At 37.7% G+C, this 72,089-nt stretch overlaps 1 protein-coding gene and 2 long non-coding RNA genes across 3 annotated transcripts; 2 read left to right on the top strand and 1 right to left on the bottom strand.

Annotated features, from left to right (window-relative positions):
• Positions 1-36,541: 36,541 nt before the first annotated feature.
• LOC145092538 (uncharacterized) lies at positions 36,542-42,501 on the bottom strand. Its single transcript, XR_013702569.1, has 3 exons — positions 42,380-42,501; positions 41,131-42,288; positions 36,542-36,687 (listed from the first exon to the last, which is right to left on the bottom strand). It is a non-coding gene; the product is annotated as an uncharacterized LOC145092538 (long non-coding RNA).
• LOC145092537 (uncharacterized) lies at positions 42,173-42,875 on the top strand. The gene is made up of 2 exons (XR_013702568.1): positions 42,173-42,310; positions 42,441-42,875. It is a non-coding gene; the product is annotated as an uncharacterized LOC145092537 (long non-coding RNA).
• A 1,537-nt stretch (positions 42,876-44,412) lies between these two features.
• Positions 44,413-44,829, top strand: LOC145095351 (uncharacterized). Its single transcript, XM_079033249.1, has one exon. It carries the CDS (start codon positions 44,413-44,415, stop codon positions 44,827-44,829), a length of 417 nt encoding a protein of 138 aa, XP_078889375.1.
• The last annotated feature ends 27,260 nt before the right edge of the window (positions 44,830-72,089 follow it).

Genomic DNA, 72,089 nt, shown 5'->3' with positions numbered 1-72,089 from the left:
AGAGTAAACTCATAAGAGAGTTTACGGCCCTAATGACCCACTCCCAATGAGTTTACGGCCGTAAACTCATGGGGGGTGCTCTAGGGTGCTAAATGGCTTTATAACATTTGAGGGTTTATGCTAGGCTTGGTTTTAAGGCATTGGAATGGGTTTTGAACATCCTAAGGACCATTTGAGGAGTTTACGGCCGTAAACTCTTATGTGCCATGTCTTAATGTGTTTTGGTGGTCCTAGGTCAATCACAAGTGATTCTAACTAAATCTACAAGCCATGGAATGAATTTAAGACACCGAATGACCCATTTATAGGAGTTTATGGCCCATGAACCCATCCTTGAGGGGTTTACAGCCGTGAACTCCTAAGGGAGTAGTTTTTAGCATGTTTAAGGCCCTTAACTTGATTGTGGTTGCTTCTAGACTTTATTCCAAGGCTTATGGTGTGTTTAAGTGGCATCTTAACACTTTAAAATGAGTTTACTCCCCATGAATTGGTGTTTACGTCCGAAGCATGTTCTTGGGCAGTAAACTATGTTTACTCCCCAAATGATAAGTTCAAGGTGTTCTAAGTCCATTTTAGTAAGCCCCTAAGTCATATCTAAGCTCGAAATGTGGTTTGGAAGGGTTTTATGGCTAAAAAACCCCATTTACATGTGTTCACGGCCTAAGGGTGTTCCAGGGCCGTAAACACATGTTTATGGTCCTATTTCACACATTAATCACGAATTTGAAGGTTAAGGATGTTATACTAGAAGCTAGGATAGTTACCTTGATGATTTGGAGCTAGAAATGAGTGATTTTGGATCAAGAAGTTGGATTTGAGGAGAGAGGTTAGAGAGAGTGAAAAAGCTTCAAATGAGGCTTAATCATCTTTATATGTGGTTCGGGTTTGGGACACGGTGGAATTCTACCCGATACCGATGTTAAACGGGGCTTTTGGTCGCACCCGATTAAGTTGTCGTAATCCGACGGGGTCAAATCTAAAAATCCTCAAATTTATAATTTGGGCCGTTTACTTGAGTTTCTAATGTGTTTGGATACAAATTAATTCATAATAAACATATTAATTTAAATAACTTATCCCAATAACGAAATCGGAACGATTCGCAAAAGACGGGTTTTATGGACGGAACGGGTTACGACGATGGAACAACTTCGGGTTGTCACATTATCCCCCCGTTAGAGGGAATTTCGTCCCGAAATTCAAAGATTAGGATACAGTTCATGAATTGAAAAGAGATGTAGATGAATCTACTCCTTCGGGTCTTCACGCTCCCAAGTGAAATCGGGTCTCCGCTTGACATTCCAGCAAACCCTCACTTTCGGGATGCGACTTTGTTTCGTACATTTGATCTCTCGATCAATGATCTCAATTTGTTCTTCCATGGGGGTTCACACTTTCGTTGATTTCGGTATCATCAAAGGGATTACTAGAGTTTCGTTGGGCAGGCCCTTCTAAAGATTCGAGACGTGGAGGACAGGATGGATACTACTAAGTCCTTGAAATAGTCAAAATTTGTAGTTCATGGTTCCGATTTTGGCGGGGATTTCGAAAAGTCCGATGTATCACGGGTAAAGTTTTTCGCGCTTCCCAAAGCATATCATGCCTTTCTGGGATAAGACCTTCAACAAGACATAAGCTCCAACAAGAGGGTACATCTTCATGTGGCAGGATAATTAAGGGTTTGATGATTCTGAAACAAATTTCTGGGTGGGTCTGCGATAATAGCCGGAAGGACCCAAGAATTGACGGGTTTCTGTGGGTATCTTCGGTGCCGACTAATTTTCTATCATCTTGATTTTTGGAAGGGTCTATGGGGGTTCTAGAGATTAGGTCGATGTGATACTCGACTAGACATTCGGAAGGAATTATCGGGAAATCTTCGAGAAGGACATCAGGGAAAGAGTTGCAGACTTCCCATTTCCTGATTATCACATGGACGAGGAATACATGGCACCCCCTTCGGGGAAACCTTTTTAAGATTTGATGCACGAAACGATGCGAAGGTTGGTGTAACGCCTGTGTTTCCGGGCTTGCCATTTTTAACAATGTAATAGTCTAGGTTAACCTCTGTAACCCGTTTTGAAATAATAAAGATTGTATTATTTGAGTATTATGTGTTTTGTGCTTAATTGCTTAATTATGTGGTTTGATTAATTAAGAATAAAAATAAGCGTCAAAATTTAAGTGTAAAATAAACTTAATATCTTTGAATAATGTTGTAGTAGTTGAAACGAGGTTTCCGAATATATATAGAACGCCCAAATCTGACTTCGTATGAGGAAGTTATGATTTATCGAAGTTTCGACTCAGCGGTGTGCAGCCCGAAATACTCGATTTGAGATCGAGCAGTTTTTATCCGAAGAAATCTAAACGAGGATCGAAGGTCTCGTTGTTGGTATCAAAGCGATAAAAAGTTAGGCGAGAACGGACGTCAAACGAAGAAGTTTTGAATTTATAACGAAGTTTTTCTGTCGCGGCCTATTAAAAATAAATAATAAAAATAAAGTCGAAATTAGCCGACGGAGTCTAAACGAAAGTTGTAGAGCGTAGTCTCACCTTCGCGTGGATATAACGAACGTCAAAAACGGAGTCCGTATGAAGAAGATATGAATTTCCGAAGTTTATTTAATATTTTGTATTTAAATTTAATTGGAAATTCGGAAGCATTATCCGAGGACGAGTCACCGGTCTGATCCGAGGTACGCCCCGCGTACTCCGAAGTGTCGACATTCGCAGCAAGTGGCTTCGGATGACGAACGCCATGACGATTTCAGACCAGTACGCCCCGCGTACTCCGAGGCTCCAGCCTCCTATAAATAGGATCCGAAGGCAGCCGAGTCTTTTGTTCATTTTCTCTCTTCTCTCTCCCATTTTGCATCGTTTTGCGTGCCAGAAATATCCCGAAGCCGCGGTATCATACTCAAGCCCCGAGGCAAGTCCCGAGATCCCGAAGATCCCGAGAAGTGCGGTTCCCGAGCCGAAGTTCTGCCCGCGAGAAATCGATTTTTGTGAAGATCTTTCAGATCTGCTGAGGATTACTACTTCTGCAAGTCGTAGTGCTGTCCGATCATCTTCTGATCAAGTGAGTGTATACTACCTTTCATAAACACGATAATAATACAAGTTTGGTTCGAGTGTATTAAGTATATTGTTGTTTATAAGTGTGAGTGTGTAGTTACTTTCTTCTAACGCATAATTATGAAGTATTTTATATGAAATACGTGTTATGTGTATAATATTGTTGTTTATGTGTGTGAATGTGTATTCACTCTCTTCTATCTCATAGATATGATTTATTCTCTATGAGATATGTGCTATGTGTGTGTGTGCCTCATATGTTATGTGGATTATGTGTTGATTAAAGCATGCTATACAGGTTTTCAAAACTATGTATAAAAATGTATATTTTATATACTAATATGTTGGGTAGAACATGGGTAGATAGTTGGTGTGTAATAAACAGATGAGAGGCCTCGTTGTTGTTTGATTTAGTCATCTAGCGGAGTTTAGATGACGACCACTGGCTATTCTAGACAGTCTTGTGGAAACATTAGTAGGTTCGCCACCTGTAGGTGTTAATGAACTTGGGTGTTCATTCGCTGTACTCAATCCCCCTCATGGTTGCCTTATTTGACTTATATTGCTGAGGTACCCCCAAAGCATGTGTTGTCGCCCCGATGAAATATTCTTAGACTAGGTCCCTTGTGTTAGTTGTTTTAGGGACATAAAGTGAGAATAACGGGAATGGGTAATTGGGTTATTGTTGGTTGATGAAAATTAAATATGATTATTTATTGTGGGTTGAAAACTCTATATGCTCACCAGGCTCCCAAGCCTAACCCACTCAGTTTTATTTGTATTACAGGAAGTGGCGCGAGGGCATGAGATGGATGAACCATCAGTTGTTTTGTTTACAAGTCTGTATATGTATATATTTGTTGAATGACTTGTAATGTTATCGTTTATGCTTATTGGTCTATATCGGAACATGACACCCCGAGTTTTGATTATAATAAAAATACATTTCTTTTATGAAATACTTTGGTAAACAGTGTTTTATCATGTTTTTTTTGGGAACAAATTCCGCAACTCTTTCAAATCAAAAGGATTTACTCTGAAAATATTTTAAAAGCATAAATGAAAAACGGTCTTTTCTGGCCAAAATTTTGGGGATGTGAAAGTTGGTATCAGAGCATTAGTTTAAGCGAACTAGGAATTTGTAGGATTTCTAGACTTAAACTTAGAATGCTAAGTAAAGTTTTGAGATGTGTGTATGTTGTGTTTTAGACACGAGCACTGGTTTATTTTAGGAAAGTTGCCTAAAATGCTTTTATGTGCTAAATGTTAATGTTGCCATATATGATGTTATTTGTTCGGATCTATGGTCTGTTGCTGACCGGATCTAGAAACCTTATGTGTGTAGGATTCTAAGCGTGCGTCTACGGTATTAGAACTAGCATGTAAACGTTTCGGTGTGATAAGGAAGATTTGAATATCTATCATGATTGAGGATCTAATTTCACCTTATTCGGTGTGTAGATCAAAATGGTGAGAACCAGAAGTGGAGTTGGAAATGCTGATGAAAACAGAAATCAACCACCAGTGATTGAACAAGTACCTGTCGTAGCAGCAGCAACTGAGCCAATAACCATGGCTGGTGTGCAAATGATGATTCAGACGAAGTTGGATCGTCAGATGGATGAAACTAGACGGTTGCTTCAACAGAATCGTGAAGAACTATCAATTCGTGTGGAGGAGCTTGAATTAAATGAAGGGCACTCGGAAGGTGGAAACTTCAGTGGGTCTATTGGTCAAGCCAACCCACCGATAGTTAGGCAAAACAACCATGACGGAAGGAATGATGGAATAGGATGCAAGTACAAGGACTTTCTAACTTGAAAACCATTGACCTTCAATGGAAAGGAGGATCCGATTGGGGTTATGGATTGGATCTCCGAAATGGAGTTAGCCTTCATGACGTGTGGCTGTAGAGATAAGTTGCAAACTATCTATGCCGTGCGTCAGTTCCGAGGTGGAGCCGTTCGTTGGTGGAACACTCTAGGGAAGACGTTAAGCCCTAATGATCCACTGCAATTGTCATGGGCAGAGTTCTTGGTGCAGTTCAAGCGCAGATTCTGCTCGGCTCAAAATTTGTTGGAGTTGGAGAACAAGTTCCTGACATTGACGAAAGGCAGCATGTCAGTTGATGAATACACCAATAGCTTCATCGATAAGATGGAGTTTGCCTTGCGTATCGTTCCAAACGAGTTGACAAAGGTGGACCGGTATGCGAAGGGACTCCCATGGGAGTACGAGGTGCCAGTACGTCAGGCACTTACTCTAGAGGCAGCTATCTGGGCTGCCAAGTTTGTTGAGAACATGATAAAGGGAAGAACCACCAACAAGGTTGAGGTTGGTGAGAAAAGAAAGTTTGAGGGAACATCTGGTTCCGGTAAGAAGGGCAAATTTTCGAAATCTGATTCGAAAAAGTTTGGAGGAAAAGGAGGCAAAGCGAAGTGGTGTGATAAGTGTAAGAAAAAGAACTTTGGGAAATGTAGCGAGGATGTAACCTGCTACAAGTGTGGAAAGGTTGGACATTTTGCCAATGAATGTCCGAACAACAAAAGGATGTGTTTTGGGTGTAATGAAGAGGGGCATATTTTGAAAGACTGTCCGAAGAAGAAGGAGGCAGCTAGGCCCAACATTCCACCAAAGCCGAAGGCGAGAGCCTTCCAGATGACACTCGAGGCTGCTAAAGATGAAGCTGATGTCGCTTCAGGTACCTTTCTCGTAAATGAATTACCTGCTCAAATTTTGTTTGATTCTGAAGCCAACTACTTCTTTATTTCGCATGAGTTTGGTATAAAGCTATCTTTGCCTATTGATAGACTAGATGATGCTTTATTAGTCGAAGTAGCTAGTGGCAAGTTTGTACCTTTTAGCCATCGTATGAAAAACATTTTAATCGACCTTAATGGGAATAAGTTTCACGAGGAATTATTGCCTATCGAGCTAAATGGTTTCGACATCGTGTTGGGAATGGATTGGCTTAGCGCCAATGATGCCGAAATTTTATGCAAGAAGAAGATAGTTAAAGTAAACCCGCCTGGGAAAGATTCATTTATGGTGTATGGGGACAAACGGTGAGTGAATTCTGGAATCATTTCTCTAATGAAAGCCAAAAAGTGTTTGACCAAGGGATGTACGTCATATTTAGCATTCGTGATCGATGCTAAGAAGGAAAAGAAGGTGATGTAGAGTATTCCAGTGGTGTGTGATTATCCGGAAGTGTTTCCCGAAGATCTTCCTGGATTACCACCTGATAGACAAGTGGAGTTCAGAATAGACTTGTTACCAGGAACCACGCCAATAGCAAAAGCATCTTATCGATTAGCACCAACGGAGATGAAGGAGCTGATGATGCAACTTCAGGAGTTGTTGGACAAAGGTTTCATTAGACCTAGTTCATCGCCCTGGGGAGCTCCAGTGTTATTTGTGAAGAAGAAAGATGGAAGTATGAGAATGTGCATCGATTACAGAGAGCTGAACAAGGCAACAATAAAGAATAGATATCCGTTGCCGAGGATTGATGACCTATTTGATCAATTGCAAGGTCGAGCTATTTCTCGAAGATCGATCTAAGGTCAGGATATCATCAGCTGAAAGTAAGAGAGCAAGATATTGAGAAGACTGCATTCAGAACTAGATATGGACACTACGAGTTCTTGGTTATGTCGTTTGGACTAACCAATGCTCCGACAGCGTTCATGGATTTGATGAATAGGGTTTATAACCCATTCCTTGATAAATCCGTGATAGTGTTCATAGACGACATTCTGATTTACTCGAAAAGCCAGGAGGAACATGGCAGACACTTGCGAGAAGTGTTAGAAGTTTTGAAGAAGGATAAATTGTATGCAAAGTTCTCCAAATGTGATTTTTGGATTCGTGAAGTCCAATTCTTGGGTCACGTGGTCAACCAAGAAGGGATAATGGTTGATCCAGCGAAGATCGAAGCTGTGATGAATTGGGAACAACCGAAAAGTCCCACGGAGATTCGAAGCTTTTTAGGATTAGCCGGATATTACCGAAGGTTTATCCAAGGCTTTTCTTCGATCTCTAGTCCATTAACAGCTTTGACCCACAAAGGAGCTACTTATGCTTGGAGTGATAAGCATAAAGAAGCATTCGAGAAGTTAAAGAAGAAGCTATGCGAGGCACCGATACTTTCTCTACCCGAAGGAATTGAAGACTTTGCTGTTTATAGCGATGCGCCTGGGGTTGGATTGGGTTGTGTTTTGACCCAAAGAGAAAAGGTGATAGCATATGCGTCTCGACAGCTAAAAGAGCAGGAAAAGAATTACCCGACTCATGATTTGGAGTTGGCAGCGGTAGTTTTCGCTCTGAAAATATGGAGGCATTACCTTTATGGCACGAAGTGCAAACTTTTTACTGATCATAAAAGTCTCCAATATCTCTTTAATCAGAAGGAATTGAATATGAGGCAACGACGCTGGCTAGAATTACTTAAGGACTACGACTGTGAGATACTTTACCACCCCGGTAAAGATAATGTTGTTGCTGATGCTCTCAGTTGGAAGGTCAATCTTGAAAGGAAAAGGCCAAGAGCGTTGAGAATTGAAGTTGTCTCGACCATTGTGGAAAGTATAAAGAAAGCTCAAGAGGAAGCTTCTGAGAAAAATGACCGAAAGGAGGAACGTTTGGGTAAAACGTTGGTGTTTGGTACAAACGGTCATGGACTGAAGGTATTCCAAGATCGTATTTGGATACCTAAGTCAGGAGGAATTAGGGATCTTCTGATGGAAGAAGCTCAGAAAACCATGTACTCAATTCATCCTGGTAGCACTAAAATGTATAGGGACCTGAAACCCTACTACTGGTGGCCGACGATGAAGCTTGATGTTGCAAAGTATGTGGCGGAGTGTGTGACTTGTGCGAGAGTCAAGACACAACATCAGAAACCTTACGGGAGTTTAGAACCATTGCCTGTGCCTATGGGTAAGTGGGAAGACATTGCTATGGACTTTGTCACTAAACTGTCCAGAACAAAGAATGGTCACGACATGATTTGGGTGGTCGTTGATCGATTCACTAAGAGTGAGCATTTCATAGCAGCCAAGGAGAAATGGTCTATGGAGAAGCTTGCAAGTTCTTACGTGAAGGAAATTGTAAGGCTTCACGGTGTTCCGTTAACGATTGTATCGGATCGTGATAGCCGTTTCACCTCAAGGTTTTGGAAAAGTCTACAAGAGGAATTGGGTACCAAGTTATGTTTAAGCACAGCTTACCATCCGCAGACTGATGGTCAGAGTGAAAGAACGATACAAACACTTGAAGATATGCTGAGAGCATGTACCTTGGAATTCCTAGGTAATTGGGATGAACATTTACCTTTGGTAGAATTTTCCTATAACAATAGTTTTCACTCGAGCATTAAGATGGCACCTTATCAAGCTTTGTATGGGCATAAGTGTCGTACGCCGTCTTGTTGGCTTGAGGCTGGGGAAAAGCAGTTTATGGGACCGGAGTTGGTTCATCAAACTGCTGAAAAGTTGAAATTAATTAGGGAAAGAATGTTAGCAGCTCAAGATCGTCAAAAGAGCTATGTTGACAAGAAGCGAAGACCAATGACTTTTGAGGTTGGGGATTCGGTTTTGCTTAAAGTCTCGCCGTGGAAGGGACTTATAAGATTTGGTAAAAGGGGAAAGTTGAGTCCAAGGTTTATTGGACCGTTTAAATTTCTTCAGAGGATTGGGAACCAAGCTTACAAGCTCGAATTACCCGAGGAACTGAATGGAATTCACAACACTTTTCATGTGTGTTATTTGAGGAAGTTCACGGGAGAAGTTCCCGACATAATTCCAATTTCTGAATTGAGAGTTGATGAGAACAAAAGGTTGATTGAAGAACCAGAGGCAATTGTTGACCGAAAGATTAAGAAGTTGAGACGCAAAATGGTTGGGTTAGTGCTTGTCCGATGGAAACACACGAATGGGCCGAATCTCACCTGGGAGACGGAGAGCGACATGTTGAGTCGCTACCCGCATTTGTTTGTTGATGTGTGATTCCGGGGACGGAATCATTCTAAGGTGGAGAGAATTGTAACGCCTGTGTTTCTGGGCTTGCCATTTTTAGCAATGTAATAGTCTAGGTTAACCTCTATAACCCGTTTTGAAATAATAAAGATTGTATTATTTGAGTATTATGTGTTTTGTGCTTAATTGCTTAATTATGTGGTTTGATTAATTAAGAATAAAAATAAGCGTCAAAATTTAAGTGTAAAATAAACTTAATATCTTTGAATAATGTTGTAGTAGTTGAAACGAGGTTTCCGAATATATATAGAACGCCCAAATCTGACTTCGTATGAGGAAGTTATGATTTATCGAAGTTTCGACTCAGCGGTGTGCAGCCCGAAATACTCGATTTGAGATCGAGCAGTTTTTATCCGAAGAAATCTAAACGAGGATCGAAGGTCTCGTTGTTGGTATCAAAGCGATAAAAAGTTAGGCGAGAACGGACGTCAAACGAAGAAGTTTTGAATTTATAACGAAGTTTTTCTGTCGCGGCTTATTAAAAATAAATAATAAAAATAAAGTCGAAATTAGCCGACGGAGTCTAAACGAAAGTTGTAGAGCGTAGTCTCACCTTCGCGTGGATATAAAAAACGTAGAAAACGGAGTTTGTATGAAGAAGATATGAATTTCCGAAGTTTATTTAATATTTTGTATTTAAATTTAATTGGAAATTCGGAAGCATTATCCGAGGACGAGTCACCGGTCTGATCCGAGGTACGCCCCGCGTACTCCGAAGTGTCGACATTCGCAGCAAGTGGCTTCGGATGACGAACGCCATGACGATTTCGGACCAGTACGCCCCGCGTACTCCGAGGCTCCAGCCTCCTATAAATAGGATCCGAAGGCAGCCAAGTCTTTTGTTCATTTTCTCTCTTCTCTCTCCCGTTTTGCATCGTTTTGCATGCCAGAAATATCCCGAAGCCCCGGTATCATACTCAAGCCCCGAGGCAAGTCCCTAGATCCCAAAGATCCCGAGAAGTGCGGTTCCCGAGCCGAAGCTCTGCCCGCGAGAAGTCGATTTTTGTGAAGATCTTTCAGATCTGCTGAGGATTACTACTTTTGCAAGTCGTAGTGCTGTCCGATCATCTTCTGATCAAGTGAGTGTATACTACCTTTCATAAACACGATAATAATACAAGTTTGGTTCGAGTGTATTAAGTATATTGTTGTTTATAAGTGTGAGTGTGTAGTTACTTTCTTCTAACGCATAATTATGAAGTATTTTATACGAAATACGTGTTATGTGTATAATATTGTTGTTTATGTGTGTGAATGTGTATTCACTCTCTTCTATCTCATAGATATGATTTATTCTCTATGAGATATGTGTTATGTGTGTGTGTGTGTGCCTCATCTGTTATGTGGATTATGTGTTGATTAAAGCATGCTATACAGGTTTTCAAAACTATGTATAAAAATGTATATTTTATCTACTAATATGTTGGGTAGAACATGGGTAGATAGTTGGTGTGTAATAAACAGATGAGAGGCCTCGTTGTTGTTTGATTTAGTCATCTAGCGGAGTTTAGATGACGACCACTGGCTATTCTAGACAGTCTTGTGGAAACATTAGCAGGTTCGCCACCTGTAGGTGTTAATGAACTTGGGTGTTCATTCGTTGTACTCCATCCCCCTCATGGTTGCCTTATTTGACTTATATTGCCGAGGTACCCCCGAAGCATGTGTTGTCGCCCCGATGAAATATTCTTAGACTAGGTCCCTTGTGTTAGTTGTTTTAGGGACATAAAGTGAGAATAACGGGAATGGGTAATTGGGTTATTGTTGGTTGGTGAAAATTAAATATGATTATTTATTGTGGGTTGAAAACCCTATATGCTCACCAGGCTCCCAAGCCTGACCCACTCAGTTTTATTTGTATTACAGGAAGTGGCGCGAGGGCATGAGATGGATGAACCATCAGTTGTTTTGTTTACAAGTCTGTATATGTATATATTTGTTGAATGACTTGTAATGTTATCGTTTATGCTTATTGGTCTATATCGGAACATGACACCCCGAGTTTTGATTATAATGAAAATACATTTCTTTTATGAAATACTTTGGTAAACAGTGTTTTATCATGTTTTTTTTTTGGAACAAATTCCGCAACTCTTTCAAATCAAAAGGATTTACTCTGAAAATATTTTAAAAGCATAAATGAAAAACGGTCTTTTCTGGCCGAGATTTTGGGGATGTTACAGTTGGATTTAGGTTTGTTGCCGAAGATCATGAGAGTCGGGTCAGAGGAAAGATTTAGACAGACGACCTTTTCGAAACCAAGAATAACAGCATGAATGAGACTCAGTCATTCCATGTCAATGATAGCATCAAAGCTTTTCATGAAAAGTTTGCCATTAGATCGAATGGAAAAGAATAATCGTCCAGATTAAGGATACAACCTATGGATATGTCGTTAACGTTCTCTTACTCACCGTTAGCTATCTCGACGGTAAAAGTTTCAGTTACTAGTTGAGGACTATGTTTATGAAGATGTTCAAATGAATAGCTAACAGATTATCTTTCAATACTAGAATTGAAAAGGATTGCAAGCATAAGGGTTGTCGAAGAGGAATATACCTGTGGCAACGGTGGGATCGGCGGCTGCCTCACCTTGTCCTATAGCTAGGACTCTTCCAGTGTTTCCAGTTGTTGTTGCCTTGGGGTAGTTTCGCTTGTAATGTCCGACTTCACCGCAACCAAAGCAGGCCTGACTGATACCTGCACCGGAAGCTTGGCTGGTTGGTGTTTTGCAGCTTCGTGCAAGGTGACCCTCTTGGCCACAGTTTTTGCATAATTTCACACGACATGGACTGGGGATGCGGTGGTGGTAACTGCATTGGTTACACCACAGGAGAATACCGACATATCCGGTGATAGGTGCTTGGGCTGAGGAACGGACAACAGAAACAACAACAGGGGTAGCGGCAGCGTGGACTGCCACTATCAGATGTTTCTTCGAGAACTCCTGTGAAGGCTGACTTTTCTCCTTCGTCTCCCAAAATTTTCTTTTCTCACCACTTCTCTCTGTCAGCTCAGGAGTGGTGGTTGCTTCCTCTATGTCCTCACTATGGTCGATCAGGATTTGCGCTAAGCATTTGGCGCTGTCGTATGTATCCAGCTTTGAAGCTAAAACGTTACCTTTGGTTGGTTGGGTCAACCCCCAGATGAACCTCTCAATCTTCTTACGCTCTGGGGTAACCATCCCCGAACAAAGAAGCGCCAAGTCGTCAAACCTTGAAGTGTAAGCGACGATATCAGAACCTTTCATCTTCAGGTTCCAAAGTTCATGCTCCAGCTTCTGTATTTCGCCCGAGGGCTGTATTCTGCGAACAAAAGTTCCTTCATGACTTCCCAACCCATAGCATTAGCTACAGGTAGGGTTAGAGATTTGACTCGGCCGTTCCACCAAGTCAGAGCTTTATCGGTGAACGTGCAGGTGGCGAATTTCACCTTGTCGGATACTGAACAGGCACAAATCTCGAAGATAGATTCGATTTTCTCTAACCACCGAGTTAGAGCAATGACACCCCCTGTGCCATCGAAGAATGTGGGTTTTGCGTTCATAAAGTCTTTATAGGAACACTCCTTCCGGTGTCCCTGATTACCTTCCTGGTTTTGGGTTTGGGTACCACCCCCTGAACCACCGGGGTTTATGTGAGACATGGCGGCTGCCACTGCGGCAACGACAGTTGCCTAGAACACGATAGGATCAAATTGAGGAGGAGGTGGTGGTGGCGGAGGGTTGTTATTCTTTGAGCTGGGTCTTTTCCTCGGAGGCATCTTGATCTAAAATAGCCAGGGAAGAGAGGATCATAAGTCCTCTGAATTGAATCAAGAGATATGGAACACGGGATATCTCATTAAGACAGATAAAGGATTCTATAAGCGATAAGCAGGAAAAAGTTATCAAAGCAACTAAACTATCGCTAAAGGGATGATTGAGGAGCAACGCTGGAATGAGGATTTCTATAACAGATTTGGCTTGAGAAATACTCCCATAGTATTTCATGTCTCGCTGCAACGACGGCTCGTTGTTTAGGTATTGGGTAAGTTTTAGGCATGCCGCATACCACAATCACTCCCAAGCACATGTTGGCCGTGTCTCGAATGAATATAGTTGGCCAAGCTATATTGATCCTAGACACGACTACATAACTGCCCAGGTTTAACTGCAGCGTACAACACCCATTTACTTAAGTTTTGTTCTACTTGTAGTTACGGATTTCGACGGTTAGGTATACTTGTATACTTTTGAAAATACTTATATTTTAAGGTATACTTTTAGTTCAGAGCACTTAGGCCCCTTAGTGTTTATAGTCTTATACCATGTAAGCTTTGGTATACTAGTTCACTATAAACACGGGCTCTGATACCAATCTGTCACACTCCGAAACCGAAGGCAGAAACATTCCGGGGCAGAGGACATCATGTATATCGCAACCAATGTACATAATAAGCATAGTAAACACAAAAGTTTACATTACATAGATTCATTTACATTTGTTTGAAAGTAAAGTTATACAAGTGTTATTCATATATATATCATATGAACAAAAGTAAAGACATGTCTTCTTCGTACTCCATCTTCTCCAAAAGATCGCGGTGTACGTGTCTAATGCGGACCTGAGAATACAAGCAGTTTGAAAATCAGCATAAAGCTGGTGAGTTCATAAGCAGTTTAGTTTTTGTAAAAGAACAGGTTTACTTTAGATTTCTAAAAAGTTGTTATCCAAGAAAATCCCATATTTTCTTATAAAAACAGTTTAGTTATCATTCGTTACACAATTCGATTATGAGTTGTTATGTTATCCCAGGAAAAACCCTTCTTTTCCTATGTGTGAGTTAGTTATTCGTTTGAAATGCTATGCCTTAGTATCTATCATACTTGTTGTATTAGTTAGATATTCTGATATCCTAGTTGGCCTACACTCAAATGCATCCAAAGGCGTACTTTCGTATTCGTATTCGTATTCGTATTTTATTAGTATTCGTTTTATTCCTAGATTTACTTTCGTATTCGCTCTGTTTCTAACTGTACTTTCGTATTCGCTCTGTTCCTAACTGTACTTTCGTATTCGCTCTGTTCCTAACTGTACTTTCGTATTTGTATCTTATTAGTATTAATCCTAATTTATGATTAGTACGAATCTTTCGTAAGATTATAAAATGAAACACAAATTATAACATTTTATAAAGAAATCTATAATTCGTCTGGAAGCTAACTCTGCAATTCGAACTCTTGGTTAATACGATTTTTGATATTAAACGCATACATAATATGAAACATTTGAACTGAAAATAATAAGTTTAAGTACAAGATTTCCTTGTACTTTTGCTTGTATTCCCCACTGAAAACATTTGAAAAACACGAAAAAAAGGTAGGGGTATGAACTCACCGGTCGAGAAGCGTGTCGGTTTGGGTGCTAAACGTCAGTTCGGGGCTTGAATGCGTGCGAGGTTCCTATGTAATATGAAAAGATACACATTTGTATCTAATTAGGCTTTGAACTACTAATTAGTTGAGGATATGCACTTCTAGTCGCGAAAACACTTCATTTCAAGTGTTTGGGGTAACCCGGGTGACATCTATGGACGTATATGGCTTGGATATGGAGTTTACTCTTCGAGAGTAAACTCATAAGAGATTTTATGGCCCTAATGACCCACTCCCCATGAGTTTACAACCGTAAACTCATGGTGGGGTGCTCTAGGGTGCTAAATGGCTTTATCACATTTGAGGGTTTATGCTAGGCTTGGTTTTAAGGCATTGGAATGGGTTTTGAACATCCTAAGGACCATTTGAGGAGTTTACGGCAGTAAACTAGGAGTTTACGGCCGTAAACTCTTACTTTCCATGTCTTAATGTGTTTTGGTGCTCCTAGGTCAATCACAAGTGATTCTAACTAAATCTACAAGCCATGGAATGAATTTAAGACACCAAATGACCCATTTATAGGAGTTTACAGCCCATGAACCCATCATTGAGGGTTTTATGGCCTTGAACTCCTAAGGGAGTAGTTTTTAGCATGTTTAAGGCCCTTAACTTGATTGTGGTTGCTTCTAGACTTGATTCCAAGGCTTATGGTGTGTTTAAGTGGCATCTTAACACTTTAAAATGAGTTTACTCCCCATGAATTGGTTTTCATTGCCCAAGCATGTTCTTGGGCAGTAAACTCATGTTTACTCCCCAAATGATAAGTTCAAGGTGTTCTAAGTCCAGTTTAGTAAGCCCCTAAGTCATATCGAAGCTCCAAATGTGGTTTGGAAGGGTTTTATGGCTCAAAAACCCCATTTACATGTGTTCACGACCTAAGGGTGTTCCAGGGCCGTAAACACATGTTTATGGTCCTATTTCACATATTAATCACGAATTTTAAGGTTAAGGATGTTATACTAGAAGCTAGGATAGTTACCTTGATGATTTGGAGCTTGAAATGAGTGATTTTGGATCAAGAAGTTGGATTTGAGGAGAGAGGTTAGAGAGAGAGAGTGAAAAAGCTTCAAATGAGGCTTAATCATCTTTATATATGGTTCGGGTTTGGGACACGGTGGAATTGTACCCGATACCGACGTTAAACGGGGCTTTTGGTCGCACCCGATTAAGTTGTCGTAATCCGGCGGGGTCAAATCTAAAAATCCTCAGATTTATAATTTGGGTCGTTTACTTGAGTTTCTAATGTGTTTGGATACAAATTAAGTCATAATAAGCATATTAATTTAAATAACTTATCCCAATAACGAAATCGGAACGATTCGCAAAAGACAGGTTTTATGGACGGAACGGGTTACGGCGATGGAACAACTTCGGGTTGTCACAGTTTCCAGGGCTTCCCTATGTGTTGGCTTGCATGGTTTATGCGTTCTGTATAGCTGATTAGCTAGTATGATATATTATACATGATTGTGTGTGGGTATGCTCTGGAGAACTCATTAAGCTTCGTGCTTACAGTTTTGGTTATTGTTTCAGGAATCATCGATTTGGAAAAGAAGGGCTCGGATTGATCGCAACGCACATACTCATGATTTCCGCAACGATAGATTTTGGGAGGAACTCTGATAAATTTTTTTAATTAACGATGTTTTGGAATGATTGAAATAAATGATATAAATGTTTGGCTATAATAAAAATGAAATTTTTACCTTTGATTTTTTGGTTGTTACATCAACTGTCCATGTTGACCCAACTCGTCGAGTGCAGTTCACCGACTCATCGAGTTCTTCCTAAACTCGAGAAGTTGTAAAATCCTAGGTTGACTCGTCGAGTTCATACGTGTCCAAAGGTTGAGAGAACCCTAGCCGACTCGCCGAGTCCAAGGAAATCTTCAACGGACTCACCGAGTTGTTCATCAACTCGTCGAGTTCATGCCCATCTTCATATGACTCGCCGAGTCGACCTTGCGAATCGCCGAGTCCCTTCAATCCATCATCCAAACAGATGCTTTTTAAGCCATGCTAAGGCTCCATATTGTAGATCCAACTTCCCAAGGCATGTTTATCATGTAAAGTTGCAAACTTTACGTGCATGCAAGGCTCTAAGGGATCTAAATGACAAATCTAAGATTATAATGGAGTTTTACACATTAGGAGAGTCTCATCCATGCAAGAGCTAGAAGCTTTATGGACTTAGAAGCCTAAGAGAGTTCAGTTTTGAAGTTACAGCTTCAGATCTTAGCTCATTCACAAGAGAAGCTTCCAAACATACTAGGAAAGCCCTAAAATTTGCCCAAAAGGGATCTAGGAATGAAATGAGGTCAGGATAGCGATTTGATACCTTCCAGAAGATGCCAAATAAGATAGATTTCGGATCCCACATGCTCCTTGCTTCTGGATACTTGACCTCCAAGCTCTTTTCTCCAAGAAAATCATCTTCCAAGCTCAAAATACACAAATGGAACACACACACTCGATTAGGGTTTGAGAGGGACAAGAAGCAAGAAAGGGGAGGCTGGGGGAGGCCAATGATCCTTTAAATAGGGTGCAAAGCCCCGATATTTAGGGTTTCATCTGCCAGCTCCTACTTGTCGAATCCCTTTTTGGACTCGGCGAGTAGGTCACTAAAACTCGTGGACCAACTCGCTGCTACTCGACGAGTAGGGCAACCAACTCGTCGAGTAGCCTTGAAATCAAGAAAATTTTATATTAAATCAATATCTGAGAATCAGGGCGTTACAGAAACACATTACATAAGATTCTATAAATAAATAAATAATATCAATACTTACCATAGAAATGCCATGGTGTTGAGATTTGAAATAAATAACAAAAAGTGTAGAAAGGATGACCAAACACAGACGCTCTCCTGTTGAGGAAACTAAAGGATGAAATGTGCCCACCCAATGTGGTCGTCATTTGGTACTGCTGAGATTGATAGAAGATTCAAAGATCATATTTACTTACTTTTAGAGTTTATTAATTGAAAAAAATTAAGAAGATCAAACTAACAAAAATACCAAAAGATCTTTTTACTTATTTCTAAGATTCATCAATTTATTCCAATTAGGGAAGACTTTTTTCTTCTCATAAGTTGTTCATCAAAGATTATTACTCCATGCATCCTCTTGAGTTTTCGATTCTAAATATTGGTTGTTTCTTGGCTACCTGAATATGGGAACAAAATGTAAGGAAAACATAATCCATGTTGGTACAGATCTTACAGCAACAGTTATAAATCTCTTTTTTTCTACAAAAGTCTAAATGTTATATTTTGTATTTGAATTGAATGAATGTTATCAAGAATTTATTGATGCAAGGAGATTACCTTATGAACGTATGGATTATTACATATGTTATGAATCTATGGATTAACACATAGGCCTGATTCACATATGATTCAAAGATTATAACATTCCCAACCATCAACTTCAACATCTATAAGTATCCTATGTGCCATGAATTCTTCAAAATGTACATATATATTATAAATACATATGATGAAAATCAAGTTGTTAGGAAGCTTGATGTCTTTGAGCACACCTTATGAGTAAAACATATGAATATTCCCTAAACACTGGTCTAATTAAAACATACTGAATTAAGAAATGGAAATCACAATAAGCTAAAATCTAACCCTTATTTATTTTAACAATTATGAAAGTCCAAATTGCAGAAGAATTGATGAATGATCCTAAATTTTTACATGCGAAACAACAAATAATTAAAAATAACAAAAGAATATGTGATAAAACAAAAAAATAAAACTATTAACTAACTCAGTGGAGGAGCTCAAACCTAACACATAAAGAAATTAACGACCACATACTCATTTAGGATTTGAGAGGAGATAACAAAACAGAAAAAGAGAGGATGAAAATAAGATAGCCAAATCGAATTTTTAATTAGGCCAAACAACTAACAAAGTGGGAAATGACAACCCTCAACATGTTGAGTGAAAGGAATAATAGGTCTGACCCTAAAAATATTCAACCAAATACATATGTAATCATTCATACCAGGTTAAACTGCAATAAAATCACAACAAATAATTCAAATCAAAACTATACATATTGCAGTAATGACTCATTTCACCATTAGTAATAGGAAAAAAAGGGGTAAGATTAAGATAAAAGTAATGAATTGGATGAAGAAATATAAATCACAACAAAGAGACATAGATGAGACAAAGTAATTTAAACAGAGGATTTGAAGAGATAAAGATGACACATTGCTTTCTATATGCTTATTTAACATATAAAAGAAGATAACTGAATGCCTTTCTCACCCTATTATGTCGTCAAAGCCAAACTAAATTTAAGAACCTTGTTGCCATCAAGAACAACACAATAATTAAATAGAATCAACATGAAATCAAAATAATTGACTACTTTGGCACAAAATTAAAAAGTAAAAGGATAAGACATTATCGTTGGAATTTAGAATACAAAACCGTCACAAAATTTCTTATCTTCATCAATTTTCTTTTGGCAACATGGTCTCCATTCGTTTTAAAGGTAATGACATCTACATACCTATAATTGACCATGAGCAAAAAGGTTTGAATCTAATACCTCTTATCAAAATCCTTAAAAAAATGGACATGATAAACCCCTGGTAGCTTGGTTCCAATATCTACACCAGTTGATGGAGGTGCAAATGATAAAGATACAAAGAAGAGTGGTAAAAAATGGAATTGGAGTCATAATCCTATAAATAGTGATATTGAGGAATAAATTTCGCTCCTAAAATTTTGGACATCCAAATCAATTCAGAAATGTACATAATTTATTGGACAAATCTTTAGAAATTGCCATCTTAATTTCGATCACAGTGGGATGATGTCTAGCGTTTTGAGATTTGCCAATATTTATGGAAGAATTTGTTGATATTTAGGTGGTCAATTTCCAATATGATTGACTTTATTTCCATATTTAGGCCACTGGGTATGGAAGCTTTTTTGACGCGTAAAGGGTGACGTGGAGGGGGGTATTTACGTGTGAAAACCGTCCCCCTCCCTGGTGAATGTGACGCGGAGTGACATGGTTCATGGGTGGTTACACCACCCCCATTTTTAGTAAATATGTAGTGAACTAGTTATTAGGATGATGTGACAGCCCTTACACGCGTAACCATATCTCATGGCCTAATAACAAATCAATTCAAATTTTGAAATAGATTACACGTGTAATTGTTAGGATGACCATAAGAAAAATTATAGATTATAAGAAAAAATCAAGTGGCATATTGAATAAGAAGATGCCAAATGACAAAAACATTTTCACTTATTATGGTACATATGCAGAACCTTGCATACTGGTTTTTACAAGCCATGGAAAAATTTCTCCAGTTCCAGTGTCTGCGATCAATTCTTCCAAGCATGCCTGGAAAATCATGTATTTCTTCATGTATCACATATAGTTGTTGCATACCATTCAACAAATATTTCCACAAATAAATGTCACCGAAGGTGTCGACAATACCTCTTGCCAATCTATATAAGTTTTCTCTTTTTCAATTTAGATACAAGTTGATGGTTGTCTCAAAAAGACCATAAACGACCTTAAACTCATATGCGAGTAAATGACTCTTTAATATTTAAAACGTTAATATAATCAAAAGATTTAATTATGGATATAAATTGATTACAATTCTCATTCTAACCGTTGATTTTTTGGATCATAATATTTGTGATTTTCAAAATAACACACACACACACACACATATATATATATATATATATATATATATATATATATATATATATATATATATATATATATATATATATATATATGGAAACATTCAATACAAAATCATTATTAATCAAAGAACCTAAGAACCAATCCAAAGCTTTAGAATTTAAAGCAATGAATGACAAAAGGAAGAGTTGAAGACTTTTACAATTGACGCACATACATAGAATTATAACAAAATTCATTTTCTTTTTTTAGTTTAATTTTTTTAGGCAATGTATCTTATCAAAAAAAAAATTGAATATACAATTGTTCATGATTTTTCATTCTCTTTCCATAGAGATTTATATTGATATATAAAAAATGAAAATTTTGTTTTCAAAAAAAACTCACTTCATTTTCTTTGTTTTTTTTAAAGTTAAGGTCTATTTTTTTATCGAAAAAAAATTAATAACTATATCAAAATTCATATTTTCGGTACTCTTTAATATATATATATATATATATATATATATATACACACACACACACACTCACACTGGGTGAATGCCCGTGGGTTGCGCAGAATAAAACAATATATTTGAAATATTTACAAATATATGTTTTTTAAATATATCAATGACATTGTTGTTAGCTCTTATATAATAAATCTTATAATAAGTTGGTATAAACATTGTTTGTTTTGAATTATATGATAATATAGACGTATTTTAAAATTCTATAATCTCAATTGTTTCAATAGCCTCTTAACTTAATATGTTTGTGGAAATTGTACATGTGCAGGTTCACCTACATCCAAGAGAAAGGATGGTACTAGACATGGATTTATTAGGGAGCACAGGTGATTAACTTTGTTGTTAAGATGAATGGATTGCACCACCAACATCCAAGAGCAAGTGCGCAAATACAAAGAAAAAGGTTAACCGAGCTCATTAAGTTCTCTTCACGAGTCTGAGTTTATATATATATATATATATATATATATATATATATATATATATATATATATATATATATATATAACTCTAAATCTTGCGTTTGTTGCATGTATTATTAATTTTTGTTTGGTACTTCAAGGCTAGCTAATAAAGCTAGGCCAGTTTAGATAGTCGGAGGACAAGACCATTTTATGGTATAGTCTAAAATCCAACAAACTAAGGTGACAAAATCCATCCTAGACACCACTCCCATAAGTTGCTTATCCGTAAGATCGATCAACATTTGCTCTTCATATGAGGTTCTAGTCGAATCTGGTAAATCAATTAGGACTTGAAGATAAATAATCAACGAAGTATTTAAGCAATAAATGAAGAAAACTTGAGTATAATCAATGCAAAGATATTTAAAGAACAAGAAGAATGTTATGACAGAACTTAGACATGAAGGAAATATGAAAGTGATGTGAAGAGAATAATTGCTATTCTAGGATTAATACTTTGAATCGTTCACATCTAAAATTGTTGAAACATTCACTCCTTAAATAGTAAAGGAGGAACATAGTACAAACCATAAAACATTCTAAGGACTGGATAATGATCAATGTTTGACAAACTGACATCTAAAAGATACACACGTATAAGTCCTATGAAATGTTACATCAATGAAATGACAAAATGCTATAAATGCATGTACATACTCCTGACTTCAGAACATATGGATCTCGGACTTGATCTGGCTTCAGAACTTCACCATATCTCAGATTCAGCTGACTTCAGAACTTGATTGCTTGAGATTGCTATAGGTTCACTTTTCATGTATCAACAATCTCCCCTAAGTGAACTTAGCAATCTTGTCTGCTTAGTTGGCTTCTTATGATATGAATAGGTAAACACTATAGAGCCAACTTTGAACATCCACATACAACTTGAAATGATTGACAAACTTATTCTTCACATGCTCTGGAGCATCACTCTTGGCAACATTGGCGATGAACTTCTGCAGAATGGTTGTATGAACGAGATTCTTGTCCATGACTCGGAATAACTCTTTCTTGTTAGTCTTCTTTTTCAGATAAATGTATCCGAGTTCTGGTTCTTCAATTGGACCTTCTGCTAGAATCTAAGCTTCAGGAAGTTCACATGAAATTTTCGCCAACACTTTGTCAGTTCCAAAAAAGAGTGCAAAATCAACGTCGGATCTTGAGAATTCGGCTACATAATCCTTCAAAAAGTTGATTGCAGTAGTGTATGTTGTTATGCTCATTTGATCATTTTGGCGACTTCAGAAGTGAGCAGCAATAATGAGAATATTATTTGGATTGATGGAAGGGAAATCTGCATCCGTGGTGGTGGTGGCGGCTTCTTTTTCCGATTGATGTAAGATTTATACAACATGCAGTTCAAGTCGAACTTACTTTAAACCTTTCTTCCAAACCCAACAATTTTTTTTATTCTCTTCCGAGACCACACTTCCTTTTGAGGACGTGAACTGACGGAGTAGAATGTGTTCAATCTCTCTCGCTTAGTTTTGATGATTGATTGAGGATCATCATTGGGATATAGTAGAGAGAACTATCAACAGTCTTAGTGGACTAACAACACGCCACGCAGATCAAAGACACACCTCACTGGTCATTAGCAACCCTGGAGACTATCAGCATTCCCGTGGGCTTATAGTAGTCCAAGAGTTATCAACAACTCAACTCACATGCAACAATAACCAATAGATAAGACCTACCTGGTCAACACATACTACCATACAGGCAAGTATAGTGAGAGAACTCACATCCCGAGTAGCAACTAAATTCCATAACTCTCACTCAATAATAATTGATCCTACATGGCACCTAAGAGCAATAAGAGTGCCCTCTTAGTCAGAAATCCAAAACCCTTAGTTTTGACTAAAAGTCAACCATGATAAAAAAAATTCAACATCAACCAATCGTCACGTCATGACCACCATAGGTCACATCATGACTGGAAAAGGACAAAATAGTCGCGAACACCACATTTCACAATGTGACATGCTATTGCGCGTCATGAGATCTACTCTGGAAAGCTTTGAGCATTAAGCTCTTAATCCCTTAATCCATTCTTTGAGACTTTCCAGAGGGTCTCCTCCAACCTTAAGAACCATAAAAATTGAAGCTTTACAGTCATCCATGTCCACTGCATGACTTAAACACCAACTAGGTCAATAAGAGGAAAAATGAAGTCAAGACTCATGCTTGGAGTCTAAATCAATACCAAATCTCATATCCGATCTCATACTAAAAGGAAATACATCAATGACCCATAATGTTGAGAACATTATGGATCCCATGCATGCTACCAAACCCATACATAAAAAGCAAAGCATAAACCTTAGATCTAGTATACATTAGAGATAAAGGTGGAAGCTTTATGACATACAAGGGTCCAAAAGCATTGCAAGATAATGTGGTAGGAGCTTGATTTACAAAATGATGCACCCAAGGAGTTTTCTTCTTCTTCTTCTTCTTCTTCTTCTTCTTCAAAGAACCAAAAATAACTAAATGAGCACCAAACACCACCACGAAGAACTAGAGTTAGCATTTCTGAGATTTAGAGAGATGAAGGATGAGAAATGAACCCTAAAACTGAGTTTAGGGTGCGTAAATACAAAGCAAACCCTAAAATATCATGGGTTTGGACTACAGCAGATCTCACGTTATGAGCCCTTATGTCTCACGTCGTGATAATGGTCCAATACACGCTTTCTCGTAATTTACTTGTCAAATCGTGACCACCCAATGGTCATGTCCCGACACTCAATGTTCCTCGAAAATAAACCTTTCTACTCCTTGAAACCCTAAATCGATCCTTCTTGGAAAACGAGTGTTACAACTCTCCCCTACTTAAATTGGATTTTACTCACGAAATCTTCCTTAATAAATCATTATGAAATCCCCTCCTCCTAAATCCCTTAGGGGGATCTTCCATACCAACTACTTCTTACTCGATTCATCACCACCCCGGATGTCCGCATTGGTTACTAAGAAACCCCAGAATTTCCAAAACCAGGCACGCACGTCAAACCTGAGCAGAGACTTCCCGAAGGTCAAAAGTCACATTAATAGAGAAAGAAAATTAACAAATCACCAACAACCAATTCGAGAAGAGTTGGCTCTCATGCTCATAACTTAGATTCGACGCACATGTTTGTCTTAATGGCAGATGATGCCTCTCTCAGCATCAACCATGTTGTGTAAAACTGAAAGCTCTGACCCCATACAAAACCATTCCCAACCTTACGCCATCCCACTAACAGAAAAAGTCAAGAATTCACTACCAACTGTAAGAACTGCCAACCTCGCTCACTGCCCTTAGAATGAGAAGGAACAAGTAAGACCTAAACTAGTCCACAGATCTCCCCATCCTGGCTCAAAAACACTACACCATGCCATGGATATAATCAAATAGAACAAAAAGGGTCAACTAACTCCGATCCAAAAATCAGATATCATGATTGGGGTCCCCAACTGCAAACGTGACTTATTGACAAGTCTTAGCTAATCACCTTCCCTTACGAGTGCATCCATGAGCAATACCAAAATTTGTGCGACAATTAAGCTCCCAGAACAGCAAAAGTACACCATTATCTGCCATAATTCCCAAGGGGCTTATAACCACCCGCACCACCGACCCTTTGGTATGCCCAACCAACAAAGCACTAACCATATGCCAATCTAAACAGTTATTGGTTATCAGCAACCCTAGGACTTTCAATAGTCCTGAGGACTATGAATAGTCCTAGATTTATCAACAACCCTGAAATTACTCATAACATCCATCATCTACGAAGACTCGGCTAGTCTAGAATACACACCATAATGATACAGGTATAGAATTCACACGATACTTCATCAAAATGAACACAAGTACGATAGGGAAACTCCAACATTGAGCAGTCAACTACTACCATAACCTTCCCAGAAAGTAACCACTCTAGAACTACCTAACTCAACATGTCGGTCACTGAGACACCAGTGACGACGCTATACTGCTCAAACACCCGCCAAAGCCACATGATTAATGAGTTAACGCCTAGGTCTCCATTATTCAATTATCGACCTCAATCACGAAACAAATCCCAAGATGGCTCACAACATGTTGCGACGTCATCCGACCTTTGGGATGAGAAGCTCACGGCTCGTCACTGTTTTTGCCATCACCCAACCAAACACATGAAAACTACCGACCCGCATCCAATGACCAAAGGACACACTGACATCATTCCAATGAAGGAACCCAGTCAACATCTCACTCAGCACTCGCCCGACTATAGGAGCCATACTATCCTAGAACACACACTCTTCCACAGTCCAACTGCCACTGACACAACGTCAGAAAAAAACAAAACCGCACACAAATAGGGAAGCAAAATAGACCGCCAAGCTCCTACATCAACTTGCAAACCTAACCTGACATACTCCCTAGGATGGAACACAACGCCCCTCAAGCCAACTATGTTTCTTCTTAACCGTGACCTTATCAAGAAGGCGACGTACCTGCGAATAGAATGAAATGATGAACCTCTATTGCTATCAAACACCTTCGTCTAGGAACTACAACCCGATCCGACACCCTAATAAAACTATGCAGATCCCACCAATACATAAATAGCAAATTAAACTTTCAATCTCATAGGAGAAATCCTCAACTATCCAGAACACAACCAAAAGATCTGGCGGCAACACTATGAATACCAACCCAGCCGTCACAATCTGTTAGAGTCGCACTTGGCGTAACAATGATGATACATGGAAAACTGAACATCGTTGCTCCGATATCCGATCATCCAATAACTAAGGCTAGATACCATGTCAACCACAAGAAGCAATAAATTCACAATCAAGGAATCGAGAAGAAACACGCACATGGACCAAGGTACCAACTTTACTGAGCTTAACTAAGGGCTGACTCATCGATTGCCCCTTAGATGATACAACTAGAATCTTTCAAATAACCTCAACTGCTACTGATAACGAAACATCCAATGATCGAAATTGGGTCAGGAACTAACCTTATTACTCCTTGTATACTGGATACAACCCCCGTGAAATACTCTTATTGAAATCTGAAAATTTCTTGCCACATCAATGTGTAACATCTGGGAATAACAAGAGTATAGTTGAAGGGCTAAAAGAGTAAAATTGGAAGGGGAACTCGGCGAGTCCATGGGTGGACTCGGCGAGTAGAGTCGCGACTTGGTCGCGTGTTAAGTGGCCGACTCGGCGAGTCAGTAAGATGGACTCGGCGAGTAGGTGCTGAATGGAGAAAACCCTAAATCCGGAAGTTGAGCCCTATATAAAGAACATTATGTTTCCTCTCCAGCCTCCTTATCATCCCTTGAGTTCCAGAAACCCTAATTTCGTGGAGAAACCCCATTGTTGAGTGAATTGGAGCTTGGAGAGGTGGTTGTTGAAGAGATCTTAAAGGAAAAGAGACTTGGATCAAAGGGATTTGCAAGGATTCGGGTTAATCTTCTCTTGGAGCTTCCTTTTGAGGTATCATTTCATTGTTTGAGCTGCTATTGTCGAGATTCTTCATTTTGGGGGTGTTAGAGATCATATCTCTTGGTGTTTTGGAGTTTAGAGGTTAGATCTGAGGTTGCTACCTCAGATCTGGAATGGAGAAGGGTTGGAATGCCTGAAAGTCCCTGTGTTTGAGTGTGTAGTGAAGCTATCATGTCCCAAACCCTAGCCCTAAAGTGTAAAAGGCCTAGATCTCTTTGGATTCACGTAAAGTTTGCCACTTTACGTGATGGATGGGTTGTAGGAGGCTAGATCTATGTTTTGGATGAAGATGGCCTGGAACTCGACGAGTTGTAAGAACAACTCGGCGAGTAGGTTGAAGATAACCTTAGACTCGATGGGTCTGTTCTTGGACTCGGCGAGTCTTGTCGAAGAGTCCCAATCTTTTCTGGTTGAGCCGTGAATCGGTGAATCAAGGGATGACTTGGTGAGTTGTGTGTGAGTGGACTTAGAGTTGTTGGACTCAGCGAGTCTCGGGGTGACTCGGCGAGTTGAGTCGCGGATTGGGGGAATTCCGAGCATGGGGACTCGGCGAGTCATCGGGTTGACTCGGCGAGTAGAGTCAGTCAGGGGTTGACTTTGAATTTGACCAAGGGTTGACCAGTGGTTTCCAAGGGCATTTTGGTAATTGTTGGTTATTGTTTTGAGTTCAGTGCCTTGGTGGTTGTCCAGTGGTGGAGATCGTATCAGTGATCGGAGCAGCTTGGGTTATCTGTTCAGTCGGCAATATCGAGGTGAGTTATCCTCACTATATCAACAGGGTCTAAGGCACCAAGGCCGACCCTTATCGGATTGAGATCCGGGTAGTTGTTGTTATGTTATTGCTTTGATATGTTTGCATCCTAATAGCTAGGATGGTATATGTTAGAGACCTGATTGAGATCGATATCCTGAGAGATAGGGTGATGCTATGCTAGTGACCGGTTAGGTCGGTATCCTGGTTAGGATGATGATATGTTATGTGATCTGTTTGATCTGCTTGTTGACTGTGAATTGCTATATGATTGTATGTATATGTGCACATGGTTGTTTGGACTGGAGTTGGGTTGAGGCGGGTCCTGCTTTGTGCTGTAGGCCAAGATACCCAGGGCGGACCGGTTGTCCCGAAGGCCCAACGAGCGGTCCGGATAGGCTGTAGGCCCCAAGAGGGCGGACCAGACGTGCCGAGGCTCAGAGAGTGGACCAGGCCGACTGAAGGCCCGGTGCAGGCGGACCAGTCATACTGTAGACTCAGAGAGTGGACCAGGTGGATTGAAGTCCCGGTGCGGGCGGACCAATCACACTGCAGACTCGATGTATGTGGTTAGATTCGGAGAGTGGACCAGGTGGATTGAAGGCCCGGTGCGGGCGGACCAATCACATTGTAGACTCAAGGTATATGGCTAGACTCGGAGGGTGGACCAGGTGGACTATTGGCCGGTGCGGCGGACCAGTCCCACAATAGACCCGAAGTGCATGGCTGTTCTGTGATCGGATATGTTATGGCATGTTATGCGTGTATGGTATATGTGGTTGGTATTTTGGGGATATCTCACTAAGCTTTCGGGCTTACAGTTGTGGTTTTATGTTTTTCAGGTTCTTCAGGAGACCGTGGCAAGGCGAAGGCGTGATCGTACCGCTCCTCGTGTTTATATTATGATGAGATTCTGGGAATACTTAAAATAAATTGTATTGAAAACCTTTTTGTAATAACTTTAATGGAATCGGGTTGTTTTCGAAAATTTTAAATTGGTTGAAATTTTTGGTCGTTACACAATGACTACCCATTCTCGACCATATCTAACTGACCCATACCGCGACCTAATCGCGATCTTTAAATCTAATGCACAAAACCATAAACTTTTATTGTGAGGACAACACACACAACTAACGACAACTTGCTCTGCACTCAGGATATGAAAAAACCTTGAATTCTTCGCGTCTAAGGAGGACTCATGCGGATCCCTGAGGAATGGAATGAGAAACCTTCCAAATCACGAACACTTCAATGTTACCCCACTTCCTTCCTCCATGTATGTAACGTCCGCGTTTCTCGCTAAGAATTAATAAGATGATGTAATAGTTAGGGTCAACAATTGTAACCTATTTGATGTAGTAAAGAAGAATTATGTGAATATTATGTGTTTCATGATTATTATAATATTATAAAATAGGAAAAATCATCCGAATCGCCCGTAAAACGTAAAAATAAGTGCACCAAAACATATATAGTATTATATATTTAGAAAGTACACATCGTCCCGATCCCGAAAATATAAATTCGTAGAAATCCGACTCCGTATGAATTAGATATGATTTTCGTAAAATATAAAAGTCAGTCACGCACAAGGAATATGTGATGTAAAAAGTTACGAAGAGAATGGTTAACTTTTAGCCAAAGCCACCAAAAAGAAAATCGTAGTACTTTTAAAATAGGAATTTTGAGAAAAAGAATGCCAAAAACGGATTCCGTATGAGAGGGTTATGATTTTAGCAAAATCATTTAATTTTATAAAAATATGGACAAAAAATAAAGTCAAAATTAGCCAACATAGTCGAAACGAAAGTTGTAGAAATCGTTGATAGCTACGCGTGGATATAAAGAACGTCAAACACAGAGTTCGTATGAACAAGTTATAATTTATAATAACATATTTACGTATTAAATTAAAGTATAAATCAAATATATATATATATATATATATATATATATATATATATATATATATCTTTAGAAATGTATCGACGATGCGGTCATTATAAGACTAATATTGAATACTTTCGACATTAGTGTAGTACAAATATCGTCAAATCTATTTAAAATAGTATTATAAATAGGTGTTTGGTCGTTTAAATAACTATAAGGTCGTTTAAGTAACTATAAAGGGTAGTTTTTGAAAATTAATTTACTGTAAATATGAGGCTCTAGGCTCTCATATTTCTTGCACCATTCTCTTGATTCAAGAGTCTTTCTCTTTCTATCACCGAACATTTCGGTACCTCATGATTCGACATTTCTTTTCGTAGTTTTAGTATAGTAAGGTGAGCGCTAAAGCGCTACAATGATCTTTTTAAAAAAAGATTTAGCGACGAAGTTTTGACCACGAAGTTCTAAGTTTGATAGAAACCATGTAAGTTGAGCTATACCTATTACACTTTAAGTGTAACTTATGTTAAAATTCATTATCTTTATTATGTACCTGTAAACATGATTTATTAGTGATTACAAGTCATTATACTGATTGATCTACTTACGGCAGAGGTCTCTTGAATGGTCATGTTGGCTTGGTTGTTGGATTTCAGAAAGACTATACGCCGAAATGATTCTGCCTCCCAACTGTCCTGTCTGGATGATCCTTACGTGATAGTTCTTGAAGTGGATTTTGAATTAGTGATGAATCTAGACTAATAATTAGTCACAATAAATATTAGACTAAGACTTAGTGATAATGATACTAGGTTACGTCAAAGAAAAAGACAGTTTCCAGAAGCAAAGTGTTGTCCGAATTTCGAATCGTCACTTTAACAAGCGAGTGCATAATTACTTTCATCTTACACACAGATATGAAGTATTTAATATAAATTACATGCTATATGTGCCTATTATCTACGTTCCTGATATCTATGTTGGATGAATGATCTATACATGTTTTACTTGATTTGAACTATAAATGTATTTTATACCTATAATTTTGTTGGGTAAAGATAGGTAGATGAAAGACGATATAGATGATGATAGATAAAAGATGAGATAAATGATAAGTGGCCTTGACTTTAAAGATGATCTAGTCATCTAGCAGAGTATAAATGATGACCACAAACTATTCTAGATAGTCCAATGGAACGTTGGCAGGCGCGCAACCTGTAGGTGTTTTTGAACTAAGTGTTCACCAGGGGTACTCCATCCCCCTCATGGTTGCCTTACTGACATATATTGTTGAGGAATCTCCTAAGAATTATTGTCTATGCTGAAGATAATCCTTAGTATAGGTCCCTTTAGTTAGATGTTTAAGGAACAAAAAGTGAGGATAACGGGAATGGGTAATCGGGTTGAATGATTTGATGAAAATAAAGAATTTAATTATTGTGGGTTAAAAACCCTATGTTCTCACGAGGCTCCTAATCGTGACCCACTCAGTTTCTTGTATTATAGGTAGTGGCACAAGAGCACATTTGTGATGATCAGATGAAAGATTTATGGATTATAGGCCAGTAGAGTAATAAATGTTTGTAAGGCCTATGTTGTTTTCATTTATGCTTAATTATGTACCGTATTGATAATGACATCCCAATGTTTTTGATATAATTAAAATACATTTCTTCGGAAATGATTTGATAATATATTTATCATATTTTGGGAACAAATTCCGCAATATTATTCTTCAAAAGGATACTCTAATTTTAAATATAGCATAAACAAATCGGTCTTTTCTGGCCATGAAATATGGGATGTCACAATGTAGCCATAAAACTTGAACTAAAATCCTACATCCCTGAACTGCATGTTACTCTGACCTATCATGATGAAACCATAAAAAACGAACCGACCGATGATCCTCCAAGTAGAATACTCAGTTCTCCCCCATTTATGGTTCGAACCATCATCGACTGACATCTGCAACATTGAAGCCTTAGGCCGGCTTAACCATGAACATACCCAACTTGACACTCAAGATGCATATCACAACGCAAGATGATCTTAAGAACAAGAAATCTCTGAATCTTAGATGGAGAATTTGGAAACCTTTCTCTCATCATCGTTCATTAAACTTGGTGAAATTGGCCAGAACACCATTGGATAGAATTAGCACCTTCCGAATTAAACTTACGCTCATGAAATATTACACTTGGAGGCTTGATTCAGAACCTCATACTCCCCTCGAACTTCAAGAATCCCCCTGTAAATGCTTAAAACACAGCTCTGGCAAGCTCAACGCCTCCACATAACGCTTCTGCCTAGAACATGATTAACTTGATGTCTCCCCGGATACACCTGATCTCCCTGAATCTGTGTTACATATTCCACCTGCGACATGACCTTCACATTGGCTATCAAACCACAAGAACCACTTAGTATCAAATATCACTTCACTGCGATCCAGAGACGATTTACTACGAATCAGAATTATCCTTCCTTCAGCAAAACTGATGACCAGATCACCATTTCCTATCTTAACCAACAACTGACCCACGACCGATTTCTCCTCCTTTGAGCATAGGAGTCAGGAAAACACAACCCTGATGCATCAAGTAACATCCCTTGCCATCAGCTGACCACTCAGCTTCAGGCTACAATCCTCGAGCTAATCATCACAACAACTTCCTTCTTGATTCCCGCAACTCAGGCTGGCACTACTTCGAGCAGGTTCCACGACGTCTCTAAATCAGCTAAACCTCTTAGGTCTACACCAACTAGAGCCAAACTGCCATGGATACTCAGACCCAATTGATTACCAGTCCTATTATTCACAATCATGGATGATAGGCTGAAAACGATGAGGACGAATGCAATTAACATTAGTACTAAACCACATTACCTACCCTCCACTAGCTTCTTAGAAACCTTTTTTACCCTTCCCGATCCTCGTACGGATCCTGTGCTTTCAGTAGTATAGGACCCTACTACTTTCCACACCTCTCCGTACATATCTTGAGAATTGCCTCCAAGTCTCTAAGTCACTATACCAAACCACTATCAATCTCATATACATGTGCCACCACAGACATACACAACTACCCATCCAAGACTCTTTCACTCTAGGATTCTTCTTACACATCAGCACACACTAGAACACTTTTCTTAGAACTCCACCACTACCAGGTGTATCAATGCACCCATAAGCTTAAAAAAGCCACCACCAACCACCTAGATTTCTAGCTTAGATTTGCTCTCACACAAGTACTCACACTAGCATACCCTAGCACTTTCCCAATACCACTAGGAATACCCACACCCAACCTGCTATCAGTTGCAGAAGAAACTTCTACCACTGCCAACTAACTATCTTACGAATACAATTACATGCAGCAAGGATTAAACAGTCACTCGACTGAAAGATCTTTCACTACAACAATTAGAATCAAACAAGAGCTGCGTAATAGACGAAACCAAACATTCTAAAACTATTTAATCCTTGTGGCATGGAACTTAACATATCCGCTTAATAGCTAAGTAACGTCAATATAAGTTTTACATAGCACAAGGCAAACAACATTCGAGCAGAAAACCAATAGCAAAAAGGCATCATAAATATTAGGCAATTCTAACACACAATTTTTGAGGATCCTTAGCCTACACATGCATCTCTAACAGCTCATATAGAAAAGACACAGAAAGGCATCTTATAGCATACACATCATACTATAACACATATAACAACAAGTCAATTACATTATATAAGGCAAATATGGATATTTGGGAAATCACTTTTCGAGCTCCAGCTAACTGTACACATCGCATCATCCCTTTTCTACTCTTGACATGAATCTTTTTTTAAAAGGTTTATAAAAACTCCTAGCTGCATTTTTTGAGTTTGGAATACCACGAGTGTTCATCCAAATCCCTCAAACCAGGGCTCTGATACCAACTTGTAACATCCAGAAAACCTAGGCTAAATTTTTCATTTTTAATAATGATACATTCAAACAAATCATTTGTTTAAAAACCATTATTCATCAATTAGAGTTATAATGAAGACAACACAAGAATATCAAATCATAAAGTTGTTAATGTGTGTATAGTCCCGCCTTTGCAAACCAAATGAGTACTTACAAAATATTTAGTCCATAACTATAAGCACAAATCTTAGTAAGTTCCCCAAATATCTCAAATAGCACAACATATAAAAACGACCTTGGAATTATCAGAAATTCTAAATATCATATACAACACATAATACAATAGTTATGGGTTCTCAGCAACCCTAGGAACTATTAGCGGTCCCAGTGGAGTAACAACATGCCCCGTAGATTAACAGCAAACCTCACGAGGTATCAGCAACCCTGGAGACTATCAATAGTCCCATAGACTTACAACAATCCATGAGTTATCAATAACTCAATTCACATGTAACAATAAACAATAGATAAGACCCAGCTGGTCAACACATACTACCACACAGACAAGTATAGTAAGAGAAATCACATCACAAGTAACAACTAAATTCCACAGCTCTCACTCAGTAAATACTAATCCTACATGGCACCTAACAGCAATAAAAATACCCTCTCAGTCAGAAATCCAAAAACCTTAGTTTGACCAAAAGTCAACCAGGGTAAAAAAAAGTCAACATTAGCCAATGGCCACACCGTGATTGGAAATGGACAAAATAGTTGTGAACACCACATCTCACAACGTGACAGGCTATTGCTCACGTCGTGAGTCTACTTTGCCTAACTTTGAGCATCAAGTTCTTAATCCCTTAATTCATTCCTTGAGACTTTCCATAAGGTCTCCCCCAACACTAAGGACCATAAAAATCGAAGCTTTACAGGCGTGCATGTCCAATGCATGACTTAAACACCAACTAGGTCAATATAAGGAGAAATGAGGTCAAGACTCATGCTTGGAGTCTAAATCAATACCAAATCATAGATTTGATCTCATACTAAAAGGAAATGCCTCAGTGACCCATAAAGTTGCCAACTTTATGGATCTCATGCATGCTACCAAACCCATCTATAAAGAAAGCATGGACCTTCAATCTAGCATGCATTAGAGATAAAGGTGAAGGATTTATGACATTCAAGGGTCCAAAAGCACTATAAGATGATGATGTAGGAGCTTGATTACCAAAGGATGCACCCAACGATTCTTCTTCTTCTTCAAAGAACCAAAAATCACTAAATGAGTACCAAATGCCACCATGAAGAACTAGGATTAGCATTTATGATATTTAGAGATATGGAGGCTGAGAAATGAACCCTTAAACTGAGTTTAGGGTGCTTAAATACGAAGCAAACCCTAAAAGATCATGGGTTTGGGCTACAACAACCCTCACGCCATGAGCCCTTATGTCTCACGTCGTGAGAATGGTCCAAAACGTGCTTTCTCGTATTTTTCTTGTCATGTTGTGACCACCCAATGGTCACGCCGTGACACTCGATTTTCATCAAAAATAAACCTTTCTACTCCTTGAAACCCTAAATCGATTCATCCACGAAAACGGGTGTTACAAAAAGTACTAAATAACATGAAGTTGGAGCTTATTGGGTGCAAAGTTTGCAAAACCGGTAAAAAATTTGATTCTATGAAAATTGAAGAAGTTAAGGTGGAAAGGGATTGTTAAAAGGAATTAAGAAAAAATTTACGGATGAAAACGAAATAACGGAGGAGGTTAACATGTAATAATGTGGTAAACGTTGCTTCCAGAAGCCAACTTATTTGCATCTTAAAGAATCAGCAACCAGTCTTAACCTCTAGGTTGAACATAATATGATATTAGAAGATAATATTCGTAAAATATTGGTTTTTTTTATCTTTATTTGATTTGCTTTGGTTTATGTTGGCAGTCGACTAATGAGTTGGTTGAGATGCCACATAAGTTTTATGACGAAACTGCCCTTCCTAATGACATTGTCATTGACGAAACTGTCCTTCCACATAAGTTTAAATTTCAATTTCATCACAATTTTAATTTATGACACGACATGATAAAAATACACAAAACGAAACGAAATTGTGATGAAATTGAAATTTGAATTCGTGTTCAAGTATAAGAAACACGACTTCGTGCCATGTCGTATTCGTTTTTAAAATTCAAAACGAAATTGCCACGATTTAGCATGTGTTTGTTGTGTTGTCGTGTTTGTCGTGTTATATGTGATTAAATATGGATTATATAAATAATAATTGTATTATTTTATGATTGTCGTATCGTCTCGTGTTTTAATCGACTCGTTTTCATGTTAATGAAACTAAACACGACATCATGTTAATGAAAATAAGCATGACATCGTATCGTATCGTATTCGTGTTATATAAAACATTCTCGTGTCGTGTCGTGTCAGACAAAAACACGACACGATTTTCTTATTTGACATCCCTACTTTGTTGCTTCACAAGTTCAAAATATCTTAGGTTTTGTTTTTGGAACGGGCGAGATATATCAAAACAAAAACAAAGCTCCACCTCTAGCAAAGAACTAGAAGAGAGATTAACTTAATTTAATAGTAGCATCAAATAAAATGGAAAACATAGGTTCATATATATTTTCGAAATTGAGATACTGCATCGTGCTCTGGTGTTATTAAAGGGGTTCTTTCTCCAGAAAAGTTTGTTGCTGTATACAACTTCCATGATCTTTCTTCTCAAACCCTACAGAAGGAGAACAGACATGCATGTTTTCGTAAAACTAGGAAAAAATCATTTTATTCAAGGAATTTGGAAATAATATTATAAACGTTATATTTCTTATAATAAAATGATGAAAAAAGTTAGTTCTCACTGTTGGTAAGAGATTTTAATTCCTCCAGCTGCGGGATCAGCGATGGCAGAAAACGATTCATGTGACAAGTCAAGGTCACCCTTGCAACCAGGTGGCGGGCAAAAGTCGGTGATGATTACAGTCACTGTAGGGTTGTCGGTGCAAGGGTGTGGTGTACCAAGATTCGTTCCACCGGTACAAGTCACCTGGAAATATTTTCCACAAGCAGCTCCACCTTGCCATAGATCTTCATTTGCAGCTGCTATCATAACTCCTTTATCTTCATACCCGTAACACGCTGAAGCTGTAATTGGAATTAACATGCAGATTATTAGCAAGACGTGGATATTCAATGAAAAATATATTAATATCTATATGTGCATTCATGTCTTTATGTTTGTGCTTTTCAATTACGTAAGTATGGAGGATCATTAATGGTTCCGATCCCAGTGTCACATGATGCTTGAAATCCAAGACTTGAAAGAATCATAAATATGAAAACGCCCGAGTATTTCCTTGTTGAAGCCATTGAAGTTGATGTCGTAATTAAGACGTTTTATCTGCACCTAGAAGGAGAAAAAGTAAATGCAAAGCAAGAGAGCTTAGTAGAATAATTAAGCTTGTGTTACTTTTAGTGAAAAAGATAATAATTTATACTGAAGTTTCATGTGGACTGTTGCACCATATTTAGTTAATTAATGGAATAAATCACAAATAATATAATCACTAGTTACATTGTGATTAACAAAGATATTCTTTGGACAGATGTTACTAGTTCTAAAATTGTCTTTATCTTCTGCAGCAACGAGAAATAAAAATACTGCCGACCAATGAGGAAAAAATAGAAACAACAAAGTCACTTGAAACAATGTATTATTATCCGTCTTGAAGGACTTTTAAAAGTTAAAGTTTTTATTACTCCTTGTCTCATGAAAACTGCAACAGTTTCGGTTGATAGTATCACATGAAAATGGGAAGGAAGTACTATATATATGCCACCTCTTTGATCAAAAGTAATGAAGGAACTCTATTACTATGGCATGTCATGTTGACGCTCAACATATATCAAGTTTAATGACCATTGAACTTTTCAACGGTGAAAAGAAAGATTTTGTAATAAATGATCTTTTTTTTAAGATATGTCAGTATAATTCAATACATTATAGATTTTTTTTGGTAGAGTTGAACCAAGAGTTAAGAGTAGATACATGATGTGTTATGGATGTCCTAATAAAGGACCAATAGCCATGTTTCTTTTAAGATTAAATCGAGCCTTCCATCTTCAAGAACAAACATTGGAACTAAGCATAGTACTTTACAAAGTCATCAGTTGGCTAAACCTTTGAACCAGCTACCTTTGGAAGCCTTGCTCACAACAATGATTATCATAAAAAACCACCAGCAAAATAATGTACGAGGGCTCCTCTTAGACCTCAATTATCTTTTATTCAGCACAATGACAACAGTATGGCCAATTTGGTTAATGAACAGGAACATGATATTATGAAGTCCAGGGAGGAGACAGTTTGAGTGACTTTACTTTAGCCTTGTGTACATCATAATAGTTTTTCTTCTTATATCTAAAAATGTAATCATACATGTATCGTATTATTGATTGTCAGATTCATCTTTCAACAGTTTTATATATCATTGGTTAGTTTCCTCGTCCGTCCTATAATAGATATTAATACAAACAAGAGATACCTTGCTATAGCCATTTTTATACGGGGTAAAACAGAAAATAAATCATTTTGTTGAAATTGGTCGCCTCCAAATTTTCTGAAAAGCGAATCAGGTTTAATAAACTTAGTGTTAAAACAATAATTAGCAATTTTCTATTTTTTATTATATAAATTAAATGGAAACTACAAAATACATATGTTGTATCAGTATAGTTACATTGTGACTTAGAAAGATATTCTTTGTAAATAGGTGGCCGTCTTCCAAAAACTATCTTTGTCTTTTTGCAAGAAGGGGAAAGAAACAATATGTTGGCCATTAGAACGAGATATAAACAATTAAATAAATTGACACATTGTATTGTTTGTCCTTTCTACAAGTTAATATAAACAATTCTATTAGTTGACACAATGTTTTGTTTGTCCTTTCTACAAGTTAGTTAAGTGGGTATTGTTTGGGAGGTTGTTACATCCTAGCTATGTCATGTGAGAAAAGCAAGAAATTCATTTCTTAGTATCCTATGTACATGTCGCCTAGCAAGTTTGCCCCTCTAGGAAAGTAAAGGAATAAGATAATGACAAATAGCGATCCAAATAGGAGGTGATGGTTGGGGCTACTAAATTAAGAACCAAAAATAATTCCAATGCATAAAGAAATATGCAATTACACTACAAGATTTAAGGGCGAAATGGGACAAGGGTGATACATGTTATCATTAATATGTCACTCCTAATGCTTCATCGCTATTGTTCACATGTCATCGTTATCGATGTCGACGCTAATGGTAAGGTGAACAAAACTCGCACTGCAAATAAAAAAACTCAATAAACCGAAACAAAACCGACTATGTGGTTTTTAGTTTTGCAAAAACTAAAAATTTTCAGTAGGGTACGCTTTGCAGTTTTTCAAAAACCACAAAAAAAAAAAAGTAACCGCACCGATATATACATTAAATTACATAATTTTATACAATATTTAATTATTTATAACTTAATTATTAATATATATATATATATATATATATATATATATATATATATATAAACTTTGTACGGGATACTGAATCAATTGATCATCGCACCATAACTCAAAGTTATGATGTTGCTTTCCGTGCAACCTCTCATTTTCATGATCTCAGTCACACGGTCTCACAACTAATATTGAATCAATTGGTGGTGTTCATGTATAAACGGATAGTAATGGTGGTGTGAGTGGACCTAGTGGACTTTAGTGGTGGTGGAGGGTAAACAGAAGAGATAGATGGTGGTGGAGGGTAATCGGAAGAGACTATGAGGGGATAGAGTGCGGTTGGAACCTTTTGGAGACTGTCTTGGTTATAGTGACGATGAAGGTCCAATGATAACAGAGGTTTGGTAGCGATGTTGATCGTTGGTGGTGGTCTCTTAAAGATGAGCATTATAGAAGAGGGGGGAGGGTAGGATGGGGTAGGGTAGTATTTATTTTTAGTATAATTATAGTTTATAAATTCAACCTCTATTAAAACCTAATACAAGTTTTACATTGATGTAGTGGGTAAACAAGTAACAAGTTGTGCTGTTACCCCTTTTAAAAATGAAAAAAAAAATCTTTTAAAAACATCCCTAGATCTTAGGTCATAACATTTTTTTTGTATGACCCGCTAGACTCTATTGAGGAGCTTCACAACATCCGGTGCAAGGAAACCGAAAGTATCAAACGCAAAATGTATAAACGTGTGTTGATTTTCCATGCATATTTTCTCATGTTTTACCACTTTGCATGATGCATCTTTTAAAGCAGCATGCATCATAGTAAAAACCCTACTCCCCAAGCTCACAAGAGGAGAAACTCCTATTAGTTCCATACATACATGTTTCCCTCCGGTCCATACAAAAACAAAAACAAAAACTAAAATCTCATTCCTCAAGCCTATAAGAGAAGAACCCCTACTAGATCCACACATGAGACGACTTTTATTTTTATTTTGTTTAATTGTTGTGATAAAAATAAATGAAAAAAATAAAATAAAAGGGTAAATTAATCATTTCATATGATTAGGGACCGACCACAATAAATATTGAAATCACAAGGACCTTCAATGAGATTGAAAAAAAAAATGAAACGTGATATTTTGGAAAACTATAAGAACCATTTATGAAGATTGTAGTCCATTATAGGCTTCCAATCATTTTAAAAACTTTAGGAACAAAAATTTCAAAACAAGAAAACCGAAAAAAATACAAACTTATCAATATGACTTTAGTAATTTTACTTGATAACTAGTATAAAAGCATGCACTGCGCCGCAGGTTTAAATGATGTGTGAACTGATGAGATAACATTAGGAACATTAGTATTATCATGTTCACTGAAAAGATTAATGTATTAACAATATGAAATGGTGTCTTTTGGTGAGATTCGTAATCAATGATTATTTGTGGCATGTGAGATTAGGAAAACAACTCAATTATCAATATCAACTATGTCCGGACATACCTCAACACTATTGCAATTAACAATTTTGGAACATTTTTCTTCAACTAACACTCCTTCAAATATAGAGAACCAAAATTTCATAACTTACTGTGAATATGAAATATTCTTTAATATATTTGTGAGCATTAATTCGTCAATTTATTACTAAAAACTCGTCATTGTAGTGATTGCTTGATTATAATATAAGGTTATATACAAAAAAATAGCATTGTAGTTATGTTTTTTTTTTTAACTATAGTATCCTACTTTCATTTATTTTTATGATAATGATGTACCTTAAAAAATCTACCCAGTTATAGCAACGTCATCCAAATGCAAAAGCAATTATCCTTGCTATATTTGAGTGATTATAGTTTTATAACTTTTAATATCAAGATGTCATTTGCAACACTATGAACCTAACTACTTCCAAATTTCTTAAAAGGTCATTTTGTTATCTTCAGTTGTATGTTAATGTCATGGATCTAAACAACTATGTGGGTTTTAGGGATATAAAGAGTTGTTGGTATAATATAACTATAAAACTAAATTTAACATATTGTTGTGAAGGATTAAGACACATTTTAATTCTAAAGAAGATCTAAAACATATTGTAAATACTCCTAAATCAATCAACGCTAACAATATATGAAATGTGTCAAAATTCCTACTAATGCACCTAAAAATACAAGTTATTTGGCACCTACAAACTTGTGAGAGATGGAAATTCGTAGAATTTATGCTTCTTCAAACATAGTGAATACGTAAATCCAACACCTCATGAAATGCTTCAAAACCAGCTTCAAACGAATCTCATGACTCTAAAAAAATAAGTTATCTATAGAAATCTATAGGAATGTAATCAAATAAACTTACATGAGCCTGGGTAGCAACTTGAACAACATTGCTAGGGTCTGAAAATTCAGCCACAAGTTCATCTGCAACCTAGAATTCAACATTCCATTTCAGTTTTTTAGTAATCTGGAATAGAATGGTTGCTTTGTTTGATTTCAATTTGTGTTCATGGGTAACAAAAAACAGGGGAAAGAAAGTAGAAGAAGAAATAGCTGAATCCATGGTTGTCAAAATCGCGATCCTGATCGTACGATCATACGATCCTAGGTATGAAAAACGATCCGGATCCTAAAAGGATCGTATTTGGGGTAGGATCGAGATCCGATCCGATCCTAGGTTCCTTTGATTTTTTTTTTTTGGCAAATGAATTTTTTTTTACTACTTTATGTCTTTTACCCTTTACCGATTTACCATTTATCATTTTGTATTGTATCTTATGACTAATATTTTGAAGTTTTTATAACTTTTGAACGAAAAATTGAATGTTTGAAATATTTTTCATGATTAAAAATTATAAATTAAAATTATATTTTATTTTGTGGGATCTTAGGATCCCGATCCCGATCTTACGATCCCAAAAACGATCCTAGATAGGATCCCGATCTTGACAACATTGGCTGAATCGACTGACCTTATTGTGTGTGGTTCTTCCCTCATTTTCAATTTTCTTGCACAATAGGCATATCAAAATCATATTAAACATTAATCCAAATGAAGAACTGTATAGATATGAGAATTATACATTTTAAGCTTAAATTGACTGTGTCCTCTACGATTTACACGGAAATTGAACAACGAATATAGCCCTAAATCTTATACATTCAGTAGCCTTTCCAAGTTCCAACAAACAGTTCGATTCAATTGCAAATTGAAGTTGAAAAGTAACGAATGTCTAATTCAAAGTGAGAAATTATCGACAAATTGGACGTAGATTAAAGTTGAAAAGTAACCCATATTTAATTCAATGTGATTATTAAAGGAAAATCAAAGAAACTGAATCAATTTACCTGCAATTTCGGAAGTTGAAAAGTAACCCATAACACGCATCTTATCAAGAGGTAGACCTCTATCTTTCCAATTGATCCAAGAATCAAACTTTGAATTGCAACTTTCGTTTTAATCAGTTTGAAGTTCTGACACTGATCCTTCTCTGCCTCCGCAACTCAAACCCTAACCTATCTATTCATATAAGCATCTCTCGGTAAGTTATATCTAAAGGTTTTTATTTGGCAAAAAAATGGAATTGCTGAATCTTTATTCTTTTACTTACGTTTAGTTTTTCAGCTTGATAGAATTTTTAATGATAATCAAAGTCTATTTGGTGGCTGCAGATCAGGTGTTCGATGAAAAGGCTAGACCAAATCTATGGTAAATGAATTGCTCACCATTGAAACGAAGCCACCTTGAAATCGACATGATTTCGGAAATAGTCTTGCTATCTATCTTTATTGTTGCTTTATGCATAAATTTTTTCTCTGTGTGAAGGTGTTTTGTCACCGAGTATGTTTCATATTATAATACCCATTACTTTGTAGATATACATGAAGCTTGTGTGTGTTGGTGAAGCTTACTTTATAATCAGAGATGTCAATTGCAAGATGAATTTGGTGAGCTTCTTGTAAATTGTTTGTGAGTTTCTTGAATTCTCATTTTGTAGTGATTTTATATTTGTAAATTTGATACATTAAAGGGATTACAACTCCAATATCCAATAAAGTTGGTATTCTTGGAGCTATTATGAGAGTAAATTAAATAAGCTTCCACTATATTATCCTCTTTAACGTTCAGTTTGTTGTATTGGTGATAAAAGATTTGATGAATTTTTATAGGTTGTGATTATGAGTACATCTTAGCTGACGGCTTATAAATAGCACAAACAAAACTACAATTCATGGTGATGATATTTTTTTCAACTGTTTATATTTTGCCTTTCATTTTTTAAGGGTAAAATTGGACTAATGTAAAAAACATCCATAAGCTTTTAGAAATACTTGAGTAGCTTTTTAAAAGGATATAGCTTATAAGCTACAAAACAATTTTAAAAATTAGATAAATGGTACGCCCAAACTCACACTAAGCGGAAAGGTTATCTGTCGCCGGTCAAGCTTTTTGTGAGTTCTTTTCTTGTTACTGAAAATTAGCAAAGGCCTAATAGTAATGAGAAAATGCATTCAAAGTTGAGGTAGTAATCATTTCACCAAAATGGCAATTATAAAGCTGCAATTGACTGATGAAAGGCTTCACCAAAATGGCAAAAATAAAGCAAGAATTTATACTGCATTATGGGTTTCTACAAGATCATAAACCCTAATTTCTTTTCTCATTATCTACATCCCTTCCTCAATCCTCACTCACCAGTAGCAACAGCATTCTTTTCTCCAAAGTAACCCTAATTTTCACTTTATCTATCATTTTGATTACAGTGTTGGATTCTCTTCTAAGTTATAGGGGTGCAAAAGAGCAAAGTTACTTAAGATCGGCTGGTTAAAAGCTCGACTTGAAATCGATTTTAAACGAGCTTGAGCCGAGCTCGAGTTTAATATTAAGCTCATTTATTAAACGAGCTCGAGCTCGAACCTATGTCACTATGCTCGATTAGGCTCGCGAGCCTAAACAAGCTTATATATAATATAATTTATTATTATTTTTATATATTAAAATAAAAATATATTTGGGGAATTAGGAATTTATGGTATTAATAAACGAGCTTCTTAACGAGTTCGAGCCGAGCTTAAGCTTATTTAGGCACGTCGAACAAAAAACGAGTCGAGCCCGAGCCGAGCTTGTATAATTATTTACGAGCTCGAGTCGAGCTCAGTACAAGAAAGCTCGAATCGAGCCGAGCTTGAGCTCAAGCCTCGTATAACTTAAACGAGCCTGAGCCAAACCTGACCAAGCTCGGGCTCAGCTCGGCTTGTTTGCACCCCTACTAAGTTGTCACTCTAGACTCTAGAGTAAATGTTTTTGTACAATTTCATAAAGCTATTATGTCTAGAAGCTGAAACGAGAGTAACCTTTTCATGTATGGTTTATGTGATTGAGCACATCTTGTACCTGTTTTTGCAGTTAAGACTTAAAGAGATTTGAAATATTTTATTTTGGACTTGATTTAAATGAAATAAAATAATTTTTCAGTTTTGTAGTTAAAATCAAGTCTAGTTGGGTGCAAAAGAGTGATCATGGAGAAAATGAAACTTGGACCTAGACTACTCCTATATTATTCTCACATAAGATTTACATACTAACATGATTATTCTGTCCCATAAAAAAAAAAAAAAAAAAAAAAACAGAGTGCAGGCAATCATGCAGGTTGGGAGTAAAAATGACGTATTTAACCCCACATCAAACAAGGTAAGTGAGGCTCAGATGAATCCGGACCCCGTGAGGTGTGAAATTTGTGAAATCAGCTACACCAGCTTTGAACTCCTCAACAGACACATGTCAGGGAAGAAACACCTCAGGAAACTTATTGAATTAGGGAAAATACCAGATCCATCCTTGACGTTTTTCACTTCACTGGACACCCAGCCTATGCGAAATCTAAAATCTACCGAGGGCAAAGCTGTCAATTCACATGAAGGTAACCCCATGTGGTGTGAACTTTGTGGGATCAGTTGCCACACCTACGAGATGCTCAAAGTTCACCTAGCAGGACAAAAACACAAAAAGAAGTTGAAGAAATCAAAAGAACCCATTGTACCTAACCCCATGTCGTGTTAACTTTGTGGGATCAATTGTAGCACTACCGAGGTGCTCAAAGTTCACCTAACAGGACAAAAACACCAAAAGAACTTGAAGAAGCGAGATGATGCAAATGAAGATAGAAAAGTGGTAAATTTGGATGGATGTAAGAGGAAAACAAAGAGAGTGGCAAGTGATGATGATTTGGAGGCAAAGAGGGAGAAGATTGATAGGCCATAAGTGTTCACCAAGAAGAGGGTGACAGTAAGTATGAATTTAAGCAAAGATTAGGGGTAATCTTGTAATTAGCTCAGATTCTAATTCCGACAATTATTTATTTATATAAACTTCAGACAAGTATGTAATCACATCTGTTATTTAAGACGTTATTTATTTATGTGAAATTTTAAAATAGGTAGAGAAAATGCTTATAGATCAATCATCCATATTAAAAACTCAACAGTTTTGACATGTTATCCAATTGTTTGAAATTCATTTTGCCAGCTTAAATTTATACTTCTGGTCCACCTTTCAATTTTTTTGCAGGGACAATACTCATGGTGTTATTTTATTTCAATTTTGGTCCTCAGACTGCTAAAAATCATCAATTCTTTATAGATGACTAATTTCTTATAATTATTCCATAATGGCCCATCACCCAACACCAAATTCTAACCAGTCATCTTCTTTGGTTGCATCCAATACATATATATATATATATATATATATATATATATATATATATATATATATATACACACACACACACACACAGAGAGAGAGAGAGAGAGAGATTCCGTTGAGATTCAAAATAAAATAGAGATCTTGAGATTCAACTTCAACCACTTAATTCACATCTGTCACTCTAACCCTTCGGCGTACCAGCGGGTCAGGTCAATTATAATCATAAATGATTATGTAGCGCTGCATGTTCCTTTCACCTCCACCACCACAACTGTCACCGCCACCACCTCTACCACCAACCGACCCCACCAATGCCACCTCCATTACTTATACCACGCTCCTGTTTCTCACCCGTTTTCCCCTTCCTTACGGTGTATCCCTCCCCTGCGGGTGATATTTTGTTTTGGTCGACCGCCTCTCTACATCAGGAACTTTAACGAACTCCTTCGCTTCCTCATTAGATTTCCAAAAGCTCAGAATAACAAATCATCTCTTTCCTTTCGGTAGTCTGTTTCATCTTGAAGGATTCAACATTCACCAAGCTCATTAGCTTCTTCTCTTCTGCGAACATTATACTATCATTAAGGTCATTTCCCTTTTCCCCTTGCCCTAACCCTACCCCACCGCCGCTGCCAGACATATCCGTAAACAAACAAGCACATAACCTATTAAGGGGTGTTTCCCATACGAGTTTATTAGCTTATTAGCGGTTCTACACTGCTATACGCTAAAAGTGTTTGGATAAAACTAACTTATAGTTGTAGGAAACCACTAATAAGTTATTTTTTTATAAGTTACATCTATTTATCTTATTAGCTAATAAGCTAATAAGATATTAAACAATTAGTTTTTTGCCAAACACACCCTTATTAGATTCAACGAGACTCATTTTTGTCCACCGAACCAACATCGACTTTGACCTGAGAACCACTAATGTCACTCTACCGCCGACGTTAACCCCACTTTATTTTTTCCCCTTCACTTTATTTTCAAAATATAAAATTACATAAATGGTCTTTGTGGTTTATCAAGGGTCACAACTTTAGTCCCTGCTAAGTTTTTGATACAAATGGACCCTATGGTTTTGAAACTTACCCGAATAGTCCATGTGGTTTCTAAAACTTGCATGAATGGTCTCTAAGCTACATAAAATAACTAATTTTCCCTTTTTCAATTTCTTATATATTTTTTTCCTTAAACTAAAATTAATTATTAAAATTAAGAAACTGATAAACCTCTACCCACAACCACTTCCCCCATTACTCCTCTCCATCACTGATAAATATCATCTCTGTCCACACCACGATTTAAGTAGAGTTGTCAGAGAACATGATTTAATTTTCTTAACACTCATATGTTTTCCTTTCTAGTAACCATCAACGTCATCTTTGGTTTTAATGAGGTAAGAACATATCATCGGGGAGGAAAGAGAAAATCGTATTTCTGGTTCTCTCTCCTAATTCATCAATAATAAGAGCCCACATTCCCCTTGATGTAGATATGAAAGATGATGAATAGGGGCGTCATTTTCCCAATCGATTTAATCTCCTCTGATCGATGCACTCAAGACTCAACCATTATTCTTTTTTTTGTTGGTGTGCGTATTTGATGAATAAGGGGATGGGTTATCTTAAATCGATTTTACAAAAATTTAGAACCACAAAATAGACTGAAAAGAAAACATAGATGTATGATTTCGGTTATAGCATCTTGAATCAATTAGAACCCAAAAAACAACATCAAAATAGAACCAAAACCACTTTCAAAAGGACATAGATAGCCACATATCAGTCGATGGAAAACCTTTGTTTACTCTGATGGAGGTCTTTCTTGGTGAAACTACAACATATCCATGATGATAGAGGGGGTGTGGATGAGGATCGGAGAATTTGAGTGGCTTGACCTGCTTATACCCATAATCATACCTTAGACTACTCGGAATGGGTAACAGGAGTGTCCGTTAATCCAACGTGGAGATAAGAAAACGCCGGTATAACGGTGCAAACATCGCCCAGCTACCCATTTTTATAGCTTTATGGTATTCTGCGTATGGATGGTAACGGGACGAAATACGATAAACGACTACTTTTCGACCATTGTGGAATGGTCACGAATAATAAAAAAAAATCACTTTAATTCCACTATATATATACACACACACACACATTCTAACTTAAAAATTTTACATAGAAAATTTATCTACTTCTCTCAAATACACATTTCTATCAAGTTTAATACATTTTCTACATTTCTATTTACAAAAAAATGGAACCTTTTGATCCATTCCATCCATACAATCATGACATCGACGAGGATGATATGTTCGTGGGTATGAAGTACCGATATGTTACGGACATGTTACCACCAGAGCTAGCTCCACTACTGACCAAACGTGCGACGCTGAACAGAGATCGTGAAGAAGGACATAGACGTATAGTATACGATTAATTTGCGGATAATTGTGTCTACCAACCTAGCGATTTTAAAAGAAGGTTTTGTTTGCGGAAAAATGTGTTTCAACAGATAATCAATGCAATGGAAAGCAGGTAGCGTAATTACAGTTGTTTTAAAAATTAAATATATATGTTCTTTAGATTATTAAATAATTGTTTTCAAAATTAAATATATGTTTTTTAGATTATTAAATAATTGTTTTAAAAATTATATATATTTTTAGGTATGAATATTTCCAAATGAGGTATGATGTGAGAGGTAAACGAGGTTTTATAGGGTTGCAAAAAATGTGTTGCTGCAATCAAGTTTATGGCTTTGGGGGAATCGCCCGATTCTATTGATGACTATATGAGAATGTTAGAGCAAACTGCACGAGAAAGTTTGTATAGATTGGCGAGAGGTGTTATCGACAAGAGTTCGACATGTGACGCCGTAATATGGTGACACGCGGCAGTCTTCTAGAAGAGGTGAGGTGGACAACTCTGGACGCAACATGTGGCAAAAGAAGAGAGGATTCAACAAGGTTGTAATGCTCTGTTCCGAATTTACTCCTAGTTTGAGGATGTGGCTCAAAGGTCGGTCATATTAAGGATTATGGCTCTTGGGAAGGAAAGATCTAGGCCCATTTGTTTGCAGGTGATGTATTAGAAGTGATTCGGGTGTTCGGTTCGTGTTTCGGAGCCTAGAGGTATTTCAGTAAAGTGGCAGTTTGGGCTTTTATGGAAAATGGATTTTTGTTTGGAAGGTCTTAAGAAAGGTTTGAGTTGTTAGAAGTTTATGGGTTCTTGTCACCTTTCCGTGGATATAAGGATCGTCGGAATCGGGCTTATAACAAAGAAGTTATGGCCTTCAGAAGTTTCGTGGTTTTCAGGCTTAGCCGAGTACACGGGGCATACTAATGAAGAAGGTAGTACGTTGGGCGTACCTTGGAGTACACTGGGCGTACTGACTAGTATAGACGTGAATGTTCCCCGGAGTACGCTGGGCGTACTCCTGTCAAATCAGAAACCTATTTTAAGCTCCTTATCTCATAACCTAACCCTAATATCTTCAGCCTCCACCCCTCTAAACCCTAGAAATCGTCATATATCATCCATGGTGGCCTTTTGAGCTTATGGAGTCCATTTTTGTTTGATCCATTTTCAAGAAGGATTTTGATGCAAAGATGGGAATCAAGGAGGAGCTTATGGATTTGGCTTTTAGGACTCATTCTCAGCTTGATGAAGGTATAAAGCTCTGACCTTGACCATCGATATCTTAGATCTCTCATTTGTGAGTTTTAGTTCAGTTTGGTCCCAAGGATGAAGCTTTATGGTTGAAATCCGATTCTTAGGCTTAGGGTTGCCATCCTTGGTGTTAATTGAGCCCCTAAGACAGAAAGTTGCAATCTTGAAGGTCTTAATGGGTTCATGCAAGAGTTAAGACCATTTTTATGGAAGTAGAATGCCATTTTTGGAGTTTGGGTTTGTTTGGGGAATGCAAAGTCACCAAGTCAGTGACTTTATGGGTTTAGACATTAATTATAGCTCAGATCTATGATTTGGACTGGTGGGATCAAGTATTAAGCACTTAATGGATTTTAGGCATGACTTGTTTATACGTTGGGCATACTATGTAGTACGCTGTGCGTACAGTCAATTTGCCCAGTACGCTAAGCGTATAGAAGAGGTATGTTGGGCGTACGCTCTTAAGAGGACTTGGGCCTTACTGGACTTCGGACCTTTGGGCCCTAATGGTTTTGGGTCTGGATTTGCAGTCTGTTGGGTCTGAATGTATCTTGGGCCAATATTGGAATAGCTGGGCCTATTGCGCCTTATGGCCCAAAATAGAAATGGACTTCACATTTGTGGGCCTCAGTTTGGGCTAATTCTTGGATTAGGTTGTTGTGGGCTTTCGTGGGCCAATTGGGGTCAGGATTATTGACTAAGGAGAATATTGGGATTTAGTATAAGGTCCATTAGAAAGGTCCGGGCCCAATTTGGAGAATTAGGCCATTGATGGTTTTATGGACATTATAGTGTGGGGCTTTTGTTTTGGGTTTGGGCCTTAGTTTTGGATCATACAGAGCCAGGGGTAGAATGGTCATTTTACCCCATGCATGGATTAAGGATTATGGTATGGGACCCAAGTGCTAATTGGGTATATTGTTTGGTAGTGACAGCTCGGGAAGCTAGCGGGGCAGCAACAAAGGAATTCATGTGGGAAGCTTATGCAGTGCGAGGTGAGTCTCCTCACCATACCAATGAGTCTATGGCACCAAGGTCGGCCCATTTTATGATATGTGGTACACTAGCTGAAGTTGTATTTATGTGGCATGATAGTTGGCTATGTGCTAGGAAGTATGCTAGTAGTTTTTGTGGTACACTTGCATGAAAGACCATGGGAGAGCCCATGACACCTGGATGTAAGACCATGTGGAGAGCCCATGGCTTTCCTATTATGTTGTAGTGTTTATTGTAGGTTCACTACGGATATGTATGGTATGCATGTATAGGTGGTATGCTAGTTGTCTTTGTGATACTTGAATGGAAGACCATGGGAGAGCCCATGGCACTTGGATGTAAGACCATGCGGAGAGCCCATGGCTTTCCTATTAAAGAACATGGGAGAGCCCATGGCACTTAGGTGTAAAACTATGTGGGGAGCCCATGGCATCCTGGAGTAAGACACTGGGGACGAGCCCACGATATCCTTATATGTTTATATGCATGGCTTATGTGATTGATATGGCGTATGTGGTAGAGATAGCTTTTATACATGATACTATATGTGTTATGTGGATTGTGTGTGGGGTATGCTCTAGGAACTCACTAAGCTTCATGCTTACGCTTTATAGTTTTGGTTTCAGATATCATTGATTTGGAAAAGAAGAGCTCGGATTGATCGCAGTGCACACACCTTTGATTTCTACAATGAATGATTTTGGGATAAACTCAGATAAATGATTTACTTAACTATGATTTGAAATTTTTTAATTAAATGGTATCCATGTTTTAGTTATATTAAAAATGAAATTTTTACCCTTGATTTTTGGGTCGTTACAAAGGCGCTAATGTGCGACATGCCGATGGACTATGTGCGTCGTGCTCTTGCTTCGATATAAATAGATCGTCCATTTTTTTAAGGGTTTTGAGCATCTAACACTCTTAAAGTGTACATGCAACCCTAGAAACCTTGGATCTATGTTTTACTAAGATACATGCAACTTTAATTTTTCCAAGGTTCTTAACCTAACTAGCATGGCATGGGGAATTTGAAACATAAAAGCTAGTAGAAGAACTTACCTTTCATGTTGCTTGGATTCCTTAAGAACTTTGTGAGCCTAGCACCCCAAATGTGATGTCTTAAGTGTTTCACACAACACCACAACTCTTGGAATAACTTTGAGAGAAGTACACACACACTCAAAATCGGCTAGCCCTCCTGTTCTTCACTTAGTGCCAATTTTGGTAGCCCATGGGGTCTTTATATAGTGTGTCACAAGTAGGGTTACACCATGTAAACCCTAATTGACATGGATTTTCATTTCCTCCATGATCCATGGGTTTTAACCTCCATGTACCATCCATGCAGCACCCTATGGGTTTTAGCCCAATTCAATAAACCACAGATCATTAGCCCCACTATATAAGAATGGATTATTTACACAATCAACCCCATATATTTAATTAGTCTCTTCTTGATCACCAAATTAATTCTTGATCGATACTAATTAAATAATATTATTAATATATTAGAACTTATAATATATTAATAAACCATAAGTGTTCTTTTCTCATTTTGTCTATCCAAGTGTCATGATGCCATGCAACCCAAATAGACCATGCCAACCGTGTCAAGTACATATCAGAAATAGTTATCGACTTAGACACCTTATCCAACAATCTCCCACTTGGATAAGTCTAATAACTATAACTGCAAGTATGACTTCAGGAACCGATCAACAACTGTAGCTCTTTCAAAGTCTCGCGGAACTAAGATGACGTGCCATTTAAGATAAGTGATCATATAATCCTCTGCTCTCAAGATATCAACTGGACAAATACATGGAACAATGTCGTACTTATTGTCCAGCAGTTTGTTTCTCGATTTCCGGTTTGTTTGACATAGAACATAATTGAACACATCAATTTAGTTCTGACCCGGCCCAGTACATAGGTCAAAACAAAATCATCGAGGGGCCCATATATCACTTTTAATCCTCTAAGGACTAAAAGGAACAAATAAACTTTGACTCACATGCTTGTTCTACTACTTGTTGAATCATACACAAATGTACGTTTTATAACATCGAGTTACCAATGCGTTTTCGTACAATCAATGTATAACCAACTCATAGTCAACAACTCGTATCTCTAGGTATGAAGACTTATATGATATTACCGTCTCACGATCACTCGAGATAAATTCCATGAAGTGATACAAGTGAGCGTGGGGTGAATCCAATACTCGAATCGCTATTCCAGGCGTACTCATGAACACTGCAGACCCTTCATGACTGTCTTGCCTCATTACCTACTTCCAAAGTATGATTGATTGTAGATGGTTTGAATAATATGATATACCATAACATAATTATTCTGGATGTCAAAACATGCAAAAATGAAATGATAGTAAACGATTGACAGATGATAACAACACTTTACTTATAAATAAACAACAAGTTTTATTTATCATCAAATGCCAATTACACTTTACAAATTTCAAAAGTTATCTAATTTCTAAAACTAATATCATCCTTTAGCCCAATGTGCCTCGCATGCTGAAGATGCTTAAGCCTACCCAGTCCCTTTGTGAGGGGATCTGTTGGGTTCTCATCCGATGATACCCTCTTTGCCACGAGGAGTCCTTCTTCTGTTCGATGTCTAATGAAATGGTATTTTCTGTTGATGTGTCTGATGGGTTTTAGCCATAAGAACTTTCCTATGTGCGCATGCAAAACCCTAATGCTTGGATCTAGGTTTTCTAATTAAACATGATTTGGATCCAAGACTTCTAATGACTAATTAGGTATAAAACAATACAAAATCAGATCTAGAAGTTTACCTTTGAATCTCTTGTTTTGATCTTGTTGTCTTGGAGCTCTAGAGTCACAATTGTCACTCCTCTAATGGCTTACAAACACCAAATATCAATGAAGATGATTTGAGAGAGAGGAGAGGAGGAGGAAATCGGCCAGGGTTTCTTTCTTCTTAAGAGGTGTCGATTTCCCTATGCCATGGGGTCTATTTATACTTGTAGACTCCTTAAGGGTTTCATCTTAAACCCTAGTTGGATAATCCTTTCCTTAAAGCAATCCAAATCCTTACCATAGATAAGCCTTGGACGATTTTGAGCTATCCAAAGCTCTAGAATCCGTCCAATCCCTATCTCTTAAGGATTTACAGTCTAAAGTGTAACTATCAAACAATTGACAGTTTATACCCTCTTATTTAATTAATATCTTTAAGTCACCAAATTAATCCTAATTAATTTATGACTTATATATTAATCAAATACCAATATTATTATTCCTTATATTATTCTCATAATATATTAATAATATTTATTCTCTCATAATAAATCATCCTACCAAGTTGCTATGGTGAAGGCAACCCAAAAGGACCAGCCAACGAGGGAGCTTTCCCTGTCCACATCTCGTGAGGTGTTTTGGCAACCTTCTTAGTAGGGACTCGGTTAAGGATATAGGTTGTAGTCTCTAAGGCATACCCCCAAAAAAGAGATTGATAGTGAAGCACGACTCATCATAGAGCGAACCATATCCAATAAGGTTCGATTACGCCTTTCTGCCACACCATTTAATTGTGGTGTCCTAGGTGGCGTCAATTGTGAAACTATTCCACACTCCTTGAGATAATCGTGGAATTCAAGACTTAGGTACTCTCCTCCTCGATCGGATCGAAGCATCTTGATTTTCCTGCCCAATTGATTCTCCACTTCATTCTTGAACTCTTTGAACTTTTCAAAAGTTTCTGACTTTTGCTTGATTAAATAGATATACCCATATCTACTATAGTCATCGGTAAAAGTCATGTAGAAGCGGTTCTCATCCTTCGTGGTTGATCTAAACGGTCCACATACATTGGTATGTATTAGGTCCAATAGACCCTCACCCCTTTCACACGTACTTGTGAAGGGTGACTTAGTCATCTTTCCAAGTAAACAAGACTCGCACGTGTCATCTTCCCTAAGGTCAAATGACTCCAACACTCCATCCTTTTGGAGTTGGGCTATACGTTTCTTGTTGACATGTCCAAGACAACAATGCCACAATGATGCTCTATCCATACTATTGGAAGAATCTATGTTCAAAACATCATTTCCTAAGTTATCAACAATCATAACAGTTTCATATATTCCATTACATGGTATAGCTTCAAAATAAAAAACACCATTTAGATAAGCTAAAATAGAACCATTCTCATTATTAAAAGAAAATCTAAAACCTTGTCTAAACAAACCATTAAATGAAATGATGTTTCTAGCCATTTCTGGCGAATAGCAACAATTGTTCAAATCTAAACATAAACTATTCCTAAGCACTAAAGAATACACTCCAATCTTGTTCACAGGCGACGATCTTCTGTTCCCCTTGATTAGATTGATCCTTCCTTGCTCTACATCCCTACTTCATCTTAGTCCCTGCACATTAGAGCAAATGTGGTAACCACAACCGGTATCAAGAACCCAAGAAATAACATGATTAGAATCGTTAGATTTAATTGTGTATATACCTGTGAAAGATGGCTTGATCTTTCCTTCCTTGATGGCTTGCAGGTACTCTGGGCAGCTTCTCTTCCAATGTCCTATCTTGTGGCATTGGTGGCACTCTGCCTCCTTCGGGTTATGGCAGGGCTTAGCAGGATCAACTTTGGTCCCACTAGAAGAGGCACCATCTCGGGCTTTAACCTTACGATAGTTCTTAGATGAAGCCTTCCTCTTTTTTCCCTTTCCTTGTCTAATAGCCAAGACAGGAGCAATGGACGGATTGGGAGTTGGTGCAACAAACTTGTCCTTGAAGTTGCTCTCAGCGACCCTCAAGAGACCTTGGAGTTTGCTTAGGGTGACCTCCTCTTTGTTCATGTGGTAGGTCATCCTAAATTGATTATAGCTCGGAGGCAAAGAGTGAAGCACCATGTCGATCGCCAAGTCTTCCCCAAAGTCAACATTTAACTTGCGAAGGCGGTCGACATACCTTTGCATCTTTTGCAGGTGCACGGTAAGAGACTCTCCATGACCCATCTTAGCGGAAATCATGTTAGTGAAAATCTCATAATGCTCTTGTCTCACATTTTGGTGGTATCTCTCCAATAAGTCTTGATGCATCTCGTACGGGTACATGTCCTCATAGGACTTTTGGAATTCGGAGTTCATGGTGGCTATCATGATGCAATGTACCTTCATTGCATCTCGCTCGTGAGTTTCAAAAGCGGTCATTTCAGCCGGAGTAGTGATTTCAGGGTTAATTTTCTCGAGCTTCTCATCGAGGACATACTCCTTATCCTCATAGCGAGCAATGGTGCGAATGTATCTTATCCATTCGCTAAAGTTCGTTCCATCGAAGGTGACCTTTTGACAAAGGCTCATCAATGTGAAAGAACTAGCAGCAGCGTTGTTTGCGTTCGACATCTACAAATAGAAAGGACAAAGATAGATTAGATTATGAATCCCTAATTATCACCCAATAAGAAAAATTAGGGCTAGGATCCAACAACAATATTTACATATTAGAAAAGGGATGTCGTAATCCAACATGCAAATAATATGAAGGTAAGTGAATGACGATTCACTAATTCTCCACCATAAAAACATAACTTTAAGTCCTAAATGTATTGAGAATTCCTAGGTTCGGATGAGATTCATTGAAACTATTCAATGGCATGTTTAAATCTCGATATGCCCCTCTTGTTTGTGACTGGGATACCGAGGATCACAAAGCGGGTGTGAATTACCATGCAAATTCACATGGTGCCTTCATTGTAACGATCACCTATTCGATTTGCCGGTAAACCACACACGCTCCATCGAACTATGATAAACAATGAATCAACCTTTGCCACCTTTTCTTAGAACCAATTAGTGTGTCGGTAAACCATACAGGCTCCACTAACTTCCTAGCAAGGGTGCAAAGTGTAACTTCATGGGGTTGCATCAATTCACTTTTCCTAAAGTAACTAAGATTGGGAAATTTTAAAAAAATATGTAGTTACTTTGTATTTCATATTATACTTTTAATGAGAGGATGAGGTTGCCTTATCCTACCCGTTTGGCTAACGACCCTCCACCGATCAAGCAAGCGGTGGGTGTGAGTGTACACCCATTAAGCGCCATTTTATAGGACGCAACCTTATACCCACCTTATGATGGGTTTTAGGTAAAACAAATAAACTAGAAAACAATTCCTAAGTTCACATGCAACCTACTTTGGATCTATGTTTTATCTATTGAACATACAACTTTGAATTGCAAAACAAGAACCCTAGAGGAGAGAGGCTATAATCGAAATTTACAAACTAGGGTTTAGTAATTACATACCTTTCAATTGTTATAGTAAACAATTGATAATTCCCTTGATCTTGATCTTGATCTTCTTGGAAGCTTAGCACCACAAGTGTAATGCCTCTAATGGAATCACACCCAAACTAGCAAGAAGGAAAGTAGAGGAGAGAGGGGAGAGGGAGTATGCAAAATTTCGGACCTTAGGGTTTCTTCAAAAGAAAAGGGTGACCAAAACATGAACCAGGAGGCTCCTTATATAGCTGAGGGATCTAGGGTTTAGGGGAAACCCTAGTTATCCTTTGCTTAGGGCCTAAGCAAACCCAAGGGCCTTATCTAAGCCCCTATGGACGAAATTATTAGGGTTTCCCCTAAAGATTTCGCCCACCCTTATCCAAGGGGGTTCTAGAGCCTTCCACTCAACTATTAGATAATTGCAAACTAGTCCCTGCACCTTATAATCAATTTTTTTAACCCCAAAATTAATTCTAATTAATTTATGGCTAACAATTAATTAAACAAAATGATTTCTTATTAATATATTAATCTTTTAACATATTAATAAATTCATTTATATTAATTTATTAATCTTATAATAAATTAATATCTCCTTTCATAATTTCCTTGTCTGGTTGCTAGGTTTGAGGGCAACCCAAAAGGACTGTGTTGCTATCAATTCAAGTACATACCAATTATAGTTATGGGCTTAGACACCTAATCCAACAGTCTCTCACTTGGATAAGTCTGTAACTATAATTGCTAGTATGCCTTCTAAATTTGACCAGCAAATTGTAGCTTCCAAAAAGCTGCTGCCGAACTCTGACCCAGTCAGTTACGTGTCCTAAGATAAGTGATCATATAATCCTTCATTCTGCTAGATATCCCTAGACAAAAGACATGGAATGCAATCAACCTCTTTGTCCAGAATCTATGTTTCCCGATTCCTGATTTGTGATGATGTAGGACTTCTAATTGAACACATCAATTTAGTCCTGGCTGGGCCCAGCACACAAGTCAACACCAAATCATCGAGGGGCCCACAGATATCGCTTTTCTCGTTAGGGCAAAAGGAACGAATAAACATTGACTCATATGCTTTTATCTTTTACTCATCAAACCATACATGATAATACGTTTTATAACACCAAGTTACTGATGCGTTTTCGTATCACCAATGCATAGCCGACTTGCAAATCACAACTCATATATCTCTGTTTCAAGATTATAAGATATTATCGTCTCAGTATTACTCGTGATGAATTCCATGAAGTAATACTCTGAGTGAGGGTTTATCCAATACTCAAATCTCAATTTCTGAGTACTCATGAACATTGCAGCAAATACATTGCCATGTCTATCCTTAGACAATCTACAATCCAGTTCATGACAGTCTTGATTCACTACTTACTTCCAAAAGTACGAGCAACTGTGGAGTTTGAATAATCTTATTATTCGGGAAGTAAAACATGCAAAAATGAAACACAATAATAAACAATTGACAAAAGGTAGAACCCAAACTTATAAATAATACTTTATTATTTAATCACCAAAAGTCAATTACATTTACTTTGTTACAAGTTTCAGAAAACTGATCTAACTACTAAAACTAATATCATCTTTCAGTCCTATGCTCCGAGCATGCTGAATATGCTTAACCCTACTCAGACCCTTTGTGAGGGGATCTACTGGGTTATCTTCAGATGACACCCTCTTCACTATAAGATGGCCTTCTTCTACTCTGTGTCTGATGAAATGGTACTTTCTGTCGATATGTCTGGTTTTACCATGATCTCTCGATTCCTTTGTCAAGGCAACCGCTCCTTCATTATCGCAGAACAGTTCCATAGGCTCCTGGATGGTCGGAACAACTCCGAGATCCCCGATGAAGTTCCTCAACCAAGCTGCTTCTTTCGACGCTTCACTTGCTGCTATGTACTCTGATTCACAAGTAGAATCAGCCACCGTATCTTTCTTGGAACTCTTCCAAGTAACTGCTCCTCCATTTAATAAGAATACCCAGCCTGACTGAGAACGGAAGTTATCTCTATCTGTCTGAAAGCTGGCATCACTGTAACCATCTACTCTCAAAGTATCATTGCCACCAAGTACAAGGACCCAGTCCTTCGTTCTTCGCAAATACTTGAGTATATTCTTCACGGCTATCCAATGATCTCTACTTGGGTTTCCCTGATAGCGACTGACCATGCTCAAAGCAAATGCCACATCAGGGCGAGTACATGTCATAGTGTACATGATCGATCCGACAGCGGAAGCATAAGGTACACGACTCATGTCATCTATTTCCTCATCTGTACTCGGGAATTGAGTCTTACTCAATTTGGTATTGCTCTGGATAGGTAGCTCTCCCTTCTTGGAATTTTCCATACTAAACCTCTTTAGTACCTTATCCAAGTATGTGCTCTGACTAAGTCCAATTAGTATCTTCTTTCTATCTCTCAATATTCTAATCCCAAGAATATAGGCGGCTTCTCCTAGGTCTTTCATGGCAAAACACTTTCCAAGCCAAGACTTAACTTCATTCAAGGTTGGAACGTCGTTACCAATGAGTAATATGTCATCGAAATATAACACCAGAAAAGTTACTATACTCCCACTAGCCTTGATATACACACAAAACTCATCTTCACTTCTAGAGAAACCAAACTCTTTGACTTTCTCATGGAAGCAAAGATTCCAGCTGCGAGATGCTTGTTTCAATCCATAAATGGATTTCTCAAGCTTGCATACTCTATTGGGAAACTTTGCATCAACAAAACCCTCTGGCTAACTCATGTAAACATCCTCAGCCAACTTCCCGTTAAGGAAGGCAATCTTGACATCCATCTGCCAGATTTCATAGTCATGAAAGGCAGCTATGGCGAGCAATATCCTAATAGATTTAATCTTAGCCACCGGCGAAAAAGTCTCATCATAGTCAACCCCTGGGGTTTGAGTGAAACCTTTTGCAACCAGTCGAGCCTTGAACGTATGCACATTCCCATCCATGTCTGTCTTCTTCTTGAAAATCCATTTGCACCCAACTGTCTTCCGACCTGGTGCACTATCAACCAAATTCCAAACTTGGTTGTCATACATGGACTTAATCTCGTTGTCCATTGCCTCTTTCCACTTGGAAGCCTTTGGGCCTGCCATTGCTTCCTTATAAGTGACTGGTTCATCTAAGTTTACCAGTGTTCTGTCACTTATGAATGTGTCACCATCTGAAGTAATATGAAAACCATACAACTCAGGTGGCACACTCACCCTAGTGGATCTTCGAAGAGGTAATGATTTATCAACCGGTTCAACAGGAACTGTTTCCTCTGGTTGAGTGCTAGTGTCATATAAGGTTCCTTCATTGGTTGACTCTTGAATCTCTTCAAGGTCAATGGTACTCCCACTGTCCTCTTTGAATATGAGCTCTCTTTCCAGAAAGACTCCTCTTCGAGCTACAAACACCACGTTTTCACTATGTCTGTAGAACAAATATCCAAAAGACTGCTTTGGGTAACCAATGAAAACACATTTCTCACTTCTAGCTGCTAGCTTGTCGTGAGTCTCTCGTCTTACGAAAGCTTCACAACCCCAGACTTTAATATGTGCTAACGAGGGAACTTTCCCTGTCCACATTTCGTGAGGTGTTTTGGCAACCTTCTTTGTAGGGACAAGATTGAGGATGTGGGCGGTTGTCTCTAAGTAATACCCCTAGAAGTGAATAGGAAGCGAGGCACGACTCATCATAGAACGAACCATGTCTAACAAGGTTCGATTACGCCTTTTAGCTACACCATTTAACTGTGGTGTCCTAGGAGGAGTCAATTGTGAGACTATCCCACATTCTTTCAGATAGTCGTTGAACTCGGTACTAAGATACTCCCCGTCTCTATCGGATCTAAGTATCTTGATCTTTCTGCCCAATTGATTTTCGACTTCATGCTTAAACTCTTTGAACTTTTCAAAGGTTTCTGACTTATGTTTGATCAAGTAGATGTAACCATATCTGCTATAATCGTCAGTGAAAGTCACATAGAATCGATTAGCATCCCTTGTGGTTGATCTGAAGGGCCCACACACATTTGTGTGTATGAGATCCAACAGACCTTCACCTCTTTCACAAGACCCTGTGAATGGTGATTTTGTCATCTTTCCCAAAAGACAAGATTCACACATATCATCTGATTTTAGGTCAAATGATTCCAACACTCCATCCTTTTGGAGTTGGGCTATGCGTTTCTTGTTAATGTGTCCAAGACGACAATGCCACAAGCATGCCTTGTCTATACTATTAGACAAGTCAATCTTAAGTACACTATTTCCTAAGCTATCAACACAAGTCACTGTTTCATACACACCATCACAAGGTAAAGCTTCAAACACAAAAACACCATTCTTATAAACAGAAACTGAACCATTCAAATCATTAAAAGAATATTTAAAACCTTGTCTGAACAATGCATGAAATGTAATAATGTTTCTCGTCATCTCAGACGAATAGCAACAATTTATTAAATCTAATCTAACATCATACTGAGCAAAAGTTGATAAAATCCGATCTTGGTAACTTGTGAAGACTTTCTGTTCCCCATGATCAAGTTTATTCTCCCATGCTCTATCTCCTCACTTTCCCTTAGCCCCTGCAAATCAGAACAGATATGAAATCCACATCCTGTATCAAGGACCCATGAACGAGAAGATAATGAGTTATTAGCAGAAATAGTGTAAATACCTGCCGAGGATGGCTTCACTTTGCCATCCTTGATATCTTGCAGATATTGTGGGCAAGATCTCTTCCAATGCCCCTTTTGATTGCAGTAAAAGCAAATGGCCTCTTTTGGATCAGAAACATGGGGAGTGGAACCATTGGGCTTAGCCTTCGGGCCATTACTAGATGACACAGCTTGAGCCTTGCTCTTCCAGTTTTGCTTGGGAAGACCTTTCCTCTTCTTCCCCTTTCCTTGTCCAATGGCCAAGACAGGGGCACTTGCAGGTGTGGAGGGTATACTTTTACCCTTCATCCCTGCCTCAGCAGTCTGCAACAAGTTGTGAAATTGGGCCAAAGTCTGCTCAGTGTTGTTCAAATGGTAAGTTAAGATAAACTGACCATAACAATCAGGAAACGAGTTCAAGACCATGTCAATGGCCAATTCCTCATCGAAGTGAATGTTGAGCTTGACCAAACGCTTTATGTAGCGTTACATTCTTTGCACATGAGATACAACCAATTCCCCCTCTTTCATCTTGCAAGCCATGAGTGACTTGACTACCTCAAACTTTTCTTGACGAGCTCGCTTATGGTACTTTTCCATAAGGTCCTTGTTCATCTCAAAAGGCCAGTAGTCCTCATAGTACCTCTGCAATTCTGGGGACAGGGTTGCAACCATGATGCATGCCACTTTGGTAGCATCATCATAGTGTTTCTTGTAGGCAACATACTCTTCGGGAGTGGCTTTTGACTCATCAAGTTCTTTAAGCTCCTTTTCAAGGACATAGTCTTTGTCCTAGAATCTAAGCCCCATCTTGATGTTACGCATCCAATTGTTATAGTTGGAGCCATCCATAACGACTTTGGAGCAGATTTTTAGTAGAGAGAAGTTGTGGCTGGAGGATGATGAAGCAAAAGTGTTTCCAGGAGTAGACATCTGAAAAGAAAGATAGTTTTATTTAGATTCCAAGACACCTCAATATAATAACCCAAAGATATCATATCAAGGTTAGGACCCAACTATGACGATTTACAACTTAGAAATGGGATGCCGAGATCCAAGTTCAAATCTCATAAAGGTAGGTGAATGATGATTCACCAATTCCACCATTAGACAAAATAAACGAAGTGAAATTCCTAATTCTTTTGAGATACATTAAAACTATTTAATGGCATGTTTTAATCTCGGATTATGCTCTACTATTTGTGACCGGGATACCGAGGATCACAAACTAGATGTGAATAACCATGCAAATGTGCTTGGTAACCTTATTGTCTTTATCATTAACTATTGATGTGCCGGTAAACCACACACGCTCCATCAAAATGATAATTATAAGATACCCATTACTACTCTTTATTAGTGCCATTTAGTGTGCCGGTTAACCACACACGCTTCACTAACGACCAATAAAGCATAATGTGCAATTTCATGGATTAGCATACTTTTCACATTTTTCCTAAAGTAACTAGAGTTGGGATTTTGAAAAATAGTGTTCTAGTACTTTCTTTAATAGCATTATACTTTTAATGGGAAGTAGTTGTCCTATCAAATCCGTTCTGCTAACGACCCTCCACTAATCACGGAAGCGGTGGGTGAGAGTGGACACCCATTCAACTACCATTTTATAGGCAGTTTCCTTATACCCCCCTTATAGACTAGCTTCGTGAATGAGGCATACTAGCGATTTGACTGACCATATTCTTATACATATATAATATTTAACTTTTAATTATAATATATATAAGGTGTGTTTTAAAAACATTTTAAAATTCCAAGGGTTTATATAAATTTTTTCGAAATTTAAACTATTAAATTTTAAATTTTAAATTTAAATAAACCAATTAATTAGATTTAATATTTATCTATTAATTAACTTTTAGTTAATTTATTAAATCTTGTAAGGATTATCTAATTAAATTAAACAATTAATTTGATCCTAATCCATATCCCTTCTAGATTTCGAAAATATGGGGATAGGATAATTTCCTTATTTTTCTCAATTATCCAATAAGGCAACTATTATCCAAAACAAAGAAACCCTAATCTTTATAGCATATTTCGAAATTTTCAAGGGAGGAGGCTAGGGTTTTCAAAACCCTAACCCTAATTTTGATTAGGGCTCTTTGGAGGCTAGGGTTTTCAAAAACCCTTTGATCCATAACCCTAAAAATCGAAAAAAAATGGCCTTTAGGGTTTAATAGCTATAAACCCTAATTTGCAATTCAACAATTATAACAATTCAATTTAAAACAAACAATGGCTCTGATACCACTGATGGGTTTTAGCTACAACAAATAAACTAGAAAACAATTCCTAAGTTCACATGCAACCTACTTTGGATCTATGTTTTATCTATTGAACATACAACTTTGAATTGCAAAACAAGAACCCTAGAGGAGAGAGGCTATAATCGAAATTTACAAACTAGGGTTTAGTAATTACATACCTTTCAATTGTTATAGTAAACAATTGATAATTCCCTTGATCTTGATCTTGATCTTCTTGGAAGCTTAGCACCACAAGTGTAATGCCTCTAATGCAATCACACCCAAACTAGCAAGAAGGAAAGTAGAGGAGAGAGGGGAGAGGGAGTATGCAAAATTTCGGCCTTAGGGTTTCTTCAAAAGAAAAGAGTGACCAAAACATGAACCAGGAGGCTCCTTATATAACTGAGGGATCTAGGGTTTAGGGGAAACCCTAGTTATCCTTTGCTTAGGGCCTAAGCAAACCCAAAGGCCTTATCCAAGCCCCTATGGACGAAATTATTAGGGTTTCCCCTAAAGATTTCGTCCACCCTTATCCAAGGGGGTTCTAGAGCCTTCCACTCAACTATTAGATAATTGCAAACTAGTCCCTACACCTTATAATTAATTCTTTTAACCCCAAAATTAATTCTAATTAATTTCTGGCTAACAATTAATTAAACAAAATGATTTCTTATTAATATATTAATCTTTTAACATATTAATAAATTCATTTATATTAATTTATTAATCTTATAATAAATTAATATCTCTCCTTTCATAATTTACTTGTCTGGTTGTTAGGTTTTAGGGCAACCCAAAAGGACTGTGCTGCTATCAATTCAAGTACATACAAATTATAGTTATGGGCTTAGACACCTAATCCAACACCTTATAGATCGGCTTCGTGAATGAGGCCTACTAACGGTAAGACTAGCATTTTAGTTATACATACATATATATATATATATATATATATATATATATATATTAATCTTGTAATATTATATTAGTATAGGGTTGTATTTTAAACTTTTAAAAATCTAGGGTTTGAAATTTAAATTGTCTAAATTAAAACTTTTAATCACAAAACATAAATTTCAAAACCTGAGGACAAGTTTTAAACATTTAAAACATGGAGGATCAAATAACAAATAATTTTAATTAACAATTAATTCCATAATTATCCATATTTGATTTGTTTAATTATTTCTTGCAAGATAATTACCAATTTAATCAAAATAATTAATTAATTATCACATAAGGAAATTAAATATTTTATTAGTTGATAAATATCTTTAATTAGATCAAGATTATATTCATATATATCAGAAAATCGAATTAAGATTGATCTAATATGATAAAGGTAAGTTTCCATAAGATAAGTATCAAAAAATTCCGAATTTGGCCCTTCCTGACGCTCAAACTCGTCGAGTTCCAAAATGGACTCGTCAAGTCAGGCCAACTCGTCGAGTCCACCATGGGACTCGTCGAGTTTACGACTCAGAAACACAAAATTCGAATTTTGCACACAAGTTTCAAACAAACAAGCAACAATTTAATAGAAACCAATCTAGGCTTTGATACCACTGATGGGTTTTAACCATAAGAACTTTCCTATGTGCGCATGCAAAACCCTAATGCTTGGATCCAGGTTTTCTAATTAAACATGCTTTGGATCCAAGACTTCTAATGACTAATTAGGTATAAAACAATACAAAATCAGATCTAGAAGTTTACCTTTGAATCTCTTGTTTTGATCTTGTTGTCTTGGAGCTCTAGAGTCACAATTGTCACTCCTCTAATGGCTTACAAACACCAAATAGCAATGAAGATGATTTGAGAGAGAGGAGAGGAGGAGGAAATCGGCCAGGGTTTCTTTCTTCTTAAGAGGTGCCGATTTCCCTATGCCATGGGGTCTATTTATACTTGTAGACTCCTTAAGGGTTTCATCTTAAACCCTAGTTGGATAATCCTTTCCTTAAAGCAATCCAAATCCTTACCATAGATAAGCCTTGGACGATTTTGAGCTATCCAAAGCTCTAGAATCCGTCCAATCCCTATCTCTTAAGGATTTACAGTCTAAAGTGTAACTATCAAACAATTGACAGTTTATACCCTCTTATTTAATTAATCTCTTTAAGTCACCAAATTAATCCTAATTAATTTATGACTTATATATTAATCAAATAACAATATTATTATTCCTTATATTATTCTCATAATATATTAATAATATTTATTCTCTCATAATAAATCATCCTACCAAGTTGCTATGGTGAAGGCAACCCAAAAGGACCATGCACAATCGGGTCAAATATTTGCCTAATATAGTTGCAGCCTTAGACACTATTCCAACAGTGTCTAGATCTCCCGTGATCCCTTGGTTCCTTAGCTAAGGCAACTGCACTTTCACTATCACAGAAAACCTCCATAGGCTCCTTTATAGCTGGTACTACTCCAAGGTCTCCAACGAATTTATTCAGCCATCTCACCTCCTTTTCTGCCTCACTTGTTGCTATATTTACTGATTCACAAGTTGAATCAACCACTGTCTCCTTCTTGGAACTTTTCCAAGTAATTGCTCCTCCATTTAAGGTAAAGACCTAACCTGACTGAGAACGGAAATTATCCCTATCAGTCTCGAAGCTAGCATCACTATACCCTACTACTCTCAAGTCATCATTCTCACCGAAGGTAAGGACCTAGTCCTTAGTCCTCCGCAGGTACTTGAGAATGTTCTTTACTGCAGTCCAGTGAGCCTTGCCAAGGTTCCCCTGATATCTGCTGACCATGCTCAAAGCAAAGGCCACATCAAGACGAGTACAAGTCATAACATACATGATCGAGCCTATAGCAGAAGCATACGGTACTCGACTCATCTCAGCTATCTTAGCCTTTGTACTCGATCTCTGAGTCTTACTTAGTCTAACGTTACTCTGGATCAGTAACTCTCTTTTCTTGAAATCCTACATGTTGAACCTATTCAGCACCTTATCCAAGTAGGTACTCTGACTAAGTCCAATTAGTCCCTTACTCCTGTCTCTTAAAATCCTTATCCCTAGGATATAAGTAGCTTCTCTAAGATCCTTCATAGTGAAACACTTCCTAAGCCAGGACTTCACTTCCTGCAGAGTTGGGATGTCATTTCCTATAAGAAGTATGTCATTTCCTATGAGAAGTATGTCATCCACATACAATACCAAAACGCTGACTATACTCTCACTAGCCTTGACATATACACAGCACTCATCTTCGTTCCTCGAAAAACCAAACCCTTTGACGTTCTCATCGAAACAAAGATTCCATCTGTAAGGTGCTTGTTTCAATCCATAGATGGATTTCTCAAGCTTAAACACTCTATTAGGGTACTATGTACTGACAAAACCCTCTGGCTGACTCATGTAAACATCCTCAGCCAACTTTCCATTAAGGAAAGCGGTTTTGACATCCATTTGCCATATTTCGTAATCATGAAATGCAGCAATGGCTAACATAACCCTAATAGACTTAATCTTTGCTACTGGGGAAAAGATCTCATCATAATCAACTCCCAGAGTTTGAGAAAAGCCCTTTGCAAGCACTCGCGCCTTATAAGTGTGTACATTACCATCAATGTCGGTCTTCTTCTTGAAGATCCATTTGCACCTGACTGTCTTACGACCTGGTACATTGTCAACCAAGATCTAAAATTGATTGTTATAGATGGACTGTATCTCGCTGTCCATAGCCTCTTTCCATTTAGCAGACTCAGGGCTTGCCATGGCTTCGGCGTAGCTATTAGGTTCATCCAGAGTTACCAGTGTATTATCACTAATAAGTGTATCACATTCCGTAGTAATATGGAAACCATAGTAATTCTCAGGTGCATTCCTAACTCTCGTGGAACGCCTCAAAGGTACAGACTCGTCAGGTGGATCAGCAGGAGTTTCCTCCTCAGGTTGATTGCTAGGGTTTGAGGTTCCTTCACTAGTTGACTCTTGAATTTCTTCAAGGTCAATTTGCCTCCCACTGTTTCCTTGGCTTATGAACTCTCTCTCGCGAAAGACTCCTCTCCTTACCACAAAGACCACATTATCATTGGGTCTATAGAAGAGGTAACCAAAGGATTTTTGTGGGTAGCCGATGAAAACACACCGCTCACTCCGAGGTTCGAGCTTATCGTGAGTCTCGCACCTCATGAAGGCCTCACAACCCCAAATCTTGATGTGGTCCAAATTGGGAACTTTCCCAGTCCACATTTCGTGAGGTGTTTTGGCAACCTTTTTGGTAGGGACTAGATTAAGAATATGGGTGGCAGTCTCTAAGGCATACCCCCAAAATGAGATTGGTAGCGAAGCTCGACTCATCATGGAACGAACCATGTCCAACAAGGTTCGATTACGCCTCTCAGCCACACCATTAAGCTATGGTGTTTTGGGAGGTGTCAATTGTGAGAGAATCCCACATTCCTTAAGATAGTAAAGGAACTCTTTACTAAGATACTCACCACCTCGATCGGATCGAAGCATCTTAATGTTCCTGCCCAGTTGATTCTCCACTTCCTGTTTAAACTCCTTTAGCTTTTAAAAGGTTTCTGACCTATGCTTGATTTAGTAGACATATACATATCTACTATAATCATCAATAAAAGTCACATAGAAGAGGTTAGCATTCCTTGTGGCGGTTCTGAAGGGTCCACACACATCTGTGTGTACAAGATCCAACAAACCTTCACCCCTAGAACAGGTACCAGTGAAGGGTGACTTTGTCATTTTTCCAAGTAAACAAGATTCACAACTATCATACGACTTTAGGTTAAATGACTCCAAGACTCCATCCTTTTGGAGTTGGCCTATGAGTTTCTTGCTCACATGTCCAAGACGACAATGCCATAATGATGTTTTATCCAAGCTAGTGGAAGAATCGATACACAACACATTATTTCCTAGGTTATCTACAACCGACAAAGTTTCATATACACCATCACAAGGTAATGCTTTAAAATAAAGAACATTATTATAGAAAGCATTAATACCACCACATTCATTATCAAATGAAAAATTAAATCCTTGTTTGTACAAATCGTGAAAGTAAATAATATTTCTCACCACTTCAGACGAGTAACAACATTTATTCAAATCTAATGTTAACCCACTACTTAGCAACGAAGAATAAACTCCAATCTTGGTGACAGGTGAAGCTTTCCTATTCCCCATGATTAAGTTAACTTCCCGTGCTCCACATTCTCACTTCTTCTTAGTCCCTGCAAATCAGAACATATGTGAATACCAAAACATGTATCAAGGACCCAAGAATTAGAATAGGATGAGTTATTAGACAATATAGTGTAAATACATGCATGGTTGGGTTTTACTTTCCCATCCTTAACATCTTGCAAGTACTTTGGGCAGTTTTGCTTCTAGTGCACCTTTTCATGGCAATAGAAGTATTTAGCCCCTTTAGGGTTGGCAGAAGGAGTGACAGAACCACCTTTGGTTCTACTTGAAGAGGAGCCATCAAGAGACTTTCCCTTGGTACCCTTCGAGGGGCTCTTCCTCTTCTTCCCTCTACCTTGCCCGATAACCAGAACATGGGCGGTGGTAGGAGTAGGAGTGGTAACAACCGATTTACTTTTAAGACCACTTTCAGTGGTCTTCAGAAGTCCTTGAAGTTTGCTGAGTGTGACCTCCTCCTTGTTCATATGATAGGTCATTTGGAATTGATCATAACAAGAAGGTAAAGAGTGCAATATGATATCAATAGCCAACTCCTTGGGGAAGTTCACATTCAACTTCAGCAGACGGTCCACAAACCTTTGCATTTTCTGGATGTGGCCCGTGGTGGGTTCACAATCCTTCATTCGGGTTGTTATCATGGAGGAGATTATTTCATATCGCTCTTGACGAGCACTCTGATGGTATCTGTCCATCAAATCCTGGTGCATCTCAAAAGGATAAAAGTCATCATAGGACTTTTAGAGCTCGGCTGTCATCATGGCCAACATGATACATGTCCCTTTGGTAGCATCTCTCTCATGTGCCCTAAAGTCAGAGATCTCCTCGGGAGTAGCAGTAGACTCATCAAGATCGTTCAGCTCCTTGTCGAGGACATATTCCTTGTCCTCATAGAAAGTGATCATCCTTATGTTCCTAATCCAATCATTGAAATTAGTCTCATCAAAGATGATTCTCTCACAAAGGTTCATGATAGAGAAGAAGTCGGTAGGGTTTGAGCCAGAAACAATATTGTTGGAAGACATCTGAAAAAGAAGAAAGACAAGTTTAGATTAGATATAAAGATAGTCCTGAATAAGAAACCCAAATGTAATATTAAGGCTAGGACCCAGCACAAGATTTTATAACTTAGAAGACGGATGTCGTAATCCAAGCTATAAAATATTTGAAGGTAGGTAAATGACGATTCACCAATTTCCACCATGAAAAACGAAATGTATTATTAGGTTTTAATTGGTTTTGAAACACCTAGATTCTTTTGAGATTCATTGAACTTTTCAATGGCATGTTTCAATCTCGATTATGCCCTTCAAGTTTTGTGACTGGGATGCCGAGGATCACAAAACAAGGTGTGAATAACCATACAAATTACTTCGTACTCTTAATGTTTATCACCTAATCGATGTGCCATTTAACCACACACGCTCTAGGCCTGTGGAAATTACCCGATACCCGATTACCCTACCCGACCCATTTTGAATTCGGGTAGATCGAGTCGGGTAAATCAAGTTTTGGGTTTGAAAATTCGGGTAATCGGGTAACCCGATATTTAAATAGGTCGGGTATTAGATAGGTTTAAAAAAATTCAGGTATACCCGATTTAAAAAAAAACTAATTAATACATTAGTTATAATAACTATTAAGTTGTATCATTATTTTACAAAATGATTGTTCCTTATAGTGTAAACCAAATGTTATATGACTTCATTATTTGAACGGTATATAGTAAATACAAACAAAATTGTTGAAAATGAAATGGAGTTCTGAACAAAATGTTACAACAAATATAAACTAATATAATGAAAACGAATGACATGTTAAATTCCCTTTCATTTTTTTTGTGCACTACGGACCTATTTCTTTTTTTCAACTATGCACATGTTTCTTTTTTGTCAACAAGTCATACGTTTCTTCTTTATGAATTGAAATATAGCTATAGAATTGGTCACTGCAATTTAGATAACATGCTAAATTTTTTTATTTATAACTTTTATGTACTCACATTTTGCATTAAATCATGTAACATGTTTGGCTAATCCAAATTTGATCAAACACTGATCATGTACTCCAAAAATTGTTTTTTTTTATCAAAATTTGAAATGGAATGCAAAAATCACACAACATATTATAATGGCTTATTGTTATTGTATATGTAATTGTTAATTAAATGGAATATTTTGTTACCCAATTTTTTATTAAAGCAACCAAAATGCAAAAAAGAATTTAAAAAAATCAATAAGTGACATTAAAGTAATTTTCGGGTATACCCGAAAATACCCAACCCGACCCAAAACCCGAATATCTGAAACCCGAAAACCTGAATAACAATATAGCTCGGGTATCGGTTATTATTATTTTAAGGAAATACCCGAACTACCCGACCCGTTCTACCCGAAACCCAAAAATTTTACCCGATCAACACCCTTAACGCGCTCTACCGATCTATGATAAACCTTAAGCCACCCTTTGCCAAACTTATTAAATCCAAGCTAGTGTGCCGGTTAACCACCCTTAACGCGCTCCACCGATCAGGGGTTAGCACCAAATTCACATTTTCCTAAAGTAACTAAGATTGAGAATTTATAAAACATTTAGTTACTTTATAATCATTATACTTTTAATGAGGATTAAAACCATTGTCCTACACGTTCGGCTAACGACCCTCCACCAGTCAAAGAAGCGGTGGGTGAGAGTGGACACTCATTAAGCTGTCATTTTATAGGCAACAACCTTATACCCCCTTATAAACCGGCTTCGTGAATGTGGCCTAGTAACGGTAAAACGACTTGTTCTTTTATATATATATATATATATATATATATATATATATATATATGTATATATATGTATATATATATATATACACACACACACACACACACACACAGAGGCGAATCTTTATTAGGGCCAGGGGGATATGGCCCCCTTGATTTTTTTTTACAATTAGCCCCTTTACTCTAAATTTATATATATTAGGCCCAAAAATATAAAATTTTGGCTGTGGCCCCCCCCCCCTGTTCATTGATTTTTATACATGTTATATTTTCGGCCCCCCCAAATCAATAGTTGAAGCTTCGCCCCTGTATATATATATATATATATATATATATATATATATATATATATATATATATATATAACTTATAATAGTATAAGTATAAGAGTTGAATTTTAACTTTTAAATGGGTTGGAACTAAAGTTTTGTAAAGTGACTTTACATGTTGCAAAACATGAGGACAAGTTTTGTAACTATTCAAAACTTTTCAACTTCATAACTTATGAGTTAATGGTTTATTAAAATGAAGACTCTTCATTTTATGTAACCTATGTGTTCTTTAATGGACTTTAAAAGAAAGACTTTTGTTAATCCATAACATGAAGTCAAATTATGGATTCCATTAAAAACATTTAGATCAAGAATTAAACTAACAAACAATCTGCAAATAATTCCTATGATCTACCAAACTCATAAGTGTATGAACATTCCTATAAACAGTTTG

Source organism: Lactuca serriola, chromosome 3, assembly GCF_051521515.1.
Source record: "Lactuca serriola cultivar US96UC23 chromosome 3, Lser_US96UC23_V15, whole genome shotgun sequence".
Taxonomy (NCBI): domain Eukaryota; kingdom Viridiplantae; phylum Streptophyta; class Magnoliopsida; order Asterales; family Asteraceae; genus Lactuca; species Lactuca serriola.
This window is presented reverse-complemented; position numbering and strand designations above follow the sequence as displayed.

Bases quoted from the DNA above. Each gene is read 5' to 3' on its own strand.
- LOC145095351 (XM_079033249.1), top strand. From the start codon at position 44,413: ATGCAGGTTGGGAGTAAAAATGACGTATTTAACCCCACATCAAACAAG.